Source organism: Pistacia vera, unplaced genomic scaffold, assembly GCF_008641045.1.
Source record: "Pistacia vera cultivar Batoury unplaced genomic scaffold, PisVer_v2 Contig292, whole genome shotgun sequence".
Taxonomy (NCBI): Eukaryota; Viridiplantae; Streptophyta; class Magnoliopsida; order Sapindales; family Anacardiaceae; genus Pistacia; species Pistacia vera.
Genome location: NW_022196104.1, coordinates 932,090 through 998,059, shown reverse-complemented (window position 1 = coordinate 998,059; position 65,970 = coordinate 932,090). Strand labels below are relative to the sequence as shown.

At 34.9% G+C, this 65,970-nt stretch overlaps 11 protein-coding genes and 1 pseudogene across 14 annotated transcripts in view; 6 read left to right on the top strand and 6 right to left on the bottom strand.

Annotated features, from left to right (window-relative positions):
- Positions 1-5,914: 5,914 nt before the first annotated feature.
- LOC116134872 (plasma membrane ATPase) lies at positions 5,915-12,603 on the top strand. The gene is made up of 16 exons (XM_031420550.1): positions 5,915-6,291; positions 7,731-7,850; positions 7,974-8,210; positions 8,313-9,074; positions 9,169-9,291; positions 9,384-9,488; positions 9,572-9,716; positions 9,851-10,015; positions 10,360-10,598; positions 10,712-10,744; positions 10,844-10,925; positions 11,035-11,195; positions 11,316-11,489; positions 11,647-11,829; positions 11,922-12,103; positions 12,199-12,603. Exons 1-16 carry the CDS (start codon positions 6,235-6,237, stop codon positions 12,293-12,295), a joined length of 2,865 nt encoding a protein of 954 aa, XP_031276410.1. The 5' UTR covers positions 5,915-6,234; the 3' UTR covers positions 12,296-12,603.
- Positions 12,604-13,295: 692 nt separating this feature from the next.
- Positions 13,296-18,481, bottom strand: LOC116134965. The gene is made up of 13 exons (XM_031420641.1): positions 18,278-18,481; positions 18,143-18,190; positions 17,867-17,915; positions 17,718-17,766; positions 17,074-17,144; positions 16,839-16,897; positions 16,535-16,633; positions 16,008-16,065; positions 15,163-15,299; positions 15,014-15,070; positions 14,458-14,555; positions 14,027-14,196; positions 13,296-13,667 (listed from the first exon to the last, which is right to left on the bottom strand). The coding sequence occupies exons 1-13, from the start codon at positions 18,353-18,355 to the stop codon at positions 13,597-13,599; spliced, it is 1,044 nt and encodes a 347-aa protein (XP_031276501.1). The 5' UTR covers positions 18,356-18,481; the 3' UTR covers positions 13,296-13,596.
- A 751-nt stretch (positions 18,482-19,232) lies between these two features.
- Positions 19,233-22,006, top strand: LOC116134964 (annotated as a pseudogene).
- Positions 22,007-24,967: 2,961 nt separating this feature from the next.
- On the bottom strand, positions 24,968-28,793 carry LOC116134963 (E3 ubiquitin-protein ligase MBR2-like). 2 transcript variants are annotated; one of them, XM_031420638.1, is made up of 6 exons: positions 28,653-28,793; positions 26,448-27,674; positions 26,170-26,220; positions 25,999-26,097; positions 25,687-25,851; positions 24,968-25,350 (listed from the first exon to the last, which is right to left on the bottom strand). In XM_031420638.1, exons 2-6 carry the CDS (start codon positions 27,648-27,650, stop codon positions 25,207-25,209), a joined length of 1,662 nt encoding a protein of 553 aa, XP_031276498.1. In that variant the 5' UTR covers positions 27,651-27,674; positions 28,653-28,793; the 3' UTR covers positions 24,968-25,206. The 2 variants fall into 2 exon arrangements, with proteins under 2 accessions (XP_031276498.1, XP_031276500.1); XM_031420640.1 differs by lacking the exon at positions 28,653-28,793 and adding an exon at positions 28,196-28,387.
- Positions 28,794-34,310: 5,517 nt separating this feature from the next.
- LOC116134928 (eukaryotic translation initiation factor 5B) lies at positions 34,311-36,687 on the top strand. Its single transcript, XM_031420609.1, has 2 exons — positions 34,311-34,498; positions 34,995-36,687. The coding sequence occupies exon 2, from the start codon at positions 35,031-35,033 to the stop codon at positions 36,462-36,464; it is 1,434 nt and encodes a 477-aa protein (XP_031276469.1). The 5' UTR covers positions 34,311-34,498; positions 34,995-35,030; the 3' UTR covers positions 36,465-36,687.
- Positions 36,688-38,662: 1,975 nt separating this feature from the next.
- LOC116134927 lies at positions 38,663-39,064 on the bottom strand. The gene has a single exon (XM_031420608.1). It carries the CDS (start codon positions 39,062-39,064, stop codon positions 38,663-38,665), a length of 402 nt encoding a protein of 133 aa, XP_031276468.1.
- Positions 39,065-39,622: 558 nt separating this feature from the next.
- On the bottom strand, positions 39,623-42,191 carry LOC116134877. Its single transcript, XM_031420555.1, has 2 exons — positions 41,874-42,191; positions 39,623-40,177 (listed from the first exon to the last, which is right to left on the bottom strand). The coding sequence occupies exons 1-2, from the start codon at positions 42,068-42,070 to the stop codon at positions 39,760-39,762; spliced, it is 615 nt and encodes a 204-aa protein (XP_031276415.1). The 5' UTR covers positions 42,071-42,191; the 3' UTR covers positions 39,623-39,759.
- A 574-nt stretch (positions 42,192-42,765) lies between these two features.
- LOC116134881 (pentatricopeptide repeat-containing protein At5g10690) lies at positions 42,766-46,862 on the bottom strand. 2 transcript variants are annotated; one of them, XM_031420561.1, is made up of 12 exons: positions 46,602-46,862; positions 46,334-46,516; positions 45,862-45,994; positions 45,663-45,760; positions 45,416-45,577; positions 45,246-45,314; positions 44,752-44,887; positions 44,110-44,342; positions 43,797-43,874; positions 43,546-43,614; positions 43,280-43,456; positions 42,766-43,158 (listed from the first exon to the last, which is right to left on the bottom strand). In XM_031420561.1, exons 1-12 carry the CDS (start codon positions 46,764-46,766, stop codon positions 42,937-42,939), a joined length of 1,725 nt encoding a protein of 574 aa, XP_031276421.1. In that variant the 5' UTR covers positions 46,767-46,862; the 3' UTR covers positions 42,766-42,936. The 2 variants fall into 2 exon arrangements, with proteins under 2 accessions (XP_031276421.1, XP_031276422.1); XM_031420562.1 differs by lacking the exon at positions 46,602-46,862 and having other exon boundaries at positions 46,348-46,489.
- An 11,532-nt stretch (positions 46,863-58,394) lies between these two features.
- LOC116134926 (F-box protein AFR) lies at positions 58,395-59,741 on the top strand (the record flags this gene model as incomplete). Its single annotated transcript, XM_031420607.1, has 1 exon — positions 58,395-59,741. A coding segment is annotated over one exon (1,098 nt), but the record flags the coding sequence as incomplete, so codon positions are not given.
- A 1-nt stretch (position 59,742) lies between these two features.
- On the bottom strand, positions 59,743-60,434 carry LOC116134902 (pathogenesis-related protein PRB1-3). Its single transcript, XM_031420590.1, has one exon. It carries the CDS (start codon positions 60,387-60,389, stop codon positions 59,847-59,849), a length of 543 nt encoding a protein of 180 aa, XP_031276450.1. The 5' UTR covers positions 60,390-60,434; the 3' UTR covers positions 59,743-59,846.
- A 1,523-nt stretch (positions 60,435-61,957) lies between these two features.
- LOC116134970 lies at positions 61,958-62,565 on the top strand. The gene has a single exon (XM_031420648.1). It carries the CDS (start codon positions 61,985-61,987, stop codon positions 62,408-62,410), a length of 426 nt encoding a protein of 141 aa, XP_031276508.1. The 5' UTR covers positions 61,958-61,984; the 3' UTR covers positions 62,411-62,565.
- Positions 62,566-64,256: 1,691 nt separating this feature from the next.
- The window catches only part of LOC116134839 (coatomer subunit beta-1), a 6,065-nt gene continuing 4,351 nt past the window's right edge, over positions 64,257-65,970 (top strand). For both annotated transcript variants that reach the window (XM_031420490.1, XM_031420489.1), the window contains exons 1-2: positions 64,257-64,413; positions 65,393-65,970. The exon at positions 65,393-65,970 is cut by the window's right edge and continues 1,485 nt beyond it. In XM_031420490.1, the coding sequence (XP_031276350.1) occupies positions 65,410-65,970 (561 nt within the window). In that variant the 5' untranslated portion in view covers positions 64,257-64,413; positions 65,393-65,409. The remainder of the gene's footprint in view (positions 64,414-65,392) is intronic.

The following is a 65,970-nucleotide window of genomic DNA, read 5'->3' as shown; positions in this document are numbered from 1 at the left end:
TGCCAAAAGAGAAATTGAGGACCTCTGAAAGAGCCTTCCTCATCAGCATCACCGTCACTACAAGTCTACAACCCACTAAATAGAAAGGCCAAATACAAAAAGCCTTACCAAATCTCTCCACTTTTTTTTTATCTTTAGTGCTTCTTCTGTGGACTCTCTTACAAATAAAACCATCATACCTTCTATGACTCTCTTTTCTCTCTCACTCTCCACCATTTGTTAGGTTAGATTAGATTAGATTAGATTCCCACCCCTATAAGATAACAAAAAGGGGGATGTTTTCACAAGCAAAAAAATGGTCCTCTTCATGAACCTTGCTCTGTTTTTTTCTATTTCTGTTCAATTAAACCTCTCTCTCTTTCTCACTTGTGACAACTTCACATGTAACAAACTCTCCACCACTAAACACTCACCATATTCTTCTTTTCTTTTACCTTTCTTTCTTGTGAATACCAATTTTCCTAAGCTTATTTTATACACTATTTCCCCAAATGTGACACCTCTTCTACACTATTTCCCTTACTCTAACTCTAACTCTAACTCTAACCCACATGCCTGCCTTCAACAACTTCTCGACTTGTAACCAATTTCTCACCTTTTATTTTCCCACACGGTATTTCATGTGACTTCCATTCAACTCACCCATCTTCCTTTCATACTATTCTCAACATCGGAGAAAAGCAAGTTTTGAACTATTTTAAGGTCAAATGTTAGGATGTGGGCCCTAATTTGATCGTTTTTATATTCAAGTCATAATACACCTTAATCAAGGTTCTACCTTATCAAGAACATTATTGTTTTTTACTTGTATAAATAAGCTATAATTAACGTAAGAGATTAGTCCAACGGTCAATCAATTTACATCTTTTTTTGAGTTTTTGAGTTCAAACTTTAAGGTCATTTATCATAATAACATCATGGTTTATCTGATTTTATAGAATGTTTAATAAACCCCAAAGATTTGTTAAAATACATATAAATTGGTCCAAACATACTATTCTCAACTCACCTATCTTCCTTTCATACTATTCTCAACAACTCACCGGAGAAAAGCAAGTTTGAAACTATTTTAAGGTCAAATGTTAGGATGTGGGCCCTAATTTGGCCGTTTGTATATTCATTCAAGTCATAATACACACTAATCGAGGTTCTACGTTATCAAGAACATTATTGTTTTTTACTTGTATAAATAAGCCATAATTAACGCAAGAGATTAGTCGGTCAATCAAGTTTGCCTTTTGTTTTCGAGTTCCTAAGCTTAAACTTTAAGGTCATTTATCACAATAACATCATGGTTTATGTGGTTCTTTGAGTTAATAGAATGTTCAATAAACCCGAAAGATTTGTTAAAGTATACGTAAACTGATCCAGACACCCGTAATAGAATAATATTATGCATAAATTTTAATACCATTGAAAGGTCTACCTTGTAACATCATTCCTGTCTAAATTAAACTTTCATTGATTGAAATGTATTTGTATTATTGTATTATCATTAGTCTAGGTCTATAGAGGAAGAATTATGGTAAAATAATAAATAGCGTAATCAGTAGGGCAAATAGTGGGATGTCTACTTCAGAATTGAAGAGCAGGGACTTCACTGTTTGTGGGAAAACATTGTCCCTTGAAAGTTAATACAAATTTCCCCAAATTGCATCAAAAAAGACCAAAACCATTGAGTATGTCAACAAGCAAAACCTTCCCTGATTATAACCCAAGAATCTGAAATCAAATACAAAATCATAACCTAAATCCTAAAATTGGTAGCCTAAAGCCATTTGGGGCCAATAAATTTGGAGGGTGTAGAGAGAATTAGTACTATTATTCCCCTATTTGTAATGAGCATCTCTTCTCTCTGCCCTCCCTTTTCTTCCCTAACTTTATACTTCTTCTCTTTGTTTAATTATTCATTGCTTCAAGTGGGTCAAGTTTCTCCTTTGAAGTGACACTAAAGAGAGCCATGTGGGGGCTTTGGGAACCTAAATCATGGACCATTTTCCTCTTATATATTCAATAAAATTAATTTTTTATATAAAATCCTTACCCCATTATGAATGCCTTATAAGTGGGAATATAATATTTTAGTAGGCTAAGGTCCCCATCCCTTTATCTTTATGACATTTCCCCATTTTTTTTTTGAACCAAATATAAAAGGGAGAACGACATTTTCCCACCCAAAATTTGGCAAAACGACACTTCCGCACCCTTCATTAGGTTTTCTTATGTTTTCCGTTAATATTTTATTGAAAAGACAAAAATACCCTTAAATATTTTACTTATAATTTTTTAATTAGCCAAAAATTCGAATATTAAAAAATAAAAAAAATAAAAAAATAGTTACCTTTACCTAAAAAGTTATGAGTAATGCTATGAAATTGTTTAAAGTCAAATAACCTTAATATTTATTTATTTATTTATAAGGTCGTCAATATTTCATCACTATTATTCAATAATCTACTAAATTTATAATTTTTTTTATTTTTATTAATTAAGATAGAAAATCAATATTTCTAATTAATTAAATAAGCAAAGGAAAAAAGATATATTTACACTTGAACTAATAAATAATTAAATAAAGACTTTGACTTAACTAAATTTTAATTTATAATAAGCTAATTAAGAAATAAACTATTTAAAGGTATTTTCATCTTTTCAATCAAATATTAACAGAAAAAATTAAATGAATGGTGGAAAAGTGTCGTTTCGCCAAACCTTGGGTGGGAACACGTTGTTCTCCCAATATAAAAATCCTTAACTATTCTCCAGTAATTCTGAGTATTCATCTCACGTAATAGTCACATCAGTTGAGATCCAAAACACTAGTAATGGTATGTAATCTTTTTATCATAACTGGAAATTATATATTAATTTAATCTAACCCTTTTAAATGTTATAGATTTTTTTTTTTTTTTTTTTTGGGTGAACGAGGGCAGTTTGAAATTAATGATCAGATAACGGATAAACCCTTTGGTAGTCACCCTATTAACAATCACATAAAATCAAATTTAAAATCTTTTGAATAATACATTCAATAATTTTTATTGTCACATCCGAATCATCTAGGGTGGTTATATGTATACCATGTTCTTTGAATTACAATGACTTCAACTTTTCCTCCTAATAAAACTCTATCACTTTCGGAGTTTTCAAAGTTTACCTACCATTGTTTTGGTGGTTGTAATTGAGATAACCTTCAAGACCCATTGAAGGGTTTTAGCTTTAGAAGAAGAGTCAATTTAAAACAAGTCTTAAAATTGGCCTCCAACACTCTGGAATTTACAAAGGCCATGTTGTTTTAAAAGTCGTTTAAGATCAGCTTCTTGCCCCCCCCTTCCCATTATCCTGTAACATCATTTATTTATTTATTTATTTTTATTTTAACTAAATCATTGACGGGATATTTTATTTTATTTTATTAAAAATAAAAAAAATAAAAACCCCATTTGACTAAATGTGAATCATAATTTTAAGCATGAAGTCATGGCCAGCCCCACAAACTGTTTGTATAGTCAAGAGACATGATTATTATTAATTCATTATCAATTAATAAAAGTTTTAATTACCCTTTAATTGACTTTAAATTTTAAGATTTACCCACATAACAAATTAATTACATGTATATAATATGGTTTATTGACTTCAACGTTAATCCCATTTATTTTATTCCATAATTGGCCTAATTAAATTATTAAAAAAAAAAAAAAGAGCATTAATTAACGCTGATAATAATGAACCATTCCATCATGCATGTATTTATACAATTGGAACCTTTGAAATTAAGTAAGAGATACTTAATTAAATTAATATGTAAAATTAAATAATGAAATAATTTGTTTCCGTTACGTAATTTTAGCTTCAGCATGTGATATTATTCTTTTAGTTTATTAAAATTCTTCCTTACTGGGAACAATAACATGTGCAAACTCGTTTAATAATTTCACAATTTTTGTTTTAATCGATGGATTTTAATTTTTAAACATTAATAAAATGTTTATTTTCACAAAAAATAACGTCGGTTTGTTAAAAGGACCCACTTTAAATTTAGCTCAATCACAGCCGTTAATCTTAATCATCAGTCGACTTCATCACAAAATCGAGTCTGTATTTAAAAAGACTTTCCTAGTTACAATACCGTCACGATCACGTTCACTAAATAAAATATATCCAACGGCTATGATGCAATCAATCATTTTCGAAAGTCATAAAAGAAAAGTCAGATGTTTGTGATGGGCTGGCTGATCAACGGTGACCAAACCCACTTGTTTATTAAAATTCTTACTATTTAATAATTCGGATCCAGGGCCCCACCCACATTGATGGGTCAACTTTGGCTCTTCCTTCTTTTCAAATCCCAAAACTCAAAAAAATTTCATCACCACAAACTCCTCTTTCATTTGCGCCCTCTTTCAACGCACGAATGGATGCCTTGCCTGCTCTTGAAAACAGAAATAAATAAATAAATAAATAAAATTAATTAATCTCTGTTTTCCAAAAATACTTTTGATATTATCTATTTATGTTCTTCTACATATAATAAAACTTGGCCAATTTGGACACTAAAACCTGATTTCATATTTAATAACTATATTAGATATACTGAGCATATCAACTTGGGTAAATAATTTATTAATTAATTAGATGACATAATCCATCTTCTTTAATCATATTTCAAATTTTTTTAACGGTTGATTCTATCATTGAGATGGACTCTGATTAAGATTGGTTTAATTTTTTGATTTACTAGATAATCATGCTTAGAAGAATCTAATTTGAGTTGACTTACAAAATAAAATTATCTGATAGATAATTTTTACGGGAATTTATGAAAATTCACGCCAAGAAATATTATGGAAAATTGAGGAGTGGGAACAGACACTTGTACGGTAAAGAGAAAACTGTACTTTCAAAAAGTCCCCCCCAAAATAAAAAATGTTAAAAGTGAAGGAACATGATAAACTCGCCATAATCACTTGATTCAATATTTGTCAAACCCAATAGAAAAAGGGTAATTAATGTGGGTCCGTTTTGTTACCACCCCCATGAGAACCGAAGTTTCCTACCTCTTTTTTCCTCTCACCGACACGTGTCCTTAATAACCTAATTTTCTAAACATCGACAAACTAAAACGCTGTGCATTTATTTCTGTTAGGATTTGTTTCGTCCTTCCCCACGCGCTCCTTTTATGTTTTTAACAGTTCCACGCTCCAAATCTGTTATAAAACAGTAACAAATTTATGCTATGAAAGATTACGATTTATGACCTTTAAAACGTCGCCGTTCAAGAAAAAAAAAGAAAAAGAAAGAATCATATTCATATAGAGCTTGGTCTTAACACGTCGCCGAAAAAACATTCTAATTTATCCATTTAATATTCTCAAAAGAATAAATCATTTGATATTCATTGAAATTTGACTTCTCCGTTCATATTATCTCAAAGTTTAAGTAAATATAAATCATGATTTACAAGAAATAAATAAGTTTAATAGAGTAATTTGACTTTGTTTCAAACTTTAGAATAAATTTATGGAAGAGTCAAAGTTTTCTGAGCGCAATGAGGCGTTGTACTGGGATGTACTATACATTAAAGCCAAAATTTACCAGTTTTGAATGAGACATTTTGGTCACATTCAAAAGGATTAGAATAAGAAAATAAAAATAATTATTTTAGAGAAAGTCAGAATAAAATAATATATAGTTTTGGAAAACCGTAACGTGAACAATAACGTTGAAATGACGCTAACAGAAAGGGATCATGATGACCACTAATCCATCTTTAGCACCGTCTCGTGTGAAATCACACATGAAACGGGCGCGTGGCTAATTAAAAAAAAAAAGCATAAAGTGACAGCTTAGTGAGACCCACAGCTTCTCAGGCCGGAATGAGTATAAATGGAGAGTCGCGACTTCAGTGGCATAATTCAAGCCCTGCTCTCCTTCCATATATTCACAATACAAATACAATTACAAAAGGAAAAATCAAAACCTAATCACATTAGCTGCCTCTTTTTCTCTTTCTCATATCTCTTTCGTCTTGTTAGTAGACTTCCGTAGCTGCTGTACAAGTATTTCTTCATCCATTATGACGACTCAGTGAAATCAGTTTTTCTTTTCTTTTCTGTTTTTCTTAAAAAGAAAAAAAAAAAAAAATTGTTCTCTTCGCTCACATAAATTCTATATATATCGTGGAGAACATTTCATCTTTTTAGGACTGTGAACACTCGCTCTGCTCCGAAGATGGGCGGCGATAAGGGCATCAGTCTCGAAGAGATCAAAAACGAGTCCGTTGATCTGGTATTCTTCTTCTCCTATATTTATATTTTTGTTGTTTGTTTGTTTATATTTCTGTTTGGTTTCCGAGAAACAGCGGGGATATGAAAGAAACGGACTGATCGTGTTTGTTTTCCTTGAAATACTGAATTGCTGCATGTTTGACGTTATTTTAAGTTGCATGTTTACCGATCAGTGATCCAAACATTTATACGCTATTGATGTATTTTTTGGCTTTTTGTTTATAGTCGGTGATTGTTTGTTACTTTGTTATGGTCAACAATTTTATAACCGGTCCTCTAGTTATTACCGGAATGAATTGTGATAGTACTGTTTTATTTATCGGAGACTTTCTGTAAATTATTGGTTGCTGCTGCCTTTGCGGTGGCGGCGGCGAATCTTTATGTATACGTTATTTCGCCGATTTATGCTGTCATTTTATGGAAGGTTGAAACTTTTTTAGAAGAATTTCCTTAAAGTTTAAGACTAACGTGGACGGCTCTGATGCGGCTATTTTTTTTGACTTTTTAAATCTATATTTGATTTGATAAATCGGTTAAATATCATCTCTTATAAAACGAATTGTGTGGCTACACGTCTCTTCTTTATTGTGAAAAACAGGCACCTAATCACGTGCTTCAAGTGGGGTGACGATGAACTCATCTTTAAATTAAAACGAATTGATCCTCGTTCCTTTTCGTATTTCACGCGCTTAATCGGCGGGTGTAAGAATAAAATATTTACTTTCGTATATTATTACCAATAATATTTTTGGTCAAATTGTTAACTATTTATTTCCTGAATTCAAGTGCCTACCCTTTGAAAAAATAAAATTGTAAAGTTTTAATTTAATAAAATAAAGTTGTGTATGTACAAGTTTGAAGTACTTGTGTGTCGTTTTCATCTGTTTGGTGGCGTTTTGGAGTACTTCCGTGGTACTTTATTCCTCTGTCATCGCCGTTCAGGTCGTTTAATTGGTTTTTTTCCATTAACTAAAAGTTTTAAGAGCATCGTATTCTGTTTCCTGAAATAGTTTATTTCCGAAGAGAACCACTTACAGATAAGTTTCAAAGAAGTCGTTTAATTTATTGTTTTATTGAATTTCTAACTGAGCAAAACCAGAATCACGGACTGATAAAGAAAAAATTATTTGACTTTTCTGTAATCTGTCCTTCACATGTTAACTAACCCTTCAGTTGATTTTATTGTCACGGTTTTTATATGAGACATTTGATAATAAAGAAAATTATAATTTTGTCGTAAGTTATGACTCATTAGATAAAAAATCTACCCTTTTTTTTTAAAATAAATAATATTAAATTTGCTATTGAAAATATTGATCTGAATTTTGTTGTGTTTTGTACAAAGCAAATTTTAATTTTTCTGAAAATTGCCAGTTGATGCTACCCATTAAACATTAGCTTTGATTATGGAAAGTTGAACTCTGCTTCTTTACATAACAGGAAAGGATACCCATAGAGGAAGTCTTTGAGCAGCTGAAATGTTCAAGAGAAGGACTAAGCGAAGAGGAAGGAAAACATCGGCTGAATGTTTTTGGTCCCAACAAACTAGAGGAGAAAAAGGTGTCATTTTTTTCGTAACATTTAATATAATTAATAAAATAAAAACAACTTCAAAATTGTTGGACTAATTACAAAGGAAAATTAAGTATACTAAAATTTGAGTTTTTGCGTTTTGGTGAACAGGAGAGCAAAATCCTCAAGTTTTTGGGCTTTATGTGGAACCCATTGTCATGGGTCATGGAAGCTGCTGCTATAATGGCTATTGCCTTGGCTAATGGTGGTGGAAGGCCTCCGGATTGGCAGGACTTTGTTGGTATCATTGTCTTATTGGTAATCAACTCCACAATCAGTTTTATTGAAGAAAATAATGCTGGCAATGCGGCAGCTGCGCTCATGGCTAATCTTGCTCCCAAAACTAAGGTGACATTAACAAATTTTTTTTATATTTTATATCAACAATTCTACCTTTTTGCCTAATGTTTTTAGTGACTTCATCTAATGTTTTGTGGTCACTTAATGTAGGTTCTCAGAGACGGCCGATGGACTGAGCAGGAGGCTGCAATTTTGGTTCCAGGAGATATTATTAGTATCAAACTTGGAGATATTGTTCCTGCTGATGCTCGTCTTCTTGAGGGAGATCCTTTGAAGATTGATCAGTCTGCTCTTACTGGAGAATCTCTTCCTGTCACCAAGAACCCCTATGATGAAGTATTCTCTGGTTCAACATGTAAACAAGGTGAAATAGAGGCAGTTGTGATTGCCACAGGTGTGCACACCTTTTTTGGTAAGGCTGCACATCTTGTGGACAGTACCAATCAGGTTGGACATTTCCAGCAGGTTCTCACTGCCATCGGGAATTTTTGCATTTGCTCAATTGCCATTGGTATAGTAATTGAACTCATAATCATGTACCCAGTACAGAGACGCAAGTACAGGCAAGGAATTGACAATTTATTGGTTCTCCTTATTGGAGGAATCCCAATTGCTATGCCAACTGTTCTGTCTGTCACCATGGCTATAGGTTCTCACAGGCTATCTCAACAAGGTGCTATCACCAAGAGAATGACTGCCATTGAGGAAATGGCAGGCATGGATGTTCTATGCAGTGACAAGACTGGTACCTTGACCCTTAACAAGCTAAGTGTTGACAGAAATCTGATTGAAGTGTTTGCTAAGGGTGTGGAGAAGGAACATGTTATCCTTCTTGCTGCTAGAGCTTCAAGGACCGAAAATCAGGATGCCATTGATGCTGCTATTGTTGGGATGCTTGCAGATCCAAAAGAGGTATAATCTTTGTACTTTTTTTCTCTCTGCCTCCAGCTCCAGCTCTAGTTTGTGTTTGATATGATTCCTGAATAACTTGATTTATGACTAACAGGCAAGAGCTGGCATCAGAGAAGTTCATTTCCTTCCTTTCAACCCTGTTGACAAGAGGACTGCTCTCACTTATATTGATTCAGATGGCAAGTGGCATCGTGCTAGTAAAGGGGCACCTGAACAGGTAATATTTGTCATTCCTTCCACTGTTAAACAGCTCATGAACATCATAGTTGTACATGACTAATTTTTGTGTTTTTGATTGTTTGAAACTAGATCATATCCCTATGCAATTGCAAGGAAGATGTTAGGAAAAAGGTCCATGCAGTGATTGATAAGTTTGCTGAACGTGGACTTCGATCTCTGGCTGTGGCCAGACAGGTATTGCACTTTGAACTTCTCTTTAAATGTGCTATCCCCAAGTTAATTAAATAGTCATTAATATTATTTATTAATACTAACAGGAAGTTCCTGAGAAAACAAAAGAGAGTCCCGGGGCACCATGGCAGTTTGTTGGTTTATTGCCTCTTTTTGATCCTCCTCGTCATGATAGTGCGGAAACCATTAGAAGGGCTCTCAATCTCGGTGTCAATGTTAAGATGATCACAGGTAAAATTTGTTTACCATTGTGTCTTACATTTTGCTTTTTATATTGATCACGTGTAAAACTTGTTTATTATTTTCAATATTTTGAGTTTCATATTTGATTTGACCGTAGCTTTGAACTTGTATATTCTCAATAGGGGATCAACTTGCTATTGGCAAGGAAACTGGCAGGAGGCTTGGAATGGGAACAAATATGTACCCTTCTTCATCCCTCCTTGGCCAAGACAAGGATGCTTCCATTGCTGCCCTCCCTGTGGATGAGTTAATTGAGAAGGCTGATGGATTTGCTGGAGTGTTTCCAGGTTCATTTACCTGCCTTTCACTTTAATATATTTCATTGGATCTGTGCATATTTTTAGTCAATATGGTAGAAAACATTGTGGAAATAATATCAAGCAAATATTTACAATGCTGGTTGCGTGTTAAGTTAAATTGTTTTCATTATGTTTATGATGTTTTCAGAATATAACAAATAAGTTTCAACATAGATCATGTCATATAAACACAACGTGATCTTTGTTTGATTTCTACTGTAATTCACATTCGTGTACATATTCAGTTACTTTCGATCTTTTCTAAGTATTTGTTGAAAGGTGTCTTTGAAGTCCTCTTTAACCTTTTTTTTTTTTTTTGGATGATATGATAGAGCACAAATACGAAATTGTTAAGAAGCTGCAGGAGAGGAAACACATTTGTGGCATGACTGGAGATGGTGTAAACGATGCACCTGCTTTGAAGAAGGCAGATATTGGTATTGCTGTTGCTGATGCTACTGATGCTGCAAGAAGTGCTTCTGACATAGTCCTTACTGAACCTGGACTGAGTGTTATTATAAGTGCAGTGCTTACCAGCAGGGCTATTTTCCAGAGGATGAAGAACTACACTGTTAGTACCACAAGATATCTTTTTTTTCTTTCTTCTATTCTCCTAAATTTAAAATTGAAGTTTATTCAATTGAGTGCCTAATATCGTTTTATTTCCTTTTCCTCTCTTCTTAGATCTATGCTGTTTCAATTACCATCCGTATTGTGGTAAGTAAACCAAAACTAATCTAATATGCTTGTGCTATTAGAAAACATTTTTAGCCATTGATTACAATCATTTAATCTTCATTATTCCTAAATTGGCAGCTTGGCTTTATGCTTATTGCACTGATATGGAAGTTTGACTTTTCACCCTTCATGGTTCTGATTATTGCAATTCTTAATGATGGTAAGATTGTATTCAGTAAACCATTATGTCAATATGCACAATATTTCATGACTTAGAACCAGCAGGAGTCTGATTTTATGTTTTTTTTTTTTTTTTTTTTACCCTTTAGGAACAATCATGACCATTTCAAAGGATCGCGTTAAGCCATCTCCTCAACCTGACAGTTGGAAATTGAAGGAGATTTTTGCTACTGGTGTTGTGCTCGGAACTTATTTGGCAATCATGACTGTCATATTCTTTTGGTTAATGAAGAAGACTGACTTCTTTCCGGTAAGAGCATGCATATGCATTTCATGTCCAACAGATTTAGTCATGGCTTTATTAACTTTAATTTATTAATTGTTGTGATATCTTATGGTTCTAGTTGTTTTTCCTTTTTTTATAATGTAGGATCGTTTTGGTGTAAGACACATTAAAAATTCAGAGGATGAAATGATGGCGGCTTTATACTTGCAAGTCAGTATTATTAGCCAAGCCCTTATTTTTGTCACAAGATCCCGCAGTTGGTCCTTTGTTGAACGCCCTGGACTTCTCTTAGTCACAGCATTTGTTATTGCACAATTGGTAACGATTTCATCTGTACTTCAGATATTTACAACCACTATTCTTTATCCAAATAAGAAGACAATTAATTGTTTACCCTACTTACTTTTGTTCTTTTTCAAACATCTTGCAATTTGCCTTGAGTTAACTTGATGTTAAACTGTTTTTTAATTAACAGGTAGCAACATTCATAGCAGTATATGCAAACTGGGGCTTCGCACGGATACAGGGCTGTGGCTGGGGCTGGGCTGGTGTTATTTGGCTTTACAGTCTGGTAACATATTTTCCTCTTGATATATTCAAATTTGGAATCCGCTACGTTCTGAGTGGCAAGGCTTGGAATACTCTCTTGGATAACAAGGTAAGCTATTCCTAAATTCTTTTAAATGATTGAGGACTTCTAAGTTTCTATGTTTTTTTGACTCATTTTATCGTGTTGTATCTTGTGATAAGACTGCTTTCACCACAAAGAAAGACTATGGGAAAGAAGAGAGGGAGGCACAATGGGCAGCTGCTCAAAGAACTTTACATGGCCTTCAACCACCCGAGACAACCAACCTTTTCTCTGATAAGAATAGTTATAGGGAGCTTTCCGAGATTGCCGAGCAAGCCAAGCGACGTGCTGAGGTGGCAAGGTAAGCCATCACTCGACATTTGCAATTTCTTTCTCACCCAATTTAACATGCACAAGAAGACATACTTACCTCATTTCGAATGTGGCCATTTGCAGGCTAAGGGAGTTGCACACTTTGAAGGGGCATGTTGAATCAGTTGTGAAGCTGAAGGGACTTGACATAGATACAATTCAACAACATTATACAGTTTAAAAGAAAGCTCTTAAGAGATGTCTAAATGCCGCCATAAAAGCTCAGTTCTTAAATTATAATGACGAAGATGGCCTAAGCAAAACCTTTTTTTTTTTTTTTTTTTAAATCTAGATTAGTTGATATTTCCTCTTTGGTAAAATTTGGAATGATGTAACTTTGGATCTTCTCTCTGTGCTTTTTGTCTTCTGTTTTAAGTGCAGAAGATCGGAGCCAAATCTCTCATCTATAAAAGCCCAAATAACATCACTTGAATAGTTGAGTTCTTGTTCTATCTTATAATGTCATCTTGACTTGTACACCGTTTGGTTTCTTTGTGTTTCAATCATATTCTGAGATTGTACCTGCTAGTAGATTTTTCACTAAAAGAAAAAAGAGTAGTTGATTCAGAATTCCTACACTTCGGAAGTCTCTTGTGTTTAGAGAATGACTTGAGGTTAATTTCCTTTGATGAAGTAGCAGTTATCCCATAAACCTCCCGTGAGGTAAAGAGTTATAAAAACCGAAGAATCCTTGCATGATGAATTGAATTAGGTGATATACCAATTAATTTTGTCAAGTAAACTTGCATGATAATTTCCTTTGGGTAATGGTCAAGTAAAGTTTTGACAATAATTGTGGACTTAGGACATTAAGTAATGTGTCATCTTATTTAGCATTGACATATAATTAACCAAATCATCACTTGGTTTACAATTCAACAACACCACATAGGAGTACAGCTCACTTGACAGGAATTTTAGGATGACTTTAGGAATGTGTAACATTATTCTATTAAAATTATAAGGCAAGCACTTGGCTTAGTGAAATACATAAAGGGGTCTAGTTGGCTTTTCATGAAATCTCAGCTGCTAACTGTCCTATTCGTTTTGAGCCATTTTGCAAAATAACATCAGCCAATTTGTAATGAGAAACTGATTGCAGTGTGAGAATTTTGAAATTCCTGAGTAATCTATTGGGAAATTTTGAAATTTTAGATACGTTGGAAGATGGTAACTTGAATGATATGACATGCCTTTCTTTATAATTCAACCATTATGAAAAAGATGTAAGCTTTGGATGTGTTTATACTTTATAGCAATTAACTCAACAACTCTGTGGTGTTAATTACTCGATGTTCTCAAATTGCGAGGCTGCCATTGTTGTAAAAACCTCATCAAGTAATCACACTCTATGCATAAAGAGGAAACCAACTTTCTGAGAAAAAGTTGTAACTGACCGAAGGGATCTTCTATGCTACACAAAAGCTAAGAGTTTGCCCAGCAAATAGCTCTATACAGAATGTGATTTTCCCTAATAAATCACTAACTTGATCCTCCCTGCTGAAATATCTGTTGAAGGGCTTGTGGCAAATTCAATACGATCTCTGCATATGCTGGAATGGAGAATCCAGAAACAAGACACAGAAAAAAAGCAGAAATTAGAAAATTGAGGACAGCTATATTAAGAGAAAAGCAGGCTGCTAGCCAACATGAAAAAATCATGTTTAAGTCAAAAATTGGTTTTAGACCAAAAGATGTCTTCTGAGATGTGATTCTGAAACAAAATTAGTATTTCATAGCAAAAATTTAACAGTTGAGAATATCATAGCCAACCCCACCCCTCACTTAACAGAAAAGATGGACAACATTATCCTTATCCACAACCATAATGACCTCACTAGAATATTATCCGCCACTAGAATTTTAACTTCAATAGATGAAAGAACTCTTAACGTGATAAAAGGTAACCCACCTTCTGGTAAGCTCATGGTTCGTAATGCGTCCTCTGCATAAGATAGGCGAGCAGGAGAGGGGGTACTTATACCATCTTTCTTGAATTGAGATGTTGGCCATACCAGGACTCTGACTCGACTTGGAAGCACAGAGATTAGATCAGCATACCTAAGAGACACCGTTACCTTGCTGCAAAAAGTAGACACAGTTAGAACAGCAGCTTAAGAATATTCAGCCTCAAAGAGAACATATATATTCCTCATATCATGCTTAGAATCAAACATCCATTTTTAAAGGAATTGTCAATGTCTCATTTAGGTTTTGGCATCAACAATACCAAGTCAAAAAGAATTAGCAGCAGCTGATACTTTTGACTACTAAAAAATAACGGAGAACTGTAAAACAACATTTCAGAAAGATGAATAAGTAAATGAACAAAAGTATACCTACCAATCAGAATCATCTACTGCAAATTGAATAATGTGGTAGGGAAGGCTATGATACAAGTCTCCAATCTGATTTCCATACAATTCCTTAATAAGTCGCACCTGCATGAGATACGGAAAGCATGGTGAAACATAGATTGAGTTTGTCATTTAATGACAAGAATGTATGCAGCATAAAATAGATATAATACATATGAGGTGCAGCTTCTTAAGTACTAGCATCAAGCATGCAACTAGAAGGCCTAGGAGCAAACTATCACCTTAACTACTTACACATGCCACATTCCAAGTAAGTTTGGTCCTCCTTGTTTAACATTCTTTTACCAAAAATTTTCCCACAACTCACGCAATTGAATGCATAATACCACAGACTGAACAAGCTTTTAAGTTCAGACAATCTTCAACACATTTTCATGCCTCATGTTTTACTTCCCTTCTCATATATATCACAAACGATCTTCTGTTGTTCGAGAAAAATAGATGAATGTGTATGAATATTGCGACTGACCACCCTAGCAGCAAAAGATCACTTAAAATGTTTTTGCATACCAGCAACGTACCTGTTCTCGTCTATCTACATACGCCTGCAGAAGTTCTCCAATGTGATCTATGAATCTCTGAAAGCAAATCATGCAGTAATATTTGGAACAGGTTAAATATTGTAGTAGCATCAACTCAAAAAAGTCAAAAGTCAGGCAACCAACCTTACCATAGCATTGGAGGAAAGAAGATCATTTTCTGTTTCTCGTATTGGTAGAAAGAAAGGAATTGTGTGTTCAAGGACAGTCATCTTTTCAAGAAATGACTTGCTCTCGAGCACACAGTGGTACAGCTCGCAAGGCTCCCCTGCAAAATCGCCAAAACATAATCAGCTTCCTTATTGCTTAAACTAATGGGTGACCTCTGCTACAAGATCATATTATTTTAAAACCCACCAAAGAATTTCAATCATAACACTTTCCTGATGGATCAGAAACTCTATGCATGAGAATAACAGCTCAGTAAAGAGGCAGAAACAACTCCTGATAAATTCTAACAGAAAAGTAGCTTTCATGGATCAACATACAAATGAAAATGCGACAAAAGGTTTCTTATGGAGAAAGATTAGCCAACCTTTCAACAAAGCAATCCACATTTTGTTCTCTAAACCCCAACAAAAAAGAGCTTTCCATCAGGAACTCAAAAAACTCAAATCAAACAGAAACTTTTATCACCAAGACAGCAAAATAGCGTAAGATATCAGTGCAGAGCTCGCCCATGTACAAAAGTACTCCCAAGGAACATATAAAAAGGTTAAATAGCCATTTTTGGTGAAAAGTGATGAATTGTTCACTAAAAGGTGTACAAAGCGGCATATATATTAGTAAAATTGATAATGGGACCAAGAACTAATTAAGCCAACCATAAAAGAAATTATTCACCAAACATCTCTTACATAACCACAAAAATTAGATAACTCATGGAGAAAGCACTAAATTATAATTATGGAGAAATCCAACATAAGATAACAAGCTAGATAACTTGCAGTAATAAATACTTCAGGTTCAGGAATACCTGCAAAAGATGTCTCATATTGTATGCCTATTCTTGCCCCTTCTAAACAACAAATTACCTGTTAACAGAAAAATTAGCTGACATGTAATGAATACAAAACCGTTTAGTAAAATCATATAATGAGATTGCTTAAGGATAATTTCGCATCTAAACCTAAATATGTTACTGATATTAGAATTATGTTTTCCTTATCAGTAGCCAAACAGTCTAACACTGAAAGTTCATCTACACTCTCAGCTTAGTAACTATGGCCATAATTTGCGAGTTTGACTTTTTGTGAAAAAGAACAGCATAAACATGAGCATATTCAGATGTTTCCATTTCAATCCCCTGCTACAATTCATGAAGCAGCTTTACATTTTCCCAACACACTCCAGATATAATGCTTTCTCTTCTCTTTTTGTGCAATGTCTAATTAGTTTATGCTTGTGTACCAATGTTAGAACACTTCCAATCCCAAATACAAAAACATATCTTCATTCAGCAAGTGGATGCGATAGAAATCTATAACTACTAGGATATGTTACCTTATTACCAACTTTATAAGTAATTTTTTCCTGAAAATCAGAATCTGCAGGGATATTTGCGTCCACTGGCATTGCCCTTCTGTCAGCCTCCATGTGAACCTGATAAAGAGCACAAGTATTAATTCTAAGCACTTGATAATTACAGAATATGCAAATAGCCATATGGCAATCTTGGCAATAGACGCAACTTCTACCAAGGAGAAGAAGCAGGAAAGAGTACTGAGAATGATTTTATCCATCAGATATATATTACAAGAGACCACAGCAAAAATGCAATCTATGACAAGCATTAACTGAATCATACCCGTTCTCTTATAGTAGCTAATAGCCCATCATTCCATTGATCACCATCCAAACAAATCTCTGCAAACAGTTGGCTTTCTTAATCCAGCAATATTTTGAGAGAATACTAGCACAAGATGATAGTGAATGAAAGGCATGGAAGAGGAGGGTGACAGCCCAAATTTTGAAATGAACATAAATTCTGTTGCATATATAACAAATGTATAAGCACATGCTACTACCATTCTCCAAGCTACCTTGGGTTTGAGAAGCTCGTGCAGCTTCGAATTCTTTTTGTAGACGCTCAAATATCATCTTGTCTGAATCCCTATTAAATTCAATAAAATGATCAAAATTTTCATAGATGATTAATCAATTACATTGCAAACAACATAATCTGAAACTTGGCAAGATTAAGAAAATAAAACATAACTTTAGGACACACCTTTTAGAAAGAAAAAAAATCAGAACAATAACCCATGTAGGAGACAAGGATTAACATGTTATAATTTTAAATGTTGTAAATGAGAGATTGGCCATTCACAATTCTGAAATTGTAAATTTCATATTCTTGGAAAAATTAGCATAAAAAGGAACTTTCAATAACATCAAAGTTTTAACACTTAACCTAACTACTCAGAGGTCAAAGCTAGTTCACTAGTATATGCAAAGCACTTAGTTCAGACAAATAAAGTAATTTCGCAACAATAACCAACTAAAGGATAAACAATGCAAATGAAGATTTTAGGATTTTCAAGAAGTTGTACCGAGATAGCCGCTCTGTACTTTATAGTATTTGCAATGCACTTACAGTTCAGACAAGTAAGGTAATTTTGCAACGATAACCAACTAAAGGATAAACGATACAAATGAAGATTTTAGGATTTCCAAGAAGTTGTACCGAGATAGCCGCTCTGTCAATTCTCCATGCCTCTTAAGCACATTCGAAACTGCCAGCAAGTATAAAAGCTTTAAGATATTCAAAAATAGCAAGCACATATCATAAAAAAATATTATTAGGAGATAGAAGTTGAAATTCATATGAAATACATCTCGCTCGTGAAGTCTCCAACCGTACATCATCCTCTTGCATAAAATTCTGTTACAAAAGAAGAGTGTTCTGTTTAACAGATTATAAAAACAAACTAAAAAATCTACATTTATGATCATGCAAAGTCCATACAACAACAATTAACCAAAAATTCCAGCAGCAAATTAAAATGCTGATAGTAAAAATATTAATTTGAAATAATATAAAGTGAGAAACAATTAGAAATAAATAGTCAAGTTAAAAAAGAAATTAAAAAAAGACATTAAAATGTTTACCACTTCTCCCATAACTGGATATGAACGTACTGCGAAGTGTTCCAGTGGCTGCATAATTAAGACTAGCGTGCTTAATAAAATTAAAAGTCGCCAGTAAAATTAGAATAAAAAAATTAGGGAAATCGAAAAACTAACCTTGCGAGCTGAGTTCTCTCCCAAAAATGGGTTCTTTCTCTGCTTTTTCTTCAACGACTCTTCAATGTCGCTCTCCATTAACTTAAAAACAAAGGAAAAGGAGGAGTCTCAGTTCCAATTTGGTCATCGATGGTGAACCCGAAAGGGCATTAGGGTTCGCAATGTCGGGTAATAATTGCTGGATCCAGACCCGATCACTTGTTGGGTAAACTGAAATCAGGAGGAAAATAAATATTAATAATATATTAATTTTTGAGTAAACTTTTATTTTATTTCTATTACCAAAAATGATACTATTTTGAATATCTAAAATTAATAATAATTTTTTTTTTTAATTTCTGATTCTAGTAAATAGTATTTCTCTTTATCCAAGTATCAAAAATAATAAAAAGATATTTAAAATTAATTCAAATTCATTTATTATTTAATTAATTTTGTGGGTTTTTTTTTTTTTGGCTTTTATACTATGCTTATAGTATAAAATAGGGTAAATATAAAGGTAGTAATACAAGTAATTTTATAGAAGATATTTTTATGTGAAGAGACATGATATAATAGTAATCAAATAAAATTTAATTAACAGTATTAAAGACATAATTATAATTAACACATTAGTAACCCTATCATTAATCTTTTTAGCACTACAATGAGTACAAATTTATAATATGATTCGATAAAGTGTAAAATAAGTAATATTTTATATTACTAACTATTTGTTGATAATTAAATAACCTAAATTTGTATTTAGACAATATCATAAAATTAGTTATTTGAAGTAATGTTTTGAAAAAAACATAAAAGAAAGTCAACCTTGTACATAGCTGTTGTGTAAAAATAACTGATATTTTAATAATCATATAATTAATCTAAAATTGTAACAAAAAATAAAAAATAAAAAAATAAGAAATAAACACGTTTGCACTAAAAAAACACAAGGTGAGAGAGAGCGAGAAAGAAGAGAAGGGAAGGAGCGAAGAGAGAGACAAAAAACAAAAACAGTAACTAATAGCAGCGATCGAGCTACACAAACAAAATACCCAACTTCAATTACAAATCAAATACAAGTAACCAAAAACCCAGAAGAAAAATGCACTCCAAATTTTCAAATTATTGAAAAAAAAATTAAATTAAGATTAAACAAACACAGAGCCAAATTTTCAAGCCGCGAAGAAGCGTATCCCAAGTTACTGAGACTTCGATTTCTCAACAATTCGTCGAGTTCATTAAGGTCAGGCTTCAATCAATCTGTTAACATTGAATTTATACTGTTGAGCTTAGTTTTCAGTCTTCATTGTGCTTGCTTTCTTTGCAATTTGATTTTCTTCTCTAATTCGTGCTCTGTTCTAAACTCAATGATCAAACTTACCGATCTCTTTTGTTTAACTTCCAATTTTGAAATTTGAAGTTTTAAGCTTTTAAATTACGTGCAAACAATAAGGTGTTTTAATTTAATCGGTGCAGTGATAATACTTTTACGGTTCGTGAAGTTCGTGGGAGGCCGTGGTTGGTTTTGGTGATGTGAAGCTAGGGTTTTGATTTATTCTGTATTCGGATGAACTTGGTTTGTTTTCGTGGTTTTGGAATAACTTGTGCTGTGAGTTTGATCTTTTAGGGTTTTGGTTTCTTGCGACGATGAGATTTGGGTTTGCATTGTATTGTGGGTGGGTGGGTGAATTTGGGGTTGTCTGGAAACGGAAATAACTGAATTTTGCTCCGGAATTGAGATTTCTGGGATATTTTAAATTACTTAGGTCTTTTTTTTTTTTTTTTTTTTTCTTGAGCCTGTTTCTTAAGATATGCAGAGTTTGAGATTTTGATTTCCATGTGAGGGTATGGGAATTTGTGGTTCTTCTGATGCAAGAATAACAAGAATTCAGTAGGGTTTAGTTTTGGGGTTTTTAGTTTTGTGAAGGTGTATGAATCTGTTCATTGAGAAATGCAACCTCAACACGGTTCTAGAATTGATTTGGTTGAATTGAAAACTCAGATAGTGAAGAAGATTGGGATTGATAGGTCAAAGAAATACTTTTATAATTTGAATAGGTTTTTGAATGAGAAAATAAATAAGATTCAGTTTGATCAGTTTTGCCGTCGCCTACTTGGAAGGGAGAATCTTCCCCTGCATAACCAATTGCTTTTTGCAATCTTGAAAAATGCATGTCAAGCTAAGACACCACCACCTTTTAATGAGACGACGCTTACGAAATCTGTAACTCAAGCAATAAAAGGTTCTCCCAGTAGAGAAGATGGGCATGAACCAAGTGGGTCACTTGTTCCGAGTCAGAATCAAAGTGTCCCTATTTGGCCAAATGGAGTTTTGCCAGTGTCCCCGCGAAAGGTTAGATCGGGGGGTCGAGATCGGAAGGTCAGGGATAGGTCTAGTTTGCTGGGACCAAATGGAAAGGTTGATTGTATTTCTCAGCAGTCATTAGGTACAGAAGATAGTGGTGGTAAGCTTCATATGGCAAATGGGGATTTAACACCTTGTGATTATCAGAGACCAGTGCAGCATCTTCATGCAGTTGCAGAGCAACCTGATAATGAAAACAAGGGATCAGTTCGAGCCACTGAAAGACCAAGGATACCTAGTAAAGATCGGGCTGGAGTTGGTTTCTTTGAAGATGGGGAAGAAGTGGAGCAAGCTAACCACTTTAATTTCTCTAGCAGTCCTCTACTTGCTCCCCTTGGGATCCCATTTTGCTCAGCCAGTATAGGTGGGACCCGCAAAACTATTCCTGTGCAAAGTACTGGTGATTTTGTCAGCTAATACGACAGTTGTGGTTTGTCTGATAACGAGACGCTTAGGAAACGTATGGAGCAGATTGCTGCAGCTCAGGGCCTTGGAGGTGTTTCACTGGAATGTGCTAATACTCTGAATACTATGTTAGATTTGTATCTGAAGAAGTTGATCAAGTCATGTGTGGAGTTGGTTGGATCAAGGTCTGCACAGGAGCCCAGAAAGCATACTGTCAACAAGCAACAGGTTCAGGGCAGAGTTTTAAATGGGATTTGGCCTAGTAATCACTTACACACGCAGAATACTAGTCGTCATTTGGAAGGTATGCAGAATCAAAGACCACAATGCTCGATATCTTTGCATGATTTCAAGGTTGCCATGGAGCTGAATCCACAGCAACTTGGAGAAGATTGGCCATTGCTGCTGGACAAAATTTGCATGGAATCTTTCGAGCAATGAAAATGCATAGAGAGATTTTTTTTATCCCATAATTATGATTGGGTCAGACTGTTCTGGTTCAAAGAGTGACTGTTTTTGAAAATCTTTGAAGCTCCCAGTTCATGCATATTGCTGGCTGAACCAGATGGCTGCCTTTCAGATTTATGCCATGGCCCTTGAAAGATACCATTTATCTGGTTGGGCATCATGATGACTGTATTCTCCTGCTGCAGATCCCAGATGAATCAGCATCTCATTCAAAGGCAACCAAGCAAGGGGTACTTTTAAATGTAGGATCTCATGCTTGGTTGCCCTACTGTACAATTAACACTGACGTTGGCTGTCTCCTGCCATTGCTACAGATCTCGAGTTTTCCATGTATAATTACAGCCAATGGGGAGGAAATCTAAGAAAGTTTTGCAGGAATACTGTTTTGTAGCTTGGTGAAAGGTATAATCACTCATGTAAGAGCTGCAGTTAGCTCTGTATGTAATTTAGAATCTGAGAATTGATTGGAATTCCAATATTAATAACAAATTCACATCCATTTAATAGTCCTCAATGTTTTTATTTTGAATGTTTCAGCTTAATGACACCTGAAAATTCTATGTTAAAGTAATATGACTGATGTTGGATTTGCTAGCCATAGTTTACCATGGACGCTTGACAAGAAGGTGGCACATATAGTCTTTATTCCCAAGACAAATGCTTCTTTTACGTGGATGCTCTGCGCTGCTTAATTTTTTAATTTCAGTTTGCTCTCTCTAAGAGACCAGTTGTCCACAATAGTGCAGTCAATGATCTGAGTGAAATTTGTTCAGTCTTTTAAATTTGGCACAAGTTACCAATCACAAGGAAGTTTAAAATTAGTGAATTATAAGAAAAATCATCATCAACGTGTCAAATTTTTCACAATAAATTTAAATGGGGGATAGAAATAATACCATTAGTTGGTAAAATTCAACATCTCTTCATTGAATTCAAACTTATGCAGCTTGTTAATCCATTTTTTTTCCTTAGTTGTTGAGGATGTCTATTTCTTTGACAACATCAATTTTCATGAATATTTGAGTATTTAACTGGATTGATGATTTATGCTCTATTATAACAAATATTTACCAGTTTTGATGGTAAAATGCCTCAAGTTCTATTATTGGAGCAGATGTGAAGCGCATTTTGTGCCATTCAATCTGCGATATTGTACCTGACAACCTGGTGCATGGAGAAAGTGCAAGTGAATATACAAGACTGCTTGGTGCAGTTGTCTTCTATAAGGGACCTTAACTCCCTTACTGATGATATTTAATTGAGCCTTCTCCAATTTATTTGTTAATTAATGATGCACACACAAATTATCTATATAAACTCGTGTACTCAATATGATGTAGCATTATCATTTTATTGCCACACAGTTCATCTTCATTAATTGCTTAATTTTTTCCCTTTCATCTTTGCATTTATTGTGTACTGAATCAGTTTATATATAAAGTTTGCAAGAGTATTGCTGTCACTGCTGGTTGGATTAGCACTTCATCAGGGCATTTTTCAGTCATAAAAAGGAAGTAATTTTGTTGACATTGTTTCTGAGGTTCTGTGGAGGGGAGGGTTCTGGAAATTCCATTTAGAAGTTTTTGGATTGCCTTGTCTGCTGTCTGTATCCAATGATGAGGCAGATTACGCTCTCTTCAATAGAAGATGTGAAAGAAAGCATAAGTTCTGGAGACCAGTGCAGCATGCTAAATGACTTCCTATAGTAGCTGAAAATTTTTGGGGGCTACGGCTTTAGTGATCCATGGGAAAAACTTTAGAATGTCCATTGTATATACCATCCACAATGATGTGATGCCACGTTAGCACATGTAGCGTGCATGTACCTCACAATTGATTGGTTGCATATACATCCGATGTACAGTAAACTTTCTGAGATATGTTGTGGAGATTGTAGGTGACCTCGAGGAATGTGTGTAGCAATCCAGGGGCTTTAAGAGTTTTGCACGTAAGAGTGTTGGAATATATGTCTTGGATATGACTGCACTTCTTTGATTAAGTCTTACTTTGATTTGGTGGGAGGCAAATCCACTAATGGAATGGAAAAGTACCCAGCTTACAAAAAGTGCATTTGGGTAATATAAAGGAGTTTTTTACTGTTGGTTGCTCTCTTGCAAGATAAAATTTGAGGGTTAGAGCATAGAAGGATTATTTTCTTTTTGCTGCAGTAGATACTACACATTTATTTAATTGCAACTCAAGTGGATCCTTTTAGAAACGATATAGAGAAGAGTTTTGCAGGCAATACGTTAAAGATTGGATGCATAGAAACAGAGATTATCTTTATTTTGTAGGCTGTTTTTAGCTCCATTCTGGTTCAGAAGATGTGAAGGATATTATGTGCAGAAGTAAGAAAATTACCATCATAGCAAGTGGTTTGTGTGTTAGGCTGCCAATATTTTGTGGTTTTTCCAGTCTCGTGTCATGTAGCTCTTTATTTATAAAGATTTGAGGATCCTTTTGGTAGAGACAAAAGGGTAGTCTTCTGAAAATCTACCACCACATAGTTTGTGGTTGATTTTGAATAAGATGAACAATAGGAGTTGGGTTTCTAGCTTCTTGAGCATCAAAAATGAAAATTTCAGCACACGATTTCTCAAATTTTTTTCATACACCAAATTGTAAAGTGTTCTGGGTTTAAAATGTTTGCATTCATCTTCCACTAGGCAACATATTGCATATGGAAATATACACTGCAAATGGGCTCATCTTCATAATTTTTCTTGATATTGTTTCTGGTGCCAATACCTTCAAGCCATAGTTCTTGTTCTTGTTCTTGAGGTGGTGGACCATGTGGGATGTTGAGTGCTTTATGTCCTTTCACTAAAAAGGAAGAAAAAAAAATTATCTGGGATGATTGGTAACTACTCTGATATTCCCATGTTAACATAAAAAGAGGCATGAGATGGCCTACTCAAATGGCATTAAGTCAGTCAGTCCCGGCACTAAAATTTCTAGGTTACATAGTATTATTCTTCAGTTTATAAGAACCATAAAATACAACCAGAAAATGGGGCTTTTTTGTCCCTTGTCAATTGTATTTTTAATTCTATTAAAAAGATTATCTTATCCTTATAATTTAAGAAACATAAGCAATGGGCCCATGGCATCGATGTTTGATGAATTTCTGGCTATGAGACTCAGGATTATGTTCTCCATCCAATGTGCTACTACAATCACCAGTCTATTTTTCCTTTACTTCTTTCTTTTTCCTCTCATGGCTCTTTCAATTGTCTTGATTAATCAAATTTGATAGTGATCGTTTTTTGTATTAAGTTGAAAATTTCAAACCCATTTATTTCTGGACCTACACATGACTTTATCTCACTTATCTAAATGGATAACAATTGTCTAATCTTGCAAGTTTTAATTGAAGCCAATGGCTCCTTATTGGCTCAAATTTCCCTCTACATATTTACCAAACATATGCATAAAGAGAAGAGAACAAAAAGCAAATAAAATCCTCCTAAAAGACGAACAGCATTTTTTTTATAAAATTTCATTCACAGTTTACTTTTTTTTAATGTGAACATGGAATTCAATTTCCACCGCAGAGCAGCTTGCCTGGGTTTATTACTTGATGAACGGGGACTTGTTATGTACATAAAGAAGATTAAGATTAAAGATGAAGGGACGCACTTAATTTGTACAAAATGAACAAAAAAAGAAGTCGGTCTCCCGCATCATTTTAAACAATGGAATCTTGTCATGAAGAATGTGGCGAGGGCTCTGCTGCTGCCTTGCAAATAGGGCACCAGTTCTTCAGCCGCAGCCACTGCTGTATGCAGGTCACATGATATCTATGCTGACAATGTAACCTCCCCACTTCATCCCCAGCAACATAATCTTCCTGTGATGATAAGACAAGCATGTTTTAGAAATTTGATTCAGTCAAGAAAACAAACTTGAATTTGCAGTGCAAATTAGGTGACATAAAATTAATCTGATCTGGCAGTGGATACATGTTTTGCTCACATTCCAGCAAACTAAGTTCTCTTTTAGCTTAAAAAAAAAAGATGCAACCATCACTAAAAAACGGTATTTACAAATTAATTTTGTGTGCACTGATGCAATCATTCTAGCAGGTACCCTGATGATTTGATTTGGCTAGATTATCAACTGAAAAAAATTAAAAAAAAAAAAATTAATAATAACAGCAAATTCTTCAAGTATTTATTCAACGGACCTGACAAACAGAACATTTAACATCATCATTATTGCCACTGCAGTTCAAAGTGGCATCCTTGAGAGCTTTTGACTGATAGATGCTTGTCATAAGGCATTTGGATATTGCTTCTTCTGTTAATGCAGTGCTCACACTACCCATTCTCTCTTCCAGAGCTAATAATTCCTGCAATGGTACCAGTATAAAGCTATAACATAAGAAAAGCCAAAAACAGTATCAATTTTATTAATACAAAAAAAAATTGAAGTACAAAAGCTACAAGCAAGACAAAGCTCTGACTGAATTGCAAGATTATCATAACAGAGAACAAACCTCATATGACATGTCATCAATATCCAGTCTCATGTCTCTATGCTGGTCGTAAAAATTTAGGCCGTTAAGGAGCAAATTGGTCTCCAGAACAAGTAATTGCTGCAAGACAAAAAGAAAATATTTAAAACTGCCAGTCAATTTGCTGGAACCAAAAATTTGAAAGTTGACTACCTCATAAGATAACTCTTCATCTTGTTCAATCCTCTCAAGAGCCGACAATACCTGCAAGATATTATAAAAACACATATATTACAAATGGGGCTTTATCAAAACAATTACATCATTAACAAACTTTAACTGGTTCATTTTTCACCCCTCTCCAAACAAGACTATTCCATACTGTTCAAAGGATAATACACAAACAAAAAACCTCCATAGAAGCAATCCTTTTTATTCTCAGAATTTTCGTGCAAAAGAAATCTAAAACAACATACAAATAATAACACTACCTCTGCAATACCATCCATATTATAGCGCCCAAAGTTATCACCATTAATTAAAGAGCGAGGAATGCCAACTTCTGAGGGACTACCAGGCACTAAAACTCGTAAACTTCCACTGCTACTGCCAGGCCGACTGTAAGAACCCAGGCGACCTGAGGGAGTTTCCAAAGAAAATTGAGGCCATGAAGAAGGAACATTTAAATCAGTATATATATCAGATTCAGGCACTCGTTGAATCCCAACAGGGGACTCGTTTGGTGCTAAATTATTTCCATTTCCTTGATAAGGGAGCCTTGCCCGGTTGTTACCATTGGCTGATCTCCGAGTCCTAACAGATGTAACACTATTATCCCTGTTAGGAGGCCAATTCCTGGCTCGTCTTGAATCAGAAATGGAGACACCAAGGTTAGAACTGTGATTTCGCACTTCAAGCGATGGTTCACTTGTTTTCTTCCCTCTAGAGGATGAACTACTTTCTCCTTCTGAACTTCTCTTTTTAACCATATCCTTCCTTTTACTAATGCTTGACTCTGCTAAAGAACTACTACTACTGGAAGGGATGACATCAGAAATAGAGTTGCACCTTAGATTTCTCAAACCATGCCTGTTTGTGTTAGCCACTGTTGTCTGACAGGTACTCCTAAATGGCAAAGACACAGAGGAACCACCTGAAATATCTCGGTTGCCCAACCCAGATCTGTGATGGAAATTCCTCCGAGATCTTGTGTTTGATGCTGCACTGGAGCTTGCCTCTTCCATTATCATAACATCCCCAGAATCAGCATCCTCAGATTCAGGGCAAAGCCCTCTTTGAATCTTTCCAGGTGGAGGAACGAGTTCTGCAACTTCTGGCTCATCCCGAACACTACTAGTTTCAGATGAATCCGTTTCAATTTGGGAAGACGCCTTTTTCCGAGGATTTGTGGGGGACTTTTTTGCATTGCTGACTGCTGCACAAGTCCTTGAGGAGCTTCCGATTATTTCCTTGCCACTGGAAGAAGAGCGAAATGAAGGCCTTGAAGATTTGGCTTTTTCTGAGCAGCCAATTTGAGCGCCCTTCATGGAATTCAGTCGACCACTGCAACCAATTCTGCTGCAAAATTGAGCATTTTGGTCTCTGTTATTGACAGTATCTCTTAGAACAAGACCAGAACCCTTTTTCGTGACAACAAGCCCATCTACAGCTCTTTTACCAGAATATCCATCCATGTATCCAGTACCAATCCCTTGTATCTGAGACAACATAGATGAACCAATTCAAGCAATCAAAGCCTTTCTCAACATTATGCATCAATTAAAAAAAATGCACAGTATTATTTTTCAAAATAGATCAAAAACTTTATGCAGCACAACCCAAACGAAAAGCATACACCAATTGCACATGACAGTAGTCTATTATAATTCATTGATCATCCCACAACAATTACTGAAAAGTCCCACCACGTTATAAATAACATGGTAAATCCGGAATATATCATCAATAACTCAGGTGGTTAAATTTCAGAGGTTCTACCCTACAGATGCTATATCCATAACTACCACAGTTAGACAGAAATTCATATAGTTCATTAAAATTTGAAACATAAAAAAGTTTTGTCATAAGAAAATAAATTTGCATATTATCTCTGACACCTTGAACAACAAAGATTATGTTAAATTCAGTAACAAATTCAGATACAAATTCAGATAACAGTACTGAGTCCAATAACAAAAAAACAAACGGATTAAAGCAAAACAAAGTGTATCAACATTACCTGCGTTATTGATAAATAAAAATTAATCACATAATGGTAAATAGTTTCATATGTTTCCGACTCTGAACAACAGACGAACGAAAGAGGAGCCAAAGGCCATATGGCCAATATTAGATCCCAAGATAAAGGGTTTCTTCTTCTTTTTTTTAAGGCCAAAGCTTTGCTTGAATTATTCTCCACACAATCTTTCTAAGTCTTCCCTTTTTTCTAAAAATAAAAATATTAATATTAATAAAAAGACTCTTTCTCCGTGATTAACGGCCTCTCAAAAGCTGAACCAACCCCCTAAAGTTATTCAACAACAATCACTACTCTTTCTTCCTTCCAAAAAAAAAAAAAAAAAAAGAGCAGAAATTCAATTCAAACATCAACACAATCCAAATTAATCCCAAAAAAAAAAAAAAAAACACAGAAACTGATTATCGAGTGATGAAAAGAATCAAGATTATTGAATTACCTCGCTTTGCTATTTCTTCTTCCTTCTCTTCTCAGAGACGTATTTGGTTCTCAAGAGTTTCTTGAGATTGAGTTTTCAGAGAGAAATAGAATCCAAAACGTGTGTGAAAGATACAAGGCGCAGGTTGCTAATGAGTAAGTTGGGACTAATTATTTATAATAATTTAATTAATTATCACTTCATTAACATTAATAAAAAAAAATTAAGAAATTGATTTAACATCTTTTAAAGTTGAGACTTGAGCGAAGCCAAATGAGATATGCACCGAATGCAAAGCAAAAGCAGTGCCGTCCTAGGGAAAAAAAATTATTTTGACCGTTGATATTGGGTTTGGAGAGTCAAAGATCGACGGCTGACGAAGACCCGTGACGTTATTAGGTTAATGTTTTATCTTTTGGACGGAACAGATTTAACGAGTTCCATGGCCCCACCTACACGCCTACATCAACAGGCAACAGCTGAGCCGCCTAACCTTTTTTTCATTTATTTAATTTTTTTTTTTTTAAGTACATCAAGTCGAAGCGCGTGTTAATACGCGATGTATTTTGATAAAGATGGTATTTAATTCTTGATTTGACCAGTATTTATCTACTTTGGTCTTTTCATTTTTGTTTTTTGAAATTTAATTTCAATTTGGTGTGGCTGAGTTTTTTTTTTAATTATAATCTATAATTTAAAAAAAAATTCAAATGTAATAAAAAACAAGCATCGAATTTAAATTTTTGAGTAATGTATGTATATAGTTATAATTTTATGATTTTTAACTAATGATTCCTTTTATATGGAAAAAAATAAATTCCATCTTTATATATAAAAAAATTATTATGAATAGTTTATGATATGTTATAATCTATACATTTTATATAAATTTATATTAAAAAATCATCTTTTATTTATATAAATTTGTAAAAATGATTAACAAATAATTAAAAATTGAATTAGAGTGAGTAAGGGGCGATTTGGTCCGAACAAACTTGAGTGATCACCACGCTCTTTAAGCATTGGGTCCAGCATCGCTTTCTTCACTAACCCAGTTGCCAATACGCAATACCCATCAACAAATTAAAAAAAAAATCAATTTTCTTTTTGATTCTTCTCTAAGAACTCACCAAATAACCATCACAAAAATTTCAGAAAAAAAAAAAAGAATATTATTTTTCTAATAATATATTTAATTTTTGATGATACTTGTTTAATTGGAAGTAAACGTGAGATTAGGCTGTGAGGAATCAATTACTTTAGCTTTTGAGATTAATTAAATTCCTAATAGGGTAACCTTAGACACAAATCACACGTGGCATATGAAATCTAATGATTAATCCTAATGTTTATAGTGTGAATAATTTGAAAATAGTGGTGTCAACATGCCAAGGTTTTACGCACATTAAGGTGTATGAACAATAACAAAAATCAATTAAATAAAAATTCCGTGGAAGAAAATGTAAATTCAAATTTATAAAATAAATAAACTGATAAATAACTTATGAAAGAAGTTAAACTTGTAATATACGAAAACTCATTTAAAATAATATAAAGTTTTTTTAATATTATGGAATCAAATAACTTAAAAAAAATTCAATTGTGTTTTTAATTTTAGTAAGTGTTATGTGGTAAACTGAAAAGGATAATTCTTAATCGGGGAAGGATAATTTTGATTAAGCCAAAAGATATCATGCGATATGGACTCCATAATTAGAGTTGATCCCCATAATTAGAGTCGAGGATCAAGTTGTTTTCCTGAGGATTTAGAGTTTATTCCCAACTCTATTATGTTTTGAGGGGACAACAAAAATACACACATAGAAGAACAGTAAGGCTGAGAAAAGAGAGAGAATTTGAGATAACTTTATGTTACTTTGTTCGTAAATACACTCAATATACAACAGTGGACGTAAGTTTTACGTTATAAATAGTCAAAGCACTTTAAAAATCTTATTTTGTTCTATGTGTATTATATTAAGTTTTTGTTCATATACAGTTGTTATATCCCACCGCTGATCCATCAAGATTATGCAAACGTGTAACATGATTATAACGTTATCAATCACGTACCTTTTGTTGTTGCGATTTTTTACATTAATAATAAATTATTTTAACGGTAAATAAACTGAACTAAAGAGGATTTTATAATTTTGAAGGGTAAAAAATATGACCGAAATTAAGTCAAAAACAATTAATTAAGATTAGAAAAATATGCTCAAAACTTATTCAAGAGAATATAATGATAGATAATGGATTTATTGTTACTTTTGAAATTAAATGTGTTGTGACAGAAATAATTATAGAGCACATTTGTGGGTTGTTCATGTCACTAAAGCATAATGAATAATACAATAATGGGTGTTAAAGTTTTTCAAAAAGTAGTTTTGTTGGAGAAGTGCTTTTTCCTCAAAAGCATTGATTAATTAGATGCTAAAAGTAAGTCACATAAATGGAGTGTCCTTGTTGTTTGAAAGCTTAATTTAATATTAATTTTAGGGCGAACGACTTATTGATACCCAAGGTTTGTCAAAACGATAAGTTGGTACCTAAAAGGTTTTGAAACGATAAACAGGTACCTTCCGTCATGTTCTGTTAGTGATTTTCATTTGATAATAGTGAAAAGACTAAAATGCCCTTAAAAGTTTAATATTTTAGTTTTTTATAAATTTAAAAATTTCTAAAAAACCCCCAGGTTTGCTAATTTGACTAAATACCCTAATATATAAAAAGTTTATAAAATAACAAATACACCCCCGCCACCCACAGTGCCAGATTCCGGCCACCGCCGCCGGAACCTGGCCGGAAAATTGCGTTACGACACAGACCCATCGGATCTGTGTCGTAACGCGTAGATCTTTCATTTTCCGGCAAGATCCGTGGCTGATCTGGCCGGAAAAGGCCAGATCTACGGCCGTCGAGACCGGGAACTTGCCGGAAAATTGTGTTACGACACAGACCCATCGGATCTGTGTCGTAACACCTCGATCTGGCATTTTCCGGCCAGATCCGTGGAGGATCTGGCCGGAAAAGGCCAGATCTGGCCGTCGAGGCCGAAAAAGGCCAGACGTAGATCTGGCCTTTTCCGGCCAGATCCGCCACGAATCTGGCCGGAAAAGGCCAGATCGGTGTGTTACGACACAGATCCGACGGTTCTGTGTCGTAACACAATTTTCCGGCCAGATTCCGGCGGTGGTGGCCGGAATCTGGCACTGTGGGTGGCGGGGGTGTTTTTGTTATTTTATAAAATTTTTATATATTGGGTCATTTAGTCAAATTAGCAAACTTAGGGGGTTTTTAGAAATTTTTAAATTTATAAAAAACTAAAAATTAAACTTTCAAGGGCATTTTAGTCTTTTCACTATTATCAAACGAAAATCACTAACAGAACATGACGGAAGGTACCCATTTGTCATTTCAAAACCTTTTAGGTACCAACTTGTCGTTTCGAAAAACATTGAGTATGTATAAGTCGTTCTCCCTTAATTTTATCATTAAATTAGGCAAAAATTAAAGCTTAATGGAGGGGACCAAATCACATAGAAAGTAAGGGGCATTATGGGCCAAGGCCAGCCTTCAAAGAATCAATTAAATAACAAATGTATAATCTATAATGATAAGGAGAGGAGACCGACCTTATTGTATAAATGAATAAAATAAAAACTATATAATAAAATGGAAGTTAACTAAATTTAGCTTGCATGTTTGACAATTGTAATGACAGGAGGACCCAATTTTCCTGTGATGTAATTTTTTGTATTTGTTGTCATCTTCTTGTTTGGTAGTGAGATCAAAGATAAGGGTACCGAATTTAACTACTAAAATATTTACAATAATTAAATGATGATGTGGGCATTAATTTAATTAGTCATTAGAGGAGATTATGTAGAAGTTGGCTTAAACCACTACAAAATTGTGGATGATGTTTTGGGTTGGGGAAGATGGGGACGTGTCAATTGGGCAAAAAGCTAGATAGCTCAATAGAGAAAAGCCAAACCCACAACAACAAAAACAAAAAAGAAGTAGAAGATAAAACTAAAAGTGCTTTCAGATAAAGTGCTTTTTGCTTTGGAGTGTTACCAGAAGCAACTTGTATTTCCTGGTTTGGTATTTTCAATTTCTATTGGCTTGGAAGTGGAAAGACCTTGACGTGACTTGTTCAATATAAGCCAAACCTTTCACTTAGGGATGGGCGCGGGCCGGGGATCCCATTCCCTTGAGTGGGGGCCCGTGGGGATGGAATCACTCCCATCCCCGTCCTGGCGTTCATCGGGAATCCGTCCTGTGGGGATTTATCCCCCGAACGGATAAGTTGAAATATTGGATTGCTGGAGTACTCGACAACTCCAACAAAAATTAATACAGTAATTATATTCAATCTTAACATAATTTATTAGGTAAATTGCTAAATTATTCAATTGTATGGAGGCTTAGGTTTAGTTAGACATGTTAATTAATTAATTTTTCATAAAATTAATATAACTAAATTCAATCTTAACATAATTTATTAGGTAAATTGATGAATTAATTCATAAAACACTATCTCCACTACAACTAATAAAATTAGTCCATTTGTGAAAGGGACAAATCTCATTATTTGATTAAGTTTAACATCATATTTAATTGACCAATTAATTAATTACAAGGATAATTAAATTTATGTAATTTGTAAGTCGTTATGCAATTATATATTTTTATTGGTTTGTAAATTGTAATAATCTAAAATTTATTTTGGGCTATGTATATATTTTGTGAAATTCACAAAGTAATAATACATATATTTAATTATTAAACTCTCTCGTTTAAATTATTTTTCTATAATTAATACAATAATTATATTTAATCTTAACATAATTTATTATAAAAGTAAATATCATAAATTTAGATATATTACTTAAAATCATAATTTAAATTCTAACTTTATATACAATCTCGTAAAGGGAACAAAAAAAAAATATATAGAATTCTCAAAAAAGCAAGGTGGGGCGGGCCAGGCAAGGATTGTACTATCCCCTCCCCTGGCCCGTCCTCAGATGCTAGAATTTTTCTAAGGACCATCCCAACCCTATCCTCGGTTTTTTTGGGGATTTGTCACCCCATTCAAGGCGGATCCCCGCGGCCGGGGCAAACGCCCATCTCTACTTTCAAGAGATGTTGCTTTAAATAAATTTTAAAGGGCATATTAATATTAAAAAAATATATATATTTGATTTAATTAAATATTTTAAAAGTTTAATTACATATTAAACAAAGTGATCAATATAATATACTACGCATTTTCAGATTAACATTGAAAGTTAACATAATAAAATATTAAGTTTATTAGATTATATTATATGGTTTTGAGATACAAAATTTTAAATTAAAACTTAGAAAGATTTGAAATATATATTCCGCCATTTGTTTTAGTCCTCCCCACGTAGCATAAGATATGGAAAATAAGTATATATTATATTATTCATTAACATTAATACATGAATCATGCACACCTTTCTATTTTTTTTTTCTAATTAACTTAAAATTAATAATATGTAATAGGGACATAAATATTAAATGAAATAATAAAGCTTAATAATTAATTAAGATGTGTAGAGCATTAATCTTAAATAAATTAATAAATTAAAAATGGTAAGATGAAAAGGTCAACTATTATCTTCATCTCCACATGTCTCGGTTCATTGTTCTCCTCCATCCACCACCACCACCATCTCTATACCTGCTTATACCTAAATTTGCAGCCTTGAGTTAACCGTAATTCACGCTCCTTTTATCAAACCCTAAACCTTCTTATACCATTCCCCTTCCATTTTTCTATCCATTTCTCTCCCATTAATCAATCTATCTCCCCATGAATGTCTTTTCTTCAGGTACTTCACTTCAACCCAACTCTCTCTTTTATATTTCTTTTCTGCTTTTCATATATTTACGCTACTGTACTCTGCCTGCATTATGTATATAAAACGTTGTTGTGTAATGAAAACAATGACTAAAGGTTAATTAAGCAATATTAATTAATTAATTAATTAATCTATGATCGATATACGTTAATGTTGTTTGTTAAAACAGTGAAATCGTTTGGAAGAAATCCAAAATGATTAGGCTTGATTTCGATAATTGAACAGTAGTTTGCGTTATTTTGAAGAGAGTTTTGGCATTTAATTATGTACAGCCAAAAATGCATATAGTAATATACACATACAATGCAAAGAATCATCGCATTCGCATTAAATCACTGTGTTAGAAGAGAATAAACCCTAATTAATACCAACATTATAACCTTTTGATCATTAATTGTGTAATTAAGTTTAATTAGAGAGATATTGATTAGTCATAATACGTTTGTTAATTTGAAATAAATTCCAGGTTAATTACGTTCTGTGAAATTAAAATCTGGGATTCATGGCAAGTGGAACGACAACTCAAGGGAAGGAGAAGAGATCAGGCACATCGTCTTTTTCAAATCCAACCAGAAGTAGCAGACAGTCCAGCTCTGCCTCCAAACCCTCCATTGATAAAGAAAAGGAAAAGCCTGAGAAACCCCTCCCCAATTATCTCAAGCCTACTATTAGCTCACGCAATGAATCTTTCAAGCTTGTTAAGAAAAATAACACCCGTGAACAGGATCAAAAGTTTCTTAGAAGAAGATCTTTTGACAGCAGGCAGCTTCCCTCCTCTTCTTCTTCACAAAAAGCACCTTCCTCTCCGGCTCGTCGAGATACCATAGGGCCAGTGCTTAGTGAGAGGAAAATTACAGTTCGATCCACCTCTCATTCGTCCAGAACAAACTCTTCAGCCTCAAAAATGGTTTTGGATAGTGTGAGTACTACTTCATCGCGAACGACTAAAGGCGCTGCAGTGAAATCTCAACCACTTCCTTCAGGAAGCGCAAAGAAGAGCGCAACTTCAAGTACTAACCATAAGAAGGAACATAATGTGCCTCCTTCAGTGGATGATGCAAGTAGTAGTCATACATTGGAAAATGAAACTAAGGAAGAAGAAAATGAATATGAGGTTCATGAAATTGAAGAGGTTGTTAAGGCGGAGACAGAGGTGGATGTGCAGTCTGATGTACCAAAACCTGAAACCGTGGAAGACGTTGTTGATGATATACCTCGAGAAACTGAAGTTAGAAACAATGATGAGAAGTTTAAATCTTGTGACATTTCTACAGTTTCAGAATCTGAAAATGTGGTTCAACCTGCAGCACCTTCCCTAATTGAAGAAACTGTACATGAAGAAGAGAAATCAAATGAAGTGGATGATGTTCCTCAACAAGAAACATCAAAAGAAGAAGTGAGAGAGTTAGAAGAAAGTACTGGCAATAGTACAACTCTTCCGGAAGAGAACATTGTTGAGGAAGCTAAAACTGAGGTGGGAGATCAGAAAGTGGTAGATGATAATGAGAATAATAAAACTGAAGATCAATTAGAGTCTACAGAAGATGCTGTTGGAGATCAAGAGACGGAGGTTGTTGAAGAGATGGAGCAGCAAGGTGAAGTTGAAGAAAGCGAGCAGGTTAAGGCGAAGGAAGAAAAAGAAAAAGAACAAGAACAAGTAGAGGAGGCAAATAAAGATGATGAGGTTGAAAAAACAAAAACAAAAACAAAAACAAAAACAAAGCAAGAGAATGCGCCTGCAAATCTGGTGATTACATCAAAGAGGCAAGATGAGGGACAAGGGAAGAAGGAATCACCAACTGCATACAATGATGTGATTGAAGAGACTGCAAGTAGGTTACTTGAGAAGAGGAAGAACAAAGTCAGAGCACTGGTGGGAGCATTCGAGACTGTCATAGATTACGAGTCTGCATCAACACCAAAAGGAAGTAATTAACAGTTGGTTTTAAATAATAATAATAATAAAAAATAAAAATAAAACGTAAAAATTATGAAGTTCATTGTTTGATATAGTATTTGAGTTTCGAAGGTACAGAAATTTTTTTTTTTATATAAAAGATAAAGTGAAGTGTTGTAAGTAATTTGTGGTGGACGATATAAAGTTATTGAACATCTTTGTAATCAGTCTCTGTTAAAAATTGTTGTATAAACTGCATCAAGTGTGTGAATTATATTTGACAGATTTATTTTCTTTTGTTTCTACTTTCTACTATAACTCTTCTTCTCTCTCTTTTTCTGCTTCACTGTCTAGAAAACTGATCTTCTGGCCTATCAAATTATTTCAAATCTACCAAATAAGCTTATCAAATCTTACGTCCAATTGAGTTGATACTGTTCACTTTAGGCTTGGAACTGACAATTTCTATTTAGTTAGACCCAAGATTTAACAAATATTGGTATGAGTAAACGACATATTCCCAGGGCTACCCAAGGTTTGACGAAGTCCTAGGTTAATACCATAGGTTCCATTTATTCCAGATTCTCACCCTTAAAGTAATAGTGTTATGAATTTTTAGGGGTTTAGAGGGTGCAATTACCATAATGCCCTTAACCCTAAATTAATAAATTATGATTTAACCCCTAAATCAGTATAATTATAAAACTTACCATTTTATTTTCAAATTATATCAAAAACACCCTCAGTCGCTACACACCCTCGTCGGAAACAACTCGATCTGGGTTGTTTCCGACGACGTCGAGCCCCTTGGTCACCTCCATCACCTTCCCCGTAGTCCGTAGTCCGTCATCCAAAACCCCTCTGGTTCCCGACTCATTTGCCTCTCCAATCGCCGGTGCCGTTAGGCTTAGGGTTTCGGTGTTCTTCACCGGATTCTGATGACGAAAATCCAATTGGACACCACCAATGCAACCATCGTCTCCAAATCTATAAAACCCCTATGTCCCCAACAACCGTTTCGTCGTCATTCGCCAGCCAAGAGTTTGTGTTCATCAGCCGTTTTTCGATGAAGTGGTGGACGGCAAACAGTAAGCTGTTGTGGTTGGAAAGGTTAGGGTTTTTGTAGGGGAGGATGCGAGGAGTCAAATGGTGGTGACAATGGTGATTTTGGGTGGAAGAATCGCCGGAAAAAGAGTAAAAAACGCCGGCTGCTAATGTGCGCCGGAGGATTGTTACAGACGGTGGTCTGCTAACGTGTGCCACCCATGTAAAATGACCAATTTACCCCTTTACCGTTACATCAAACATTTTTCCGTCACTTTAAGGGTAAGAATTTGGAATAAATGGAACCTATGGTATTAACTTGGGATTTCGTCAAACCTTGGGTGAGAATATGTCATCTACTCTATTGGTATCAGTATAGTCTCGCTATCCAATGGAGGCGGTATGACAACCTCGCAGAGGTGCGGAGTTCATCACATTCCATCTTGACGAATATGTTTGAAATTCAATTTATAATGCTTAATTCTTTTAACTTAATAAATGTGTCTTGGGTGAAGGAAATTGTCTAATCCTTTTATGCCTGATGCTAATTTTTGAAGGTCTGAAAATTTGGACTGCTTTATGGTATGCAAAACTTACGTTTCAATATGCATCATCAAATGGGTTTGATTTTTTTTTTTTTTTTCTTTTTCATATACTTTTGTATTTATTGAATACCATATTATGAATATATCTTATTCTTTTGAAAACCACCAAAATCAGTTGTATACCATATTATAGGAGTATAACCTTATATTCTTATTCCTTTGAAACCACCCAAATCAATAAAATATGAAGCATTTAATACTTGTGCATATTCGATTTTCGAACACAAGAACAAAGTCTTGTTGGCCAATCACAAGACTAGTGATTATAACATTGATTGCAAATAATTATAAACCTATAAATTAATAAATATTACATTTAATTAACAAAATATTGCAAGGTATACACAGTAAAGATCCCTAACAAAACCAACACTACTATTTAAATTACATACCCAACAAAATCAGTCAAGTTTTCTCAACACATCTGCATGATCAAGAATGGCAGAATAGTCTAAAATTCAAAAAAAAAAAAAAAATAATAATAATAATTTAAACGAGCAACTCCTGGCAGTATTTCCGTGGAGCAATTTCTCTAGGAAAGCTTACGACACACGCCATATATACTCTTTGTATTAATCTTCTCTTGAATTAATCGAAATTGGTTCCTCGACGGTAACGTAGCTCCAAAGAAACTTGTCGTTCATAAAAAAGTCGGCGACGGAAGTTAGAAATAAAGATATCTGCCCGCCTATTAATATCATCATCAGAAGAATAAACATAACTTCTTGTTCTTTGAAGAGCTCGAACCGAGCTACTCTCATCAGATTCTTCATCTTCATCTTCATCATCAATACAACGCAACCCTAAACATCGATCGTAATCAAAGCTCCGTGACCGCCGGTTGAAACAGCCACCACCAGTACCAGTACCACACATTATTGAAGCTAAGCGCCGTTTGCTTGCATTTAGAAGGTTTAGTAGAAAGCTCAACTTCTTCACGGCCGTCTTGAAACGGCGTCGGAGGAGTGACCAGTTTTGAGTTCGAGCCATTTGTTCTTAACAATGAACTGAGACTGAGGTTTGTTGTATATTTATAGCTGAAGCCTGAAGGTTGAAGCTGAAAATTCTCCGACAAGATTTGAGTGGAAAGCGCGTGAGAAATTCTCGGACAAGATTAGTGACTTGAGTGTGTAAACACAGAGCTTGTTTGCGACGTAGTTTAATAGAAGAATATGATGGGACCTGGGGTGATAGAATGACAGGATTGTGACAATTGTCATTTGCTTACTTGGGCCACAAGCCAATGAGTCAGAAGCGTAAGAGGGGATTTGATTGGATGTTCTGGTAAGCGTTGTACATCACAGCTGTCACGTTACTGTCTTTAGTACTTGGTATTATTTCGTAAAATGCTCTATACTTGCTGACTAAGTTTCGGCAAAGAGAAATTACGGAAAGCTATAAGAAAAACAACATATAACTTAATAGATTGAATTATTTAAGACAAAGTTGAATAGACAACCAAATCCAAGTCATCAAATTTTTGGTGTGTCCAAGCCCAAAATGTTTCTGGCTATAGAGGTAATACCACTACGTTTAATTCTAAAAATAAGCATAAAACAAAAATTACAATGCAAAACTGAATAACAACTACAAAAATTTCAACATCCCCAGCAAGTGTGGAGGTCCAAACTTGAGTCTCAGGAGTTGGCAACGAACTGCTCATGAACATCATGATGTTGGCTTCCTTACCCAGAGGTTGCAGCTTCCTCATCAGTTACCGGACTATCTGTGGTTCCTTCCTCGGTTTGTGTTTGTTTGCTAGAACCTCCATACATCTGTCTTCTGAGTTCCCTACGGGCTGCCCTCTTGGCAAGTTTCAGGTCTTTAAAACCCTGTTCAAACTTGGCTTCATCTTCTGGAGAAAAGAATACTACCTCCATCTTCCCAAGCTCTTCATGCAGCTTCTCAATCTTGCTCTTCCAGAAAAGACCCATTTCTGTATCCATCTTATGGTAAGGAGTCTTCAGCAGATACTCATCAATGCCCCCTGCCTTATCTATGCAGCGAAGAGCATGGGTAGTGACTTTGACTCTAATGTGGCGGTCTAATATGTAACTAAAGAGCCGCTTCTCCTGGACATTGGGCTTCCAGAACCTCCTTGACCTATCATCAACATCACATATAAAGTCTTTGAAAATGATACTCTTCTTCTTTGGCAAATTTAATGCAGATACTAGAACTTCATATTGCAGCATAGCACGAGGGAAGAATCATTGATTTTGCAATACTATATTCAATCCTGTCCTATAAATTGCATTAGAAGCCAAGCAAAATAAAAAACATGCACATAGTGTTACACTAGTGCCCCAACCCAAAACTCTATTCAAAGTTAATTACAGCAATCATTCAATCAAGAACAATGAAACTAACAGGTCTTCCTAATATCTCCAGGTAATTCCCAAAAATATATAATCTCTCAAATAGCAATGAAACATCCCAAGCACAAAACAGCTTTACCATCAAAAGCAAGCTCTGTCAAGTTTGAGAAGTGGCTTGAGAAGACCACTTCTGCAGCAATAACGGTTAGATATTCAATCAGATTGCACGATTCAGTTAGATCCCACTCAACTCAGATGAAAGAATATAAAGCGGATTAAGAGTCTGTTTGGTTGGATTTCTCTACTGGGCAAAAGAGTGTTTTTAATCTTATAAGCACTTGATGAATTTTTTTTAGGTTGTTTGGTTGCATTTCAAAAGTGCTTATATGGTTATAAAAGAATTATTTTATGCCTTCTGAGAAAAGCTCAAATTTGGTTATAAAAGAGTTATTTTATGGCTTCTGGGAGAAGCTCAAAATTTGAGCGTTTCCCATAAACTTTTTCTGAGCTTATTAAAAATGTTGAAATTTGAAAAATATCCCTATTCAATCTTTTAAATTTCTCTTAATCTTTTCTTGTATATTAAAACCTTTTCTGTTAAATTAATATTAGAAAGCTCTTTTACATTTTCCTAGCCAAACAAATAACAAAATAAAAGATCTACACTAAAAAGCTCTTCTTCCTTAAGCTCTACTTGAAGAAGCCGTACCAAATGAACCCTAAATACAACCAAAATTTCGGAAACTCTAAACAGAAACACTTGCCCTGAAGATTTAAAAAAATTAAAATCAACACTCCATGTAACACTTAAAGTTGGAGAAGTACAAGCACCCAACTCGAAAGTTCCAGAATTCAACACACAGATGAGACAAACAAGTTTCAAAATCCATCTTCACTAGCTCTTGACCTGACTATCCTTTTAAAGGTGATTCATCTCTTTACTTTGCATATTTACAAGAATTCAGACCCATCTTCACTAACTCTTGACATAGACTACCATTTTCCAGGTGATTCATCACTTTGCCTTACTTATTTACAAGCACTCAGATACATTTTAAGGACTTGAGTCAGAAACTTAGAAGGATTTACCCTATGATACTCCTAAATGTAAGCAATAGAATACATTCTCCTTGATTCTCAGACAAAACATACTGCAAAATGATGACTTCATTCCACGTTTTAGGAACACCAAGTTTTTCTTAAATTTCAATCCTACTCATTTTCCTGGAGCTAACTTCGTCAAACCCTAGTAACAATTTAAAAAAGAAAAAAAATCAACTTGAATTCAGTGCCCAACCCTAAAAGAGAAACACATCCATCAAATCTTTTTCCCAACATAAGAAAATCATTCTCCAAGCTCAACGAAATCACCAAAATCACAACATTTACACCATTAATTAAAAATAAAAATGAATATACCTAATTAAGAGTGCAGAACTTTAGCAAAATATAAAAATTATGAAAGTTAAAGAAAGAATTACTTGTTGCCGCCGTCCTCGCTGACGCGATTGCCGAACTGGATGTGTTTTCCAGCGAAGAGACCGCGTTTGGCTCGGTTCATAACGACCTTGCTGTCTGGAATGCATTTCTGAAGAGATTGTTTTACTCCTGGAGCCAGGTTGTTCTCTCCAACCTTCTTTATTACTTTCTTCATCATCTCCCTCCCTCGAAACGCCATGTCTTTTCTTCTTTAGGTTGCAGGAAGACAATAGGAACAGGTTTCAGTGCTTTTCTTTTAAACCTCCTCCTGTTGTTATCGAGTTTCGCCTCTGATTCAGTTAACACTAGCAGTTGGATTACCTTAGTCTACCCTTCATATTAATATATAAATAAATATTTACTTTAAAAATAAAAAAATAAAAAAAAAATCCAGAAAAGGGAATATATAAGAGATTGTTGAAATGGTTTATATTGATTAAACTTTAAAGTTTTATTCCTTTTACTGAAATCAGAATTAAATTGTATATACATATTTATTTAGTTTGGAAAAATTTATTTAAAAATTTCTCGAATACAAAATTATACGTTTGACATTTTTTTTTTAATAAATATGAAAACTGATAATGAATCTAAATTTAGGGATTTTTTATTTGAGTAATGAATATCCAGTAATATTATATAACATCATATAAATTTTAAAATGATACGATAATTGATAAATAATGTCTCGAAAATTAAAATTCCAATTTCTTGGCCCAAATATTCAACTTTCAACTTTCTTTTATTATAAATTTAGATGAGGTTAATTACTCTTGAGAACTTTTAAACATCCCTCTTATTTATGTTTATTAAGATTCACGTTTGGTCTCGAATCCCTAAAATTAACGATAAGATAAATGTTCTAATAGTCACCCTTATTAGCAACCAAAGAAATTAAACTCAAGACTATATACCCAAGAGCTTCTATCGTCACCCGACCACCCAGGGATGGTTTTGGTTGACATTAACATTGTTTCCCTCTTCAGTTATTCCAATATAACTACCCATCTCCACTGAAAATATAATTGGTAAAGATGAATTAACTAAAATAGTTGCACAAATCTTCTACAGACATAAAGTTCTTGCCCCTGGCAACTCTGAAATAGGTGCAACAAGTTTTGACAATTGCTCACTGGTAAAAACTCCAACTGCTCTTGAGCTGTGTTTCACTACCACAACCATCTTGTACCTCTTCTCCAATATTAGATCAACCACATGACCGATGGAAGTTGTGGCGGCAACGCAAGGAGGTGGACTTCTCATCATGGCTGAAAGAGGGGCATTCAACTGCAACAACATAACAAGAAAACTTGAATCAGCACGCTACAGCCTACAAGGAGTTCGCTACCGACAAGAGTAATGAACTAAGACAGTTGTAGAATAGTAGCTTAACCAAATATGGAACTACCTCAGTGCAATCTTCACGGTGCAGTAGTCCAACACAGCTCCCCCAGTCATCTATAATAGGCACAACTGGATCCCTGAAGAAACGCATAACCACTTTCTGCAGGACTGTGGTGCATTGTAATGGCTGAGCTTCTTCAAATGGCATCATGAGATTCTCAATTGGTTCATCGGGTGATATCTGAGTAGTAAAGTATGGTTAGAAGATGCTTAAGAAAATTCTCCAAGTTAAAACACTATGGTACAATGGGAAAAAGTAAAATTGGGTACCTGGGGAAGTAGGTAGGGACTGAACATGGATTTAGTGAATCCCAATAATGCCTCTATGCGAACAGCAACCTGCATTACCATGATTTGCAGACAAGTGAGGAATGTGTTTATTCATTCCAAAAATAAGTAGCACAATTATTACACTTTACAGCTAGTGAGAATATGGAAAATTGACACCCAAAGATCAGGTAGTTGAGTTTACTTTTTATTTTTATTATTTTAACTTTATTGTATTTATATCTATTACATACCATGCTTCCTCTGCTCCTCCAAGATATTCCTTTCCATTTTGTAATGATATCGGTAAGCTTGTCTATAGACACATTAACCTAGCAAAGAAACCCAAATACAGAATTAACATACTGGTGACTTATCCAGCTTGTCCATAAAGTGCTGGATATGAGCAGAGGTGATCACTGAAGACAAATTATGTCAGAGTGCCATCACAACTCAAGTTAAAAACGATAAAGATTGCATGTTGAGAATACAGAAGCAGTCTGGGAAAGGAAATGACACCATTATAGGCCCCATAAGTTGAAGATCGTGTATACAAAAATCTAGTACCTGACCATCATTTAAAGCTGCCTCCATGAGAAGATGATCAGCTTCCTCTTGAACTGCCAAGGATATGGTTCCTGCAGAATCTGGCCACATGCGTTTATGAAGATTTTTTACCATAATATAGTCACCTCTAGCAGCTAATTTGCGCATCATAGAAACATAGAGGTGAGGTTTTGGCCGCAGCTTTGGATTTGCACCAGACCGCTTTACGATTTCCCCAAATACACAGAGAGCACCTAGGCATAACAAAGACCAACAACCAATAAATAGAAGTTAAAAAGTGTTGTTCAGTTATCAACACCTAAGAGCAAAATTTTACTGTCTAAGAAGAAAGAAGACGGAACCATATACAATTTGGCCAAGTACAATAAAAAATTCATATGCAATCATTCTCCATGACAACTCTTGCAAGGAGTACAAAACTCCAAAATTTATGTTGGATATCAATTCCTTGTAATCAAGAAGTATTCTTATATGAGGGGATACCACAACTATATATCACTTTGTTAAAACCCAATTAAATAGGAAGTTGAACCAGTAAGTGAATAAAGATTCCGGATAAGATTGGGCTTCATAATGTATAATTTAACTCTAATCCACCAAAAGTTACCTGTAATTTCTTGAAACAATCCTGTTCTAGTATACCTTTAATTGAGCCACAATTCAGTAATGCACCAACTATTGCAGTGAAAGCAGTTCGATCAATAAACAAGTTCTGACAGGATTTCATCTCAAACATGATTTTCAGAACAGAAGGCAGATCCTTGGCATGCCCAAAGCCCTACAAAGAAAAGGAAATGAAAGACTAGCTCAAAATTAGGTTTAACAACACAAATCCTGAAGTTCTAATTCACCACAACATAAAAGCTAAACTGCTAATTCACCAATATGTCTACTTTGCTACTACATGGTAATAATAGATTTCAATAGCCTGACTCACAGCAAGATATTAGTCATTTAGATTTGTTTTAAAGATGCAATTCAACTAAGCAATAACTCCAGATATTAATACATGGGATTTGTTTCAAGCATACTTAGCTAGTTGCAGCCCATTTAAACTTTTACCAAGTTGTCATTCATACAATCATACATGGGAAAAAATGACCAAAAAAAAAAAAAAAAACAGAAATAAAACTGACCTCGAGTAACATAGTGTAAGTGAAAACATCAGGATGAAAATTATCATAGCTATATTTCTGAGCTTTCTCCTGTAAAAAGGTCAAGAGTAATAATTTAAGTAAACCAATCCAATTCTTGTACAACTGAAAAATATTAAGAGGCACAAAACTGGCCTTTGAAACACTGAGACCTTCAGTTGCTCGTAGAAGGACATCGCAACATCCAACTTTTCAGACTTGACACAAGCAAAGATTAAAGTGTTATAAGTGAGCCTGTCAGGCTCTAGTCCTAAATCCAACATCTCCTCATGCAGAGTTAACACAACCTCAGGACTGCCAGCATTTATATGTCCCTGAAATTTGTAAAACCAAACGTCCTTAACAACATCAATTTTCAACTTATATGGTATTTAAGGATGTGTAAGCACAATCTAAAACCTTCATCAAAAGATTGTACAACAAGACAGAAGGATTGCCGCCTTCACGAAGAAGAAAACCATATCGTGCAAGAAGACCATTAGCACGGCGTAGATCTCCTGCACTACAGCAATGCGTTTTGAAGCCAGCTTAGATAAACAATATAATAGTCATATCCATTCAGCTATATTTTTCCTTATATTCATGTCAAAGTACAAACCTGCTTCAATTAGAGCATTTAACAGACCACAAATAAGTGGTGCAGACAGCTTTGGACTTCCCACGGCTGCACCCTTCTCCACTGCCTCTAGTATTTGAAATGCTTCATCAATTCTTCGAGACTCACCCAAACCCTATACAATTTCAATAAGGAACCCCTTAATCCAAAAACTTAAACTAACGTACAATTATCACGACTAGTATTAAGCTCTCTAACAAGTTGTCTCGTGTGTAATGTGAACGGAATCACTAACATTTCAAGTAACTAATTCATCTCAAGTTTTGTAGCTTATGTATTTCAATCTAGTATTGACAGAATTAACTTCTTCTATGTACTCATCCGCTCATTTCAGGATACATCAACTTATATGTAAGAATTTTCATCCAGATTCCAGAATTTGTATATCTGGCATTATTTAAAAGTTTGCAATCAAAATTTTAAAAATTATAAGAATTGCGAGAAGAAAGAGAACCTTCAATAGAGTACCATAGGTAACATTATCAACGCCGCAACTCTCAGGCTGTGACATGTCATCAAAGAATTTAAGAGCCAAATCAATGTCTCCGCAATGAACACAAGCCTCCAAAACTGCGTTCATTACGATGGTGTTCAGCTTGCCATATCTTCTCTTTGCAATCTTTATTTCCTCAACAATCTGCCAAAGAAATAACAGGAAATAAATAAATAATAAAATACAAGCGAAACAAAATTTTAATCAAAAAATAATTAAGAAATAATACCTGGTGGAGCTGTCGACGGCGAGTGAGCTGAACGACGCGGAAGGTGAGACGTTTCAGGTTTGGTGGTTTATGTAGGGCCGGCGTCTTGTTGAGCCAACGCCGTCGCGACAGCGCAGAGAGTAGCGGCTTTAGTGGTTGAGGTGAGAGAGCATGAATCTGATGCATTGCCAGTGTACCGCTTGTGATGATTATGAGGCGTTCTCATCAGTCTCGGGCACGCAGATTGCAGAGCGAGCGAAATCAAGTAACGGATAATGTTTTGTCGAGAGAAAATGAGAGTTTTGAGAGGGAATCGTTGGTGGATAAGCAATGGATAGCATGTTATACTTGGGCCGGATCGGGCACGGCTAGGGCCAATTTGGCAAAGTAGGATCAAATAACCCATTGGGGCAGGTTCCCAGCGGCCCTGGATCATTTGGGTTGGGTTCACCTTAACCCTGCCCTACTAAAAATAGAGTAATGTTACAGTTACCAAAATGAACACACCGAATTCATGTACCGAATGACATAATATAATTTTGACAGCAATTAATTATGAGTTAATATTAATTGACGGTGAGGATTGCACCCCGTCATTTGATGCGCTCTTTTCGGTAACTGTATTATTTTCTTTAAAAATAAGGTGTACACAATAATTCCCTTTAAGTACTAAGTAGGATCAAATAGCCAAAATCCCCCTATAGTCATAGTAATGAAAAAATACCCTACCATTGAGTTTTGTGTCAAAACAAATTTAGAGGGGCAATTAGTTAAATATTCATTAAGTCATCGTATTATAAATTCTAAACATTCAATAATGGTAGGGGGATTCATGTTATTTCTTAAATTTTAAAGAAAACTTTATTATTTGATTAAACTTCGGGGATCGAGGTAAACCCTTAAGAATATGGTAAAGTTTAGCTAACTCATTTAATTTGTAATGTGTTTGGGTAACTCACATACCCATTAAATTATTTTATAAGCAATTAATAATAAATAAAATTATTTTATTAAATTGACAATTTAATATAGAACTACAAAATAAAAACATCATTGGATTATTTCGCTAATCACGGTCTCCTAGAGTTTCTCAAGCAAAAACGCTTATATAAAAACGTTTTTTTAGCTTTTGATCTGAGCAATAATGTGTAGATCGTGGCCCAAAGATATGATTTTTTTTTCCCGTAAAAGGCAGTCAAAGTTTTAAATGCTAACACTTTTGGCCACTTCTTACTACTAATATAGAAATTGTTTCTTAATGATGGTTTTATGATTAGATAAAGGGCGAACGACGTGCACCCACCCAAGGTTTGAAGTAAAGACAATGTGATACCTAGATAGTTTGGAAAAGACAAACAAGTATTTTCCGCCATTCTCTGTTAAGGATTTCCGTCTACTAAGAGGTAACACTGCTTAAAAGACTAAAATGCCCTTAAAATTTTGCCATGGCAATTAATAATTTTTTTTTTCTCTGTCGTTTTGGTTTCCATTTCTTCTTCTTCATCATTCTTTTTTTCTTCTCCATTGGTCTCTGTTTGATGAAATAGATGGACAAAATTGCTCTTTTTCTTTTTCCTTCTTCTTCGCCATTCTGAAATCTTCATTAATTGAAAAGATTTCATTACAAACTCATTAAAACGCCGACAAACCAAACCGTAAAACTAACCACCGAAATCTTCCTGCTGTACTATTTGCTGCTCTTGCTATTGGTTTTGCATATTGGCGGCAAAGAAAACCACGAGGATATTTCTTTAATGTAGCTGGTTAGTGTCTGACTCCAAAAGAAACTCACCTTGATGTTTGATTTTGATTGCATTTTTACTTGGTGTGTGTTTTTCTCAGAGGAAAAAGATCCAGAAGTCCAATTTGGATAGCTGAAAATATTTTCTTTGCTAGAATTACAAGTTGCAACAAATACTTTTAGCAAGGAGAACATCCTAGGCATAGGTGGATTTAGTAAGGTGTATAAGGGACGGTTGGCTAATGGCACAGTGGTGGAAGTGAAAAGACTTAAAAAAAACCGGACACGTGATGGTGAGCTGGAATTTCAAGCAGAAGTGAAGATAAATAGCATGGTAGTGCATCGAGATCTCTTGCCTTTACGTGGTTTTTGCATGAATCCAATTGAGCAACTGCTTATTTATCCATGAATGGCTAATGGAAGTGTTGCATCACGTCTAAGAGGTATTGTTAGTTCTTTCTCATCATTTAAGTTGCATTTGTACTGTGAGATGTGCCTGAAAGAGAAAGATAAGTTGCATTCTGCCAGGGAACACCAATCATTCATGTTGAGGATTTTGTTTGATGTAAAATATTCTTCTTTTCTGCAGAAAATAAAAAAAATTGTATATTCACAATCATGGATGAGAATCTATATAACAATTGAGCCCACTATTAAGATATTGTGAAATGTTCTCCTACCCACCTATTAAATAATGAGGCTTAAAGTGCATTCCTCTTGATTTAACCTAGGACTTCATCCTTGGAAAGAAATCGGGAGTATCAATCAGGTTACTTCAATTGGTTTCCAAAAAGCTAAGGTAAATTGCAATATTATACAAGGCAATAAACTTCATTTTGTAGTTGAAACACAAGTTTTTTCATCCCCTATGTACAACCTCTGATTAGGTGTAGGTGTCATTGCCATAGCCTCTATCGGAGATTTGTGTTCACATGTATTCTCTTTAGCATCAATTACAGAAAAAAAAATTATATAAAAAAGAATACAAAATGAAGAGAAAATAAAACAAAATAGAGTTACAAATAAAAAGAAACATAGAATATGATATTTTACTCTCAAAAAAGGAATGACCAAAGATGACAAGGTATTCACTCTCGGTGGTAATGGAGTGTGTATCCATTCAATGGATAAAGTTGTCTGGTTAGATCAAGTATTGTTACACTTTTGCTATTGTGAAACATCAAGTGGTGTGTCCTAATCCCTTGGAGGAGTATGTCAAGGCCTTACATGCCTTGTTTGTTGGTCATCTTTATTGTTGAGTCCCTCAGAGTTGATATTTCACATGCAATCAAGGTGTAGGCAATAACATTGTCTGTTCAAATTTTACTGTTAGGCCTATGAAGTGTAATCAAGTTAGGATTTGGACTTTTAGATTAACCTGTGTGAAGCACACATGTAATTATAGGAGATCAGTCTATTTGACAATGACAATGTTTAATAGGTGCTTGATTGCACTATTCTCTATATAATTTTTTATTATAAAGTTTAAGAGCTGATAAAATTGTTTTTGTTAGATTGAAATACTGTTGGGGAAATCAAAGAAGTTTGATGAGTTGATGGCTGCCGCTGCAAAGGAGGCCCTGGAAAATAAGGAGCAGAGCTGGGCTTTTTAGATTTTACCTGGAATGTAGCTTGTTCTTAAGTTCGTTAATTATGGACTTCTATAACGGTTTTTTCTAGATGAACTTTTATCAAGTGAAGTTTTATTAGTAGTAACATAATTCTTAGAGGAATTTTGTAAAATTCAATGCTCTCGGTTGCTTAATTCAAATGTGTTTTGAAGTTTATGTAACCTTCTCTATTTCACAATGGTTTGTTGGTGTTGGTTTGTTTATGGTTAGGCATGATACGTGACCATCATTCTTTAACTCATTGTTGACCACCATAGTGAAAATAAGGGTTTACATGCCATCATTCTTTCACTGTGAAACTCACTAGCTCAAGGGTAATGAGAAAAATGAAGTCTTTCATTAATACATATTGCTTATGAATTTATTTAGAGCAAACGTCGTCTGTAATGGATTGAGACTGTAACCTGGAAAAACTTGTGTTTCAACTACAAAATGAAGTTTACTCACCCTTAATTACATAGGTTTACTATATGATAGATTATCCAGCATCTTGGCGTACACAAAAGTACTACAATGTATTTGCAAAATTAAGTCAGCAAAGATTTGTCCTTGTATTGATAGCAAAAGTTCAAACTGAAGGTATACAAAAAGTGCAACACAACTAAAATGTTTAATTTGTGGCTGAAGCAATTAACAAGATGCTTATATTAGCATCTTCAAAAAGTTGCGTAAGTCTTGAAGTGTGGCATAGTGCTCTTCGAAAATCTTGAACAACATGGTATTTGTGGCTTCACGAATCTGATGACTGGAAAAGTGCAGATAGACAAAGAGATGCTACACCATAAAAAAACAACCATTTCTTATTGTTAGAACCATATCAAAATGACAAAGAAAATCATCATCAAACACAAACCCACCAGTCAAAACCAAATATTGCCAAAACATACTACCCAAAGACAACAAGTGCTACACAAAAAACACTATGCCCAATTTTCATACCACAAGTTAACCTACTGCTGCAGCAAACAAAAAAACCACCAATTTGCATCAATGACTTGGTTGACCTACTAAGATGAGTAAGAATAAAGTTAGTGACAGTGAAAGGTAATAATCATAAATAACATATGGTTTAAAACAGTTTTAAGTACCCCTTGAACTTGAAGCTTGTGACAAGATTGACATTTGAGTTGAAGAAGCCATTGAAGATGCTGCAAACTGAGCTGCTGAAGAGGGTGCAGTCATTATGCGCACAAATGATCGCTACAAAACGAAAAAAAGGAAATCAATATTATTATGATAATCATTGAAAAAAAAATTATGATGAAATGGACATTTTACTATTACCTTCTGCTTCTTTCGTTTATTTGCATTTGTTGGATTTTTTTTGCAAGACCTTTTGTTATGGCCATGACATTGCAGACACTACATATAAGGGTAGAAACCCTTTTACTTTTTGGCTCTTCAGTTGGGTCTCTCCTTCTTGACTTGGGAGGTCTACTAGGCTTGGGTTGCTTGGTTGGTGGCCATATTTTTTCATCATTGACCTCTGGCCAGTTGGTCTTGTCGGGGACAAGGCGGATCATGTCTGCATTAGTTTGCAGGTACATTAGAATTCTAAGCTTCTTATCAACATGTTCTTCAAAGTTGGAGACGTTTCTGTGTAACAAACAACTTATAACATGAACACAAGGAATACTCGATAGCTGCCACAATCACACACCTGGTTACCCAAAACTAGCACATGTTTTCGCTCTTGCTTATCAAACTCATCAGATCCAGGGTACTGGACATTGACATTTCTAGCTGACTCAATCAACTTGTTAACCTTTCTATGAACAACTGGTGGAAGAGGTGTAACCCATTCTATACCGGCTTGGAATCTACATTGTAATCGTTTCATCACCCTACATAGGTAAAGCTCAAGTATACTTAGTATAGGAAGTTCCCTATCTTCACCCAATCATGAATTGAAGCATTCACTCATGTTATTGGTAATTTGGTCTGACTTCGATGTTGTGTCAAAGGCATCTCTGGACCATTGGTCCGGTTCATTTTCAAGCAACCATTTGTATGCATTCTCGTCTACATCTTTGACCATACCCATGGCCTCAACAAAATTTGTCCTGTTTGCAGCCCTACTCACTTGCCAAAACAATTTCCTTAGGTGAACCCCGTAAAAATTCTTTCTAAAGTTAGCGTACACATGCCAAGCACAAAATCGACTCCTTGCATTTGGCCACTCAGCTTGTAATGCATTTAGAATACCCTTTTGCCTATCACTCATGAATGTCATATGCTCTAAGTCACCTAAGAAATCATGCAAGAGTTGAAGAAAGAAGCCCCATGAGTCATTATTTTCTGCCTCACAAACACATATTGCTAAAGGGAATATTCCATTGTTTGCATCCATTGATACTATCGATAGAAGTACACCACCATAGTAACCTTTTAAATGGCAGCCATCAATCCCTATAAAATACCTACGCCCTTCCAGAAATCCTATTTTTTGAGCTGCAAAACTTAGAAAAAATCTCTTAAATCTAGGACTTTCTAGAACTTATTCTCTAATCAACCTTAGTTTTGTCATCGATCTAGGGTTGGTCACTTGAAGAACGTGTGTGTACTTAAACAACCAAGCAAATGACTTAGCATGTTGTTTTTGTGTCATTCCAGTTGCAATTCTCCTAGCCCTATACAACTTCTGTTTATGTATCTCCAAAAAATGCACTTTTCCTAATTCAGCATCTAAGGGCTTAATACAACAACCCTTATGTGACCGAATAAAATCCCCCATCTTCTTGGCAATCTATGCGGCTGAGGCATCCAGATTGTTATAAACTCTAAGGCATGTGTGCGTATGTTCATATTTCCTAATCTGGTACGAATGCTTGTCAATCATTAAGGCTGCATATATATGGAATGGACAACCCTCTACTTTACACACTGCTTTGATCCCCTGCTTTTGATTACACACCCTTCTCACTACAAAGCCTCTCTGAATTATGTAGTCCTTTAAAACCATCCTAAAATGCACAATACTTCTAAAAACCTGCCCTACCTCAAAAGTAAATTTTCCCATCTACCCCATACTGAAACTCATTTGCCTTCATATTCTTACTCATGCTGCTAACTACATCGTCATAGTCACTAGACCCCAAACCCATGAAATCGTCACTATTTTTGTCGTTATCAAACAAAATTCCCCCACTTTCAGCCCTTTCATCTCCACTTGCTACATTACCCCTTTCATTATCACCAGTCTCACCATCGACATTCCCAATTGCACCACCAAACCCACTACCTATTTCATGTTCCTTATCGGAGGCATCACTCCAATGGAAGTCATCGTCACAAAAACCTTTGCGATGATTTTCTGTTTCATTGTCATTAAGCTTATTAGGGTTTGGTTCAGGCAAAGGTTGAAATGATTCCAGACTTTGTACTGGGAAAGCATCAACATACAACCTAATGTCCTTCAACCCCTTCGACCCATATTGCTTGAAAAGAAATGTCACATCCTCATCATTTTCTATTAAACATTTCTTCCCTAACCACGGTAGCTTAGCCTCTACCCTAAACTTCTCATCAGGATATAGTTGAACTATCTCATTCTCCTCTGCAACACATGTTTTCATGTCCTTTATTAACACTATGTAGCTAAATTCATCAGGGTTAACATTCCGCATCTCACAATCAATACCAAACAATTGAAATATCAAATTAAACTATTGCGGCTTCATCCTGCAAAATGAAAAATTTATATGACAAGATATTCATGCTAGCACTCCTAATAGCACATTCAAGCAAACCAGCCCCACCATTTGGCTGGATTTTTCTTTCAGTGTAGTAAACAAGTCTCACTCCACATTATCCATAGTATATATTGTGAAAGAGGCTTTTTTTTTCCAGTACACAAAATGAACCACAAACAAATACAATAAGCCAATACAAAGTCAAACTATTCTAAAACCTCCTAAAAAAACCTCTCTATCTTCTAAACAACAACCACCTCAAAAGCCAAAGCCCACCTCTAAAAGCTACCTAACTCCCACTTTCCAGCCAGCATCAAAGTCAAACACAGAAAGCATGTGATAGTCTTATTCTACTGAACTTACACATCGCTTAAATTACTAATGGGTCTCTTTAATGCCTACAGTAAATAGTACACAATACCAGAGCCCATGCCTACTACACAAATTAGCTTTTCGATCAACACCACATGCAAGCATCGTGGAACAACCCATCAATCAAAATCACATGAGCCCTTAGTATTGGACAGAATTACATAAAATGCTCAACATGCAACATGCAACATGCACCATATTAACATCAAACTTATAAAAAATTAAAATAGGAAAAAAAAAACAAACAAACAAATACAAGGATATGAAAAGCTTACAAATAATAATCATTTGATGCAAATGATACCTATAAGAAAATTCTCCAAAATGATAACAGTTACAACCGATGGACACTAAATCCAAGTACATGCAAGTATTGTAAACAACCCAACAATCAAAAAATCACAAGACTCAATAAAGTTAAAAAGACTTGAATTTCAATAACTTGCATTTACACTTGGTTATATATTTTTTTAAGGGTTTTTCAAATATAAATTAAGCTCTTAGTCCAAGTAGTAACACGAGCATGAAAGTCTGAAAACAACCATGGAAAAGTTTATGTAAAGAAGTAGAGTTTGTTCATCATCCTAGATACAACAAGAGCATTGATTTCAATTACTATCAAACAAATCCCATTAACACTACTTTACATTAAACAAAAGGGAAAAAACAAAGACCAGTCACCAGTTCCCTCTTTTAGTTTTATTTCTTCCTATTGATTTTCGGTTTTAGTTACTTTCTAGTCATTGGCTACCTAAAAACTTATTATATTAGATATAGAATAAAAGTAATTGAAGAAACAAATTTTGAAGATCTTTGCATGCCATTCTCTCATAGTTATCAGCAACATTCCGCAATATAAACAACCTTAACAAAAATATCACCTGACCTTAAAGTTTTGCTTCACTATCCACTTTTGATCTCCACCACTTCCTAATCCTGTAAACCAAACACAAACCGACTTAGTACTGCAATAAAATATGAAAAACCAAGAACAACATCTTTCACAGTTACTTTCACTTAGAAAATGTTTTTCACAAAACCTTACACGCATACACACTATCAACGACAACCAACAAACCATCATAAAACTTTTGATACTCTTCAAAGAAAAAAAAAGGCTGATGAATATTTACCTACTCCATTAAACCTTCACTTTTTGCTGTTTAGTCGTCGATGATTTATCTACCATCAACCCGTAAACAACCCTACGTCATCAAATGTTGTTGTTGTTCCTTATGTCGTACACCAATAATGATGCTTCTCAATGTTTTTCCCATTCACTCGTCGCAAACAGTTTTCCATCACTCCGTCATGGTCGTCGGCTTTAACTCGTCCTGCCCTGTCGCTGGTTCATGTTTCACTGGTTGTCGTCAATGGTTTCGTTTAGGTCGTCGTCAATAGTTGCCGTTCAGTTGCTCAAAGCCTCAAACTCTAGACAAAACACAAAGCCACAACAAACGAAAAGTCAACAGACTTTCGTTTATTCTTCTTCTTTTTTTATTCAATGTCAATTGTTAAGAGCACATGTCAAGCCCCCAATGAATCTTCCAAGAGAAGCTTCTTCCATTAATCGAGAAAGTTAATTAAATTTTCAAATTTGATTGCTCTACATACAATTACTATATTACCCTTTAATAAACTGAAATTTCTAACAGAGAATGACGGAAAGTATTTGTTTGTCTTTTCCAAACTATTTGGGTACCACATTGTCATTACTTCAAACCTTGGGTGGTTGTATGTCGTTCAACCTTAGATAAATAATAAAGTTTGGATTATTTCAATCGCCCAAGTGATAGTGGCCAACAATGGTCTATACATAATTTTCCAATGAGAGTTTGATAGTTTAATATATTTATATTTTTCTGATAATTAATATATAGATGAAGTCACTATACCTACTCCGAACAGTGATTGACAATAGGGTCCATTGAATACCCTACAAACTCAATAAACCATATAAGTCATAAATATAATAGATAACTAATTTATAAGACTTATACACAAGACCTTTAAATAACCCAATCAAATGACTAACGTGTTGTCATCCTGCCACAAACCAAATGGCTTCACCGGCAAAGCCAGACTTTTACGCTTTTGACTTTACCCCCTTAAGTTTTAACATTTATATATTGATTGATTTTTTTATCTTACTTTGTAGTTTCTACCCAAAAGATTCGGTGTATGTGCATTTGAACATTGAACTATACGTCGACACGTGTTATTGATCCCTCTATAATTCCTGCCCTGAAAATAATGAGCCCACATTATAAATTTCTATTTCTGTATAAACACAAGAAATCTCGGGAGCAATGAAATCCATTTTTGTATGAGAAAACGATTGAAAGGCAATTGACTCTTTCGTCTTCTCAATCACGCTGCCTCACACTCACTACTTTTCGTTCACGTGGAATCTTTCTTTCTTTATTGCATCTTTAGATAAACCAACCGCACTTCTTCTTCTTCTCCCTTCTAACTTTTCTGTTCAACACTTCCATTTCAAGAAAAAGCAGTTGAGATTCCACTTCAATCATCCCTCCCTCCCAATAAGTGTGGTCGAAACGGCTTCAGTGATCACTACTAATCTCTCGTTTCTTAAAGTTTATTCGTTTTTGCACGTGTTTATATCTTGGAACAAAGATATGTATCATTTTGTTGATGTGAGATTTTGGGCACCAACCAATCAGTACGTGTGCAACGTTGATTGATCAAAAAGCACACGTGAAAATGAATATATAAAGTGAAATAAATGCTATCAGAACTTTTAAAGTGATTCGGATGCTAAGGTAGCAAGTCCTACGTCCACTGATTTGTATTGATAGTGAATGTGGGTCAGGTCGCAACAGCGGACTGACTTACAAGAGGTTTTGAAAAAGTAAATATGTTGTTTACAGAAGAGAGAGAGAGTGATCTGTAAAAATGGTCGAATCCCCTTAATGAAGGGGTCTTCTTCTTCTTATATCAAGCTAAAGCGTGTAATCATCATTAAATCCTTAGGTTGGTGTGATTGTCAGGATATAATCCGGCTTTATGTCCCATCACCTTCTTCCCAAGCTGACTTCGCACGGTTTACAGCAGGGAAATAGACGCGTGGGAGCTCCATATCGTTTGGCAGGCCTGACGTGTGTTTGTTGTTCTGACGGGAGCAGGTCATCCTCCACGTGACCCTCCCACGTCAGCCCTTACTTTCCCAGGCATAACACATTTAAATATTATTTTATTTATAATAATAAAGTTTCAAGATAACGTATTTGATTGAAATATCTCATTTAACGATATTTTTGTTACACATATCAAATTTCTTAATTATGATTTGGTAATTTAAACCTAATTAGTCTTAGCCCAATAAAAAAAAATGGGATTAAATGTGTATATTTATCTCTTAATAAATCAATTATTAGGCTTTATTTCAATTATTAATCATGTGTCGCCCTTCAATATCCTGACCACTAGCAATTGTCGAAATGAACCCAATACATCGAATTAGAATGCACTGAAGGGACCCCCCATTTTATCAGAATTATAAAGGAGAAAGCGACCGGTGGTTGAGATGAAATATCATCAATAATTCGTACACAGTTTACATGTAGCCGTGCACACAGAAACTACACTAGGATCGGATTTAAATATTTATACTTTATTTTCATTATTTTTTTAAGAAAGAGATTTACCACGTGGCAGTCCACCTCGGCAAGTGTGCTATGGTTGCACAGCAGAGGATCTAATTTTTCTCATTAGTTCAGACTTGAAAGTTTGACTGACATCACTGTTGACAGATCTACCTTTATATTTTATGATATCAATCCCTCAAGACGATCCCCATTGAAATTTGAAAGTGAAAACTAAGAAAATCAGAGGCCAATTAGATATCGTCAAAGCTCCGGTGACAGCCGGCTTCTGTGCGTCTCGTAGTTGCAATTGCGTCAGCTGCATGTGATTCCGGTAAAATTCTTCGATTCTTTGTATTTGTTAACTTACACAAGTCTCTAATCTTCTTCGGATTTGCAGGAAACTTTGTGTTGTGTATGACTTTACGGTTACTAATACCCTTATATTCTGGCTTCTAGAAATAAAAAACAAACACAAAAACAAAAACAAAAATAAAAACAATCCCAATATACATTAAACAAGTCGAAACACTTTTTGACAACATAATTAACAATATTAATTCTATAGTCTTCTCTCTGTAAAGTTAATTTTACATCGTCATCACTTCCACTTTTTCTCCGCTTTCCCTCGCTATATATTCTCAAAGAAACGCACTTTGTAATTATTGATTTATTGTAGCTCACACTAGATCATTGTTTCTTTTATTTTTTTAGAAGAGGTAGCTTGAAGAATGTCGGTTTCTCAATCTTCAGGAGCATCATCATCATCATCATCATCATCATCAAAGCGAGAAACTGATGAAGATAAAAAGAATTCTCAGCCGTTGATTCCTGGATTACCGGAGGAGATCGCGGAGCTCTGTCTTACTTATCTCCCGTATCCGTACATAGCATTGGTACGTTCGGTTTCAGCTTCATGGAACAAAGCCATAATATCCCCTGCCTTCAGTCTCTACAGGAAATCTCTTTCACTTTATTTGCCTCATCTTTTCGTTTTTGCTGTTCATAAATCAACGGCCAAGATCCAATGGCAGGCGATGGACCTGCGATCTGGCCGTTGGTTTGTTTTACCGCCCATGCCATGTCCCAAGGCTGTTTGCCCAAAGAGCTTTGCATGTACATCGATTCCACGTCAAGGGAAAATTTTCGTTCTCGGCGGTATGCTCTCGGACACAGAGACTCCCATGCGCTCCACTCTCATCTACCGTACATTAACAAATCAATGGTCGCTTGCGTCTCCAATGCTCACAGCTAGATCATTTTGTGCTTCTGGGAATATTAATGGTAAGATCGTGGCCGTTGGCCGAAGTGGGTCCAACATCGGTGAGTCAATCACAGCCGCTGAATGCTATGACCCAGAGAATGACACGTGGACGGAGCTTGCTAAATTGCGTATGGGGTTAGCTAGGTATGATTCCGCTGTGGTAGGGCACAAGATGTATGTCACCGAAGGGTGGACATGGCCTTTCAGGTCATCACCAAAAGGTGGGGTCTACGACTCCCAGAGGGACGCCTGGCAGATGATGAGTGATAAGATGAGAGAAGGGTGGACAGGGATCAGCGTGGTTCTGGATGGTAGGCTGTTTGTGATATCAGAACATGGTGACTGTCCGATGAAACTGTACATGCCTGAATCCGACACGTGGCAGTACGTGGGTGGGGATAAGTTACCACGTGGAGTAATGCAAAGGCCATTCGCTGTGAGCGGAGTGGAAGGAAGAATATTTGTGTTGTCATCTGGACTAAATGTGGCAATAGGAAGAATTTATGATGAAGCAGATGGAAAATGTTGCGCAGAATGGGAAGTTGTGTGCGCCCCAAAAGCTTTCAAGGAATTTGATCCTTTTAGCTGTCAAGTGCTTTATGCCTAGCCAGAGGTTTTGAATTATTATGTTTTTGTATTATTAATGATTATTAAAACCAGGTTGCCTAACTTGGTATTGGTTTTTGTTTCTATTAGGCGAGATTTTCTTTTATAATCTGTATTGCCTAATTTCTTTTGAATTTGTAACTCCGAAGCTACAGCTGGAGTTTGTCTATATGCAGTTTGGATGACTATTATATAACATCCTGTAATGTAATCTTATTGCTTTGCTATGAAAATTATGGGTTGTGATTAAGATCTGTGCTCTGGGACATAATAGTTACATATATGTATGTATATAATTAATATTTAATAATACAAGTAGTGATGAAATGAGAAGTAAAGTTTAATTTATCTCATTTCAAAAGGGCTTTTGGCCGACCACATTGCCATGGGGATCATAGTTACATGTGATAAATGTATCGCCGCTTTTACACACAACTCGTGCGCAGCCCACCTTCAAGCTTTGCCTCCAAACCATCTGCGTATAGTGCAGACACTCTTCATTTTTAGCGCAAGTATTTGTTTCATAATTGTAGTAACTTTTCTCTGCAGCCCATGCTTTAACAGCATCGCTCGCTTTCCAGTCTTTCCCACTTCCCCAAAACAGATTCTCCCCATAATTGCTATTGGAATGCACCAAATCGCAATCCTCTCGGCGTTGATTCGCCCACCCATAAGCGAAACTCGTCAGCTTCTTGCTCCATTTTAGAGGAGGCAGTCCGAGCTTTGCTCTCACCTTGTTGTGAGGTGCTAGAAACTGTTGAATCGTGCTACGACGTCGAGTGGTGCCTCTAAGAAAAGGTCCAGCGGAAGAAGCTGAAATTACTTGGGTTGAGTCTGAGAATGAGATTGAAATGATAGAAGAAAAGAGAAGGAAAGTTGCCAATAGTCTAAACTCCATAAGGGACAGCAGAGACAGGAGAAATTAAGAGGCTGATTTTGCAATTGGGTGAGGTGGGTGATATATATACAAAGTGCATTGAAGTTAATGTTTTGTTTAAATTAAGTATAATTTGGTTTAGATGCTGAAGAGAATCGTTTCACGTGATAAAGCCATAGATTTGAGGTGGAAAACACGTTTTTGAATGTGCAATACAGGAGAGATTTGTTTGACTTTTAACTGACAAAACCGTCTCTAATCATTTGCCTCACAATTAACGTATTCTGTTTTTTCAACTATATATTATTGTTTCTGATAATCTTAAATCACCTATATTATGTGCATATACAATGTTTTTTGAGATTTAATTAGACGATTATTGACGGCAAATTCAAGAAATGTCAACCTGGATTGCAAAACAATTTAAATCATATTATTTAATTAATCTGAATTTCTCAAGATAGTAGCACACATGGCCTTGGGAGGAAGAAGTTATGTTTATTTCGTTGCATGGACCGTTCATAGACACATGAGACCATGTGAACGATATGCAAATATAATTACATATAAAACCAAGTATTGATTAAAATCTCTTAGTTTTTCTTGACCAAATGCGTCTAACTACTATATATATATTTTTCCACAAAAATTAAATCATAGTCTCATGGTAAACTTATTATAAAAGAAAGAAATCATTTATAACTTTATAATATCGATTATAGTTCCAACGGCTTGTTATGGGCTTTGACACCTGCTCCATCTGGGATATCCTTCAATCTGAATTGGAAGCTAGTGCTAGCCGAAGGCCCATGTCAAAGGACCCAGATGAAGCCCAATTCCATTCATGTGTTCAAAAGAGTTAAAGGTACTTGTATAAAATTGGAGTCCAGATTGAATATGTTATATATGATAATTATCAGATTAATTATATGACATGGTTAAGTAATAATATCATCTTATATGTATTGTTGTTCTCGTTACATATATCACCCACAAACCAGATTGTTAGAGCAAACTGGGGATAGTGTGGATATAAGCAAGGTCTCAGGTTTGATTTCGTATATGAGCATCCGCGATTTAAATGAGAGGTTTGTTGCGTTAGTCTCTTCTTTATCTAAGCATCCGCAATTTAAGTGGAAGATTGTGGTTATGGATTGTTATGCTAGTCTTCACCTCATCTGAACATTCATGATTTAAGTAAGGAGTTGTGAAAATGAATTACTGCCTAATCTCCTCTCTATCTAATCATCTGCGATTTAAGTGGAGAGTCGTAGCATTGAGTTATTTGCCCTTATCTCCCCCACAATTATATCCCTTACAATCTCAATTTTGTAAATATAATATTATTTATGTAAAATCCATTTAATAACACTTATTTCACAAGGTGCATTAAATTACTCGGTTTAGTTTTAGTCCAACAAAGCCTGTTCCAGAAGAATTTGTTTTAATGAACTAATTAATTACTAACTTTAAACCTATTTTTTTTCCCTTCTGTTTTCGCAATTGGTAAACGAGACGCGTAAGCAACCATCATGGTACGCGAATAGGATCTGAAAAAGTTGCTTTTTCATCTTAGGATGAAAACTATCTATAGGTGGGCGGTCAGAAGATTCTAGATGGACGAACACGATTTGTTCAAAGCGACTGTTTCTCTTATAATATTTCTCCCTTCTAGTCCCAACTACACTCTTCCTTCTTCCAACTCACTTTCCCAGAAACCTCGTAACGAACCTGACGAATTTCTTCTTATATATACCCTTTTTTTCCCACGCTTTTTGCACAATAATTCCCAACGAGTCAAGAAACTTAAAGAAGAAAGAAAACGCAAGATCATCAAGATGTGTTTGGTGTTTGTGTGCGACGAAGACGAGAGAGTAATTGGAAGACAGCCTGCGCCAGGGGCATGTCCGTACTGTGGAGGAATGATTCAAGCGATGGACGTGGAGAGCCAGTGGAGGTTCTGTTTCTTGCCTTTATATTTCAAGACGAAGAGGAAGTTCTATTGTACAATCTGCGCCAGACGCTTGGTCATCCAACAATGATTCTGCTATGCTATAGAATCAACTTTGTACATAATATATGATACTATTTCTCTTTTGGATGTCTTTTTAGATTCTGGTTTTCGGTATCTTGTGTTATCGTTTGTTTACTTGCGACTTCAATTTTGGTGATCTAATGGTTGACTTGACTTCTTATATATATATTCCTGTAATCTTTCCCTTCTTTAAAACCTTCAGAGATCTTATGATATGTCGCCTAGTTGATCAGCTAATGCTTTAGATCTGTCTAAAGAATCATTTTCGTTTTCTCTGGTTTGCTGACTGCGGGCAAAGACGACTGAATAATATTTTACTGCATTAATATAAGTACCTGGCTTGCTTAGCTTGCTAAGAGCAGCTTTTTGATGCGCAATAATGGTGCCAAAAAAATCTGTGTTCTACCTGAGTAACCCGTATCGAGGAACGGTTGATCATCGTGATTCCTACATCTGCGGACGAATTGAATTCACTCAATTGCGTTAAAAATAAGTAGGGTTTTTAGATTAAAGGTAATCAGGAAACTCTTTATAACAGAATTTATGTAAAACATCATGTTTGATGTACATTTTAATCGTTAATGAAACAATAATCATTTAAGAATTTATGAACTTTAAGATTGGTCTCAGATTCTGTTTTTAATATTATCTTATATTTTATTAAATTTATAATCCTTTACTATGAGGTCACCCATGGCCTTAAGTGACTATGAGCCTAAAGGTCCATAACTGATGACATGATCATAATTACTTGCAAATTAGTTTATTAAGGTGAATAAACGATTTTTTCTCACCCAATGTTTACTTTAATGACTTTCCAACCCAATAAGTCTTAAAATGCCATTTTTTCACTCAAAGTTAATATTCTGTTACTACTGAAAACCGATTCTAACATAAAAAATTCTCTTCATCATAACTATTTGAATCTCTGATCTTCTCTCTACAAAACACATGTTACTTAACATCTAATTTCTCGTCGATTGTCAACCACTGTAAGGTTAGGATTTTTTATTCTTAGTTGATTTTCGGTTGCGAAAATTCAATCAGTCACTTTCATTCAATCCATTGGCCTCCACTTTACAAAAATCTTCTTACCCTGACTCTTGGTAACTCGTCGAATGTTGGCTAAGAAAATAAAGTGTTTTTTGGGTATTAGCAGAATATAAACATGACGTGGGAAAGTAGTATTTTGAAACTTTTTGGTTGGAAATGTCATTAAGGCAAACCTTGGGTGGAAAAAAGTTGTTTACTCTATATTTTTGGTGTCGTGCAACAACCCACCACCATGACCTTTCACTTAAATCGTGGATGCTTAAAGAAGGAATTTAACCTGAGATCGTACGTCAATTCATACTATTTTTAATTCATCCTAACCATCTAGACTACCCACGAATGAGTAACATTAATTATTTTGTTAAAATCCTCTTTCTAAAAGATCATGACATGCAAAATATATCCGAGGAATTTAGGCGAATTTATCAAAAAAGAAAAAAGAATTAAGTAATGAATAACTTTCAATAATTTGATTTGTTTTGAATTTTTTAAAATTGAAAAGAAAATATTTCAAATTTATATATGTTATATTGAAGTAATTTGATAAATTGTAACTTTAAATATATTGATAATGTAAAAACAGTATAGTTAAAATTATAATTTTTTTAATTAAATTTAGGGTATTTTTTATACGAAATATAACATAACACTTAAGTATTTAAAGAAATTTATTTAGCTTATGAAGAAAGAAATACAAAAATTGTCATTTACCAACTAAAAAAAAAAAAGTTAAAAATTAAATCACAAATCTACCCTTGCTGGCTTTCTCCACTTGCTCAGATATAAACAGAGTAGATCTTCAGATCTGCGAGCTCCTCCTCACTCATTTTCTGTAAAAATAACCAAGAGATTATGAACGTTCTCAAGATCTAACATTTTAATCACCGCACTCTCCTGTCTCCAAGTTGACTCAATTTCGCCCAACCCCTCTTTTCTCCGGAGATCTCATCGATTAAGGTTAGTTTTCTCTCTCGATTCGCAGATCTCGTATATTGATGATTCATTTTCTCGGCAATCAAACGGAGGGACTTTAATTTTCTCTTTCGATTTATGTTGTTAGTTGGTAGAATCTATTGTTATTATTATTTGATAGAGAATAATTTCACTTATTGCACTCTAGTTTATTTGATTTTCCTTCGTTTTCTGAGCGCCCAAACATATTAGTCTATTTTGAAGCTCTACCTGTTGGATATAGGTTTTATACATTGGCTCGTGATATGAATTGATAGAGATCAGTTATAATGTTTGATAATAATGTGAATTTCAGTGAGATCTCGATGTTGTAGTTTTGATAGTTTTAGTTTTAAATTTTAGATCTGATCTGGCTGTGCTGGCGGTTTTGATGCGCGGCAAACTTGTTCAAATACGGTTTTGCCAGTTGTTGGGACTGGAAATTTCCTTTGAAAATGTGGAGCTTGGATTAACAAATTATTTTAAATTACGGAGGAGGGATGTAGAGGGGTTTTATAAGAGATCTGAATGCTTAATTTGCTGTAGTTTGGTGTTTGTTTTTACTTTGTAAAGCATGCTTGTGCTTGACACTTACACACTCTCACAGCGCAATGATACTGATGGTGGCATTGGGGGTTGAGGAATGGTGTTTTCTGGAAATGGTTGTTAAAAATGAAGACAGCTTACTTCTATCGTTTATTAGCTGCTAGATAGATTATTGATTAATGGATGGATGTTTAAGGCTAAACTTGTTGGATTTTACTTTTGGGCTCCACTTATTATCCAGATTCACTGGCTTATCTAGAAAGATGATAGAAAGTGGAAAAACTTCAACTTTGGTTATTTAGCTGTTTTTAATTATTCTCTTTTCCATTTTCAGTTTTTAATATTTTTGGTTTTTCCTGTACCATGTCTACTTTAGTTTCAACTTATTAATGTTTTTTTTATTTTTGATATGAATTGCTATTATGTTGTGTATCACCAGAAAAACAATCAGGCAACATGGAGAAATCTTGTACTATGCTCATTCACTTTGACAAAGGAACACCAGCAATTGCAAATGAAATTAAGGAGGCTCTTGAAGGCAATGATGTGCCTGCTAAGGTTGATGCCATGAAGAAGGCGATTATGCTTTTGTTGAATGGAGAAACCTTGCCTCAGCTTTTTATCACCATAGTTAGATATGTGTTGCCTTCTGAGGACCACACAATACAAAAATTATTGCTTCTATATTTGGAGATCATTGAGAAAACAGATGCTAAAGGTAGGGTTTTACCAGAGATGATTTTGATATGCCAAAATTTGAGGAACAATCTTCAGCACCCTAATGAGTATATTCGAGGGGTTACATTGAGGTTTCTTTGCCGGTTGAATGAGACAGAGATAATTGAGCCATTGATTCCTTCCGTTTTGCAAAATTTGGCACATCGCCATCCATATATTAGGAGAAATGCTATATTAGCTGTAATGTCGATATATAAGCTTCCACAGGGTGAGCAGCTTTTAGTTGATGCGCCTGAAATGATTGAGAAGGTTCTCGCGACAGAGCAGGATCAATCTGCA

Coding starts and splice junctions, on each gene's coding strand:
- LOC116134877 (XM_031420555.1), bottom strand. CDS start 42,070: ATGGCGTTTCGAGGGAGGGAGATGATGAAGAAAGTAATAAAGAAGGTT. Junction 40,178..41,873: donor AGCGAGGACGGCGGCAACAA/GTAATTCTTTCT, acceptor TGTTGATGATAG/GTCAAGGAGGTTCTGGAAGC.
- LOC116134881 (XM_031420561.1), bottom strand. CDS start 46,766: ATGCATCAGATTCATGCTCTCTCACCTCAACCACTAAAGCCGCTACTC. Junction 44,343..44,751: donor GAATTGTGGCTCAATTAAAG/GTATACTAGAAC, acceptor TGTTATGCCTAG/GTGCTCTCTGTGTATTTGGG. Junction 43,875..44,109: donor CAGCTTTAAATGATGGTCAG/GTACTAGATTTT, acceptor TTTCTTTGCTAG/GTTAATGTGTCTATAGACAA.
- LOC116134963 (XM_031420638.1), bottom strand. CDS start 27,650: ATGGATGGATATTCTGGTAAAAGAGCTGTAGATGGGCTTGTTGTCACG. Junction 25,852..25,998: donor TTGATGACATGTCATATGAG/GTTTGTTCTCTG, acceptor GTACCATTGCAG/GAATTATTAGCTCTGGAAGA. Junction 25,351..25,686: donor TTAAATGTTCTGTTTGTCAG/GTCCGTTGAATA, acceptor TTATCATCACAG/GAAGATTATGTTGCTGGGGA.
- LOC116134902 (XM_031420590.1), bottom strand. CDS start 60,389: ATGGAGTTTAGACTATTGGCAACTTTCCTTCTCTTTTCTTCTATCATT.
- LOC116134928 (XM_031420609.1), top strand. CDS start 35,031: ATGGCAAGTGGAACGACAACTCAAGGGAAGGAGAAGAGATCAGGCACA.
- LOC116134965 (XM_031420641.1), bottom strand. CDS start 18,355: ATGGAGAGCGACATTGAAGAGTCGTTGAAGAAAAAGCAGAGAAAGAAC. Junction 16,898..17,073: donor ACGAGCTTCTCAAACCCAAG/GTAGCTTGGAGA, acceptor AACTGTTTGCAG/AGATTTGTTTGGATGGTGAT. Junction 16,634..16,838: donor TAGCTACTATAAGAGAACGG/GTATGATTCAGT, acceptor GCTCTTTATCAG/GTTCACATGGAGGCTGACAG.
- LOC116134970 (XM_031420648.1), top strand. CDS start 61,985: ATGGACGAACACGATTTGTTCAAAGCGACTGTTTCTCTTATAATATTT.
- LOC116134927 (XM_031420608.1), bottom strand. CDS start 39,064: ATGGCTCGAACTCAAAACTGGTCACTCCTCCGACGCCGTTTCAAGACG.
- LOC116134872 (XM_031420550.1), top strand. CDS start 6,235: ATGGGCGGCGATAAGGGCATCAGTCTCGAAGAGATCAAAAACGAGTCC. Junction 9,489..9,571: donor CTCTGGCTGTGGCCAGACAG/GTATTGCACTTT, acceptor TAATACTAACAG/GAAGTTCCTGAGAAAACAAA. Junction 10,926..11,034: donor TATTGCAATTCTTAATGATG/GTAAGATTGTAT, acceptor TTTACCCTTTAG/GAACAATCATGACCATTTCA.